General features: G+C 37.3%; 7 protein-coding genes and 1 pseudogene across 7 annotated transcripts; 4 read left to right on the top strand and 4 right to left on the bottom strand.

Moving 5' to 3' along the window:
- The first annotated feature begins 6,178 nt into the window (after positions 1-6,178).
- LOC140879572 (actin-depolymerizing factor 2) lies at positions 6,179-9,310 on the top strand. The gene is made up of 3 exons (XM_073283332.1): positions 6,179-6,334; positions 8,449-8,714; positions 8,807-9,310. The coding sequence occupies exons 1-3, from the start codon at positions 6,332-6,334 to the stop codon at positions 8,955-8,957; spliced, it is 420 nt and encodes a 139-aa protein (XP_073139433.1). The 5' UTR covers positions 6,179-6,331; the 3' UTR covers positions 8,958-9,310.
- A 14,453-nt stretch (positions 9,311-23,763) lies between these two features.
- LOC140877362 (uncharacterized) lies at positions 23,764-24,400 on the top strand. The gene is made up of 2 exons (XM_073280898.1): positions 23,764-23,770; positions 23,925-24,400. Exons 1-2 carry the CDS (start codon positions 23,764-23,766, stop codon positions 24,398-24,400), a joined length of 483 nt encoding a protein of 160 aa, XP_073136999.1.
- A 5,322-nt stretch (positions 24,401-29,722) lies between these two features.
- Positions 29,723-34,427, top strand: LOC140879861 (U-box domain-containing protein 33-like; annotated as a pseudogene).
- Positions 34,428-34,477: 50 nt separating this feature from the next.
- Positions 34,478-36,403, bottom strand: LOC140879862 (uncharacterized). The gene is made up of 4 exons (XM_073283805.1): positions 36,168-36,403; positions 35,705-35,827; positions 35,443-35,604; positions 34,478-35,348 (listed from the first exon to the last, which is right to left on the bottom strand). Exons 1-4 carry the CDS (start codon positions 36,308-36,310, stop codon positions 34,817-34,819), a joined length of 960 nt encoding a protein of 319 aa, XP_073139906.1. The 5' UTR covers positions 36,311-36,403; the 3' UTR covers positions 34,478-34,816.
- An 11,196-nt stretch (positions 36,404-47,599) lies between these two features.
- On the top strand, positions 47,600-48,332 carry LOC140877360 (uncharacterized). The gene is made up of 2 exons (XM_073280897.1): positions 47,600-47,882; positions 47,950-48,332. The coding sequence occupies exons 1-2, from the start codon at positions 47,600-47,602 to the stop codon at positions 48,330-48,332; spliced, it is 666 nt and encodes a 221-aa protein (XP_073136998.1).
- A 742-nt stretch (positions 48,333-49,074) lies between these two features.
- On the bottom strand, positions 49,075-51,776 carry LOC140877359 (uncharacterized). The gene is made up of 2 exons (XM_073280896.1): positions 51,693-51,776; positions 49,075-49,974 (listed from the first exon to the last, which is right to left on the bottom strand). Exons 1-2 carry the CDS (start codon positions 51,774-51,776, stop codon positions 49,075-49,077), a joined length of 984 nt encoding a protein of 327 aa, XP_073136997.1.
- Positions 51,777-54,097: 2,321 nt separating this feature from the next.
- Positions 54,098-57,366, bottom strand: LOC140877358 (uncharacterized). The gene is made up of 6 exons (XM_073280895.1): positions 56,955-57,366; positions 56,721-56,867; positions 55,779-56,491; positions 54,948-55,298; positions 54,427-54,620; positions 54,098-54,233 (listed from the first exon to the last, which is right to left on the bottom strand). Exons 1-6 carry the CDS (start codon positions 57,364-57,366, stop codon positions 54,098-54,100), a joined length of 1,953 nt encoding a protein of 650 aa, XP_073136996.1.
- A 13,312-nt stretch (positions 57,367-70,678) lies between these two features.
- LOC140877357 (uncharacterized) lies at positions 70,679-71,574 on the bottom strand. Its single transcript, XM_073280894.1, has 3 exons — positions 71,401-71,574; positions 71,144-71,262; positions 70,679-70,973 (listed from the first exon to the last, which is right to left on the bottom strand). Exons 1-3 carry the CDS (start codon positions 71,572-71,574, stop codon positions 70,679-70,681), a joined length of 588 nt encoding a protein of 195 aa, XP_073136995.1.
- Between the last annotated feature and the right edge of the window lie 515 nt (positions 71,575-72,089).

Below are 72,089 nucleotides of genomic sequence, written 5' to 3'. Positions count from 1 at the left end.
TCTAACAAAACAAATATAAACTATAGTTTAAATAATAACAGTCAATACAAGGAATTTTGATCGAGTTGAGTAAAAATCCGTTCAAGAGCTGAATAAACAAATTAAAAGATTTAAGAATCACATAGACCAAATCCCATTAAAAATAAAAACACCAAATCCAACACATAAACAAACAAGAAAAATCATATTCAATAATTTAAAAAAATAATAATAATTGACCTAATTTGAGCAACTTAACTCACTTGAGTAGAGAAAATTAACTAAGAAAGATAGTTTTTTTTTTTATAAAAAAAAAAAGGATGTTTTATGCAAAGAAAGATAGAGAAGCAAAAGTATGCAAAAATTTGACTATCATATCAAATTTTCAACAAAATAAATGACTATCTATCTAGGGCTTTAAATGAGAAAACACAAAAAAATAATAATAATAAAATATAAGTGCCTATATATTACTTATACCATACCTCAAACCAAACGGTGCCTAAATATAAATTTTTATGAAAAAAAATTTTGAAGTCTATTTTTATGAAAATTTAGTTGGCTATGGTTTGGGTATTAAACAAAACTTATCGAACAAATTCCCACACAACGTACAAATAACTTTTTGAAAGGAAAAATAAAAAAATAAATAAAAAAAAGTAAAAAGGAGAAAAGAAACCAGAGCCAAACTCCTTTTCCCATAAAACAAAGATACCTGAATACGTGATGTCTGAGATTAGAAAAAATTGTGATTTTAGTTACGTGAGTTGGTCTATTTGAACTTTCATTTTGTAATGTTCGAAGGTTGATTTCGATCATCCAATGACTTCAATTGTTTTTGGTTTTCGTCTTTTTTTTTTCCACCGAGTGTTATTTAAAATTTAGCTCAATAATTTCTGGTTTTGAACAATTTTTTTTAATCGCAAATCATATATTTTATAGAATATTATTTATTTGATGTCAAAAAGCTTCTACATGACTCATGTTGACAAAAATAAAGGCTATATAATAATATACATTAAAATTAACACAAGTGAAAACAAAGGAGAAATAAAGAAAAACAACACTCAGTCAAAATGGGATGAAAAAAATCTATGTAAGATTAAGCTTACGTGGGTGAGAGTAGTATCAGGATGTATGATAGGAAGCCGATTCGAGATGATCGATCTCTTATAGAACAAGAGAAGAACAGAGAAGAGAGTAGAGAGAATATGAAGAATTTAGAGAAGAAGGAGAATTCGTATTCATATTCAACTCGTAAATGAGTTACATGATATTTGAGTATTTATACATTCTCTCCACCTACTTTATTAACTACTAACTCTCTCTAACTTCTTTCTAACTTCCACCCACAAGACTTCTATTGATATTTGATTTCTCTTCTTTTATACCGCTTCTCGATTTATTGTCGTATCATTACTCATCCCGTCAAGAAACACCTTGTCGTCAAGGTGGAAGTCGGAGTAAGTGTCCAAATCCAGCGATACTCCCCTGCAACCATAATCTCACACAGCCAGGTTGAACCGCCTGCTTCCCTTTGCACAACACCAACAACAGATTTAATTTTGTTTTGCCTCCACGTCTTCTCAGAGCTTGCTTCAATGGTGCGGACCCTTCATGTAGGGCCTTGCGGCCACTATATCTTTGAATTAATCCTACTACATGCCCCCATTGATTCGTGTATGAAGCTTCCTTATTATGCAATTTGACCCAGACGATTCCCGGACCCACCTCATCAACATATGAAATTTCTGGAAATTTGGCAGCAGAACAAATTTCAATGGCAGCAGCCGCTATGGTTTCCAGATCCACGAGTTCATATTCTTTAGCAAAATCTTGGGTATGTTCTTACATTTTCTGCCCCAAGGGCTCTGTTATTGGAGAAGTGGCATAGAGAAGAATATGACCGCTGCACCTCAATTCATAATTTGAGCCAACAAACATCTCTTTTACCGAGGAAAAATTGATCAAGATCGGTTCTCCTTTGCATCCACTTGGATCTTCTCCCATTAGAAACTGAGACTTAGTGTGGCCAAAAACTAATTCAGCTCCCATGACTATCGATTCAAATGTTGTTGACTCGGTTTCGTTAACATTGTTACTTTCGAAACTCTTTTTTTCGGCCAGTCCACCTAACAAAAAATCAGCATGTTCCAACTTCTTGGACAAGAAACATTGTGTCTCATCACCATTAATATTGTCATGTTGGTCAATAGAACTTCCAAATATACTTTCTTGACGATCGATATCGAGAAGGTCGGAAACAAAAGTTCCTTTGCTAAATTCGGAACCAATTTCAGGTGCAATTGCTTTAACATCCCATAATTCTATACCTTATTTCACTTGCTCAAAAGCTTGACAATCTTGTGTGTCTACATTTTCAGTAAGTGTTGCTGTAGGTGACTGAAATTTCAAAGGAATTGTAGGGAACTGTGGTGGAAGGGTAGAGAGGCTGAGGCTCCCTGGCTCGTCATCAATAATCTTGTTGGGCAATTCATCAAACATATGGTGGAACTCTATTGAGGAACCAGGTTGCATCATATCACTTAATATAACAAAATAATCCGCATTGTCCGATACACCAAATTACTTTTCTAAAGCCAACAAAAAGCTTTCCCAACAAAGAAAGAACTGGTTTTATGCATCTCCTCAACCAAACTAGTGCAGCACCATCCAAATAAAAAGAAGCAGTTATTAGGTGTTGTGAATCCGGAGTGTTATAAAAATCGAAATACCGTTGAATGGATGAAATCCAAGCCCTTGAATTATCGCCGGAGAATCGCGGTGCTACCAACCACATAGATGTGGGATGATTTGAAAGAAGAATCGAAATAAGAGTAATTCCACAGTGGTTGGTAATTAGGGCTGGCAAGTGCAGAAGATTGAATCTCCACTAGTTGTTGTGGTGGCCGATGAGTAAATTGTTCAACCGGGATTTTCCATTTTTGTAAACCGATTTTGAAGTTCATCATTGAATTCGTGACCGATTCAATGCTCCTATGATGTTTTTCGATCAATAATTTGGAATTTTCATGTAGAACAGTGAGTTTGGATAGAATTTAATCTAATGTTGTACCCTCATCCATGATAATTCTCTCCCGATTTTCACCGGAACGCAGCACGACTTTCATAAATATAAATACGAGATAAAAAGCAACGAGAGCACCAATGATAGGAAGCCGATTCGAGATGGCCGATCTCCTATATAACAAGAGAAGAACAGAGAAGAGAGTAGAGAGAATATGAAGAATTTAGAGAAGAAGGAGAATTTGTATTCATATTCAACTCGTAAATGAGTTACATGATATTTGAGTATCTATACATTCTCTTCACCTACTTTACTAACTACTAACTCCCTCTATCTTCTTTCTAACTTCTACCCACAAGACTTCTATTGATATTTGATTTCTCTTCTTTTATACATCTTCTCGATTTATTGTCGTATCAATGTATGACCTCATGAGAAGCTCTAGTGCGTCAAGATGCTGACGTTGCACTGCTTGATATGGTTGCTAGGTGAGCCGTTAAATAGGACATAGGATCTTAACGGGTAAAACTATCTCATTTGGAAACATGATCAACTGTAGAGAAATGATAAGACAGATCTCAAAGGGATATGAGGTAGCACCAACAGTATGGCACACTCATCTCCTTGGACTCATGAGCTTCACAACCCGATCTATCTGCACTGCCACAAGTATAAAAAAATAAAGTTGTGCATTGGAGAACAATTATAGCTTTTGGCCTATGATAAGCGCTTGATCCTGACAATCTTGGTTTTTTATTTTATCTGGTAAATTTTTATATGTATAATATAAGCTTTGTAAGTTGTAACCACTTAGGAAAGCATCTGTATTAAACAAGACATTGTTGATAGCTTTAATGGTTTCAGGCGAAAAAAAAAGCAAAAAAAAAAACCGAAAAGTAATTAATCTAATTTTTTGGTTAAATCAAACTTTGAAAATTTATAAAATTAAATCCTAAAACAAACCAATTTATAAGACTAAAAGTATAATTTTTCTATGAATTAATACCTAAATAATTAGTTAAAGTAAAAGGTGGGAACGTGCGAGGGACATCTCATATCATTCAAAGTTGTGATTCTCCATTAAGCAATTGTCATCGACAAGATTTGTAAAGTTCATCACTTCTTAAATCAATTTAGACATTATTATTTCGTGTAAACTTTCGTTATTTGGTTTTTTTAATCTTTTATAAATTTTGAAATTATGGTGCCGACTAGGGCTGACATACCGTACAAAAATACCGAATTATATCGATACCGTACCGAAATTATTTTGATATACAGACATTTTTTCGGTATATTGAATTTTTTTCGATATCTATACGGTATCAATATAAATTTTTTCTATACCAAACTTTTGAAATTTCGGTATCGATATCATTATGAATTTTTTTCTTAACGATATTTTTGTTACAATATATCGAAAAATCAACCCCTAATGCCGACATTAATATTACGCCTTATTCCTCTTTAAAAAGGTTGTCATATAATTGAATACAATTGAAAGCACGTAATTTGGTGTGCGAATGCTTGACTCTTTCTGTTATCATATCATAAGTATAATTAATTTTTGGTATATGACACTTTTTGGTGTTAATAAATAATTTTGTATAAAAATTAAAAACATCTTAAAGATTTGGATTTGAGTGAAGACTTTGAAATGATTTTATTTCGGATTGAACTTCGAATCCACTTCAACGATACAAAAAACTACTGTTATAAAAAGACAGTGTTTAAGACTGCTAAGATGCAAGACGATCACCCACGCCTCCGATTTTTATAAAATTGGTGGCTCTAGGCGGTGTTGGAAAAGTTGACCGCTTAAGCACCGCCTAAGCGGTTAACAAACTGCCTAGACATTTAGTTTTTCTTATTATTAAAAAAATTAAATTTAAAAATATTAATAATTTTTTTGAAAAATTGGTTGAACAAATATATGCATGTTTTGTTGAAATATTTGCATACAAAAAATTTATGTACATCAATGTGTATGGTTGAAAAAATATTAATGAAAATGTTGAACACATTTATGCATATTTTGACTTATTTTTAATATTTTAAAATACTTTATATATATATTTTTAATTTATATATATATATATTTAAAAAAAACGCTTAGATGACTGCCTAGGCACCTATGCAGTGGTGGATGATCAACTACCAAGCATTTAGTGTTTTTTAGAAACTTGCAAAAAAATAACTAGTGGGTATTTAAAATCCACTGTCACGTGGATTCATCAAAACAAATTAGTTTGTTATTAAGGATTTGAAATTCCTAAATCCTAACATTAAATCCATTGATCCAAATAAAACATAAAGTTTTTATCCAAACCAAAATATTTGGATTTGAATTAAACGATTTGAGTGGAGTCGATCTCAAATTCATATATCCACGGCCGTATCCATCCATTTGACTGATTAAATACATTGAAAAATAATCTTTTAACATAAAAATAATAACTTTTCATTGTGAGTAGGGATGTAAACGAGCCGAGCCGAGCTTTTGAATGTTCAAGCTCGGTTCATTTATAAACGAGCCGAGCCTGATCTTATTTAACGAATATATTCATGGCTCACGAGCTTATTCGAGCTTTTATCGAGCCTAAACGAGCTTAATATATTTAAATTATAAATTTAAATAATCATTAAATTAATTAAAAACTAAATTATATATTTGAAAAAATATAATATTATTATTAAAATTTGTAATTTTATTCTAATAAATTAATTTTTATAGATTTTTTCAATATTTTTCATAAGTAAAGTGTAAATTTATAAATTAAATATCAATACTATTATTTTTTCGTCTAAGAGATGACTTACGAGCTTGTTAACGAGCCTGTTAACGAGCATGTTCACGAGCCGAATATTGTAAATCTTGAGCTTGGTTCGTTTGCCTTAACGAGTCTCATTAAACAAGCCCGAACGAGCTTTTAACGAGTCGAGACCCGAAAAATTCGCAAAGTGTTCGTCTCATTTACATATCTAATTGCGAGAGATCATCGAATTGTTACCATCATCCTATTCATCTCACACCAGATCTTCTAATTAATAATAGTTTTATTATTATACAATTTACATTTATTTTTTTTTAAAAATAAATAGATTTGGGTGAATTATGAATTATCTGGCGTTTTTGTATTATATTATAATCTCCATGTTGACACGGATCTTTACTTTTCTTTTCTTGTATACTGAACTCTAACGCGAAATTCTCTCTAAATATCTACCCCAAAACACCGGGCATCTATCTTTCAGCCCTAAATTCTTTCTTTTCAGTTTTCGGTCGTCAATCCCTCGGTCTTCTCCGATCATACAATCGCTACGATGGTAATGATTTTTGTTTTATTTATTTTCTTGTAATTTTATACTATTTTTGTACTAAATTTTTGTTTTCATTTAATTTAGACGATGATTTCCTTACTCAATTCTCTCTACTTTCGGTTTGGTTTTGCGATCTGCAGAAATGGAGGTCCCGAACCTCAGAATTTGTTGGCTGATGGTTTTATTTGTTCGCTACTTTTTCATTTTTTTTATAAGATATTTAGATCTGATTTGATATGCTTCTTTATAGTGCACGCTCGAATTTTGCACTTTCAGAAGTTTCTTGTAGATCGATGTTGGAATGGATCAGTAATATTAATTTAATGAGTGAGATCAATTTATTATCTTTTATTTTTATTTTTGGCAATTATGGTTCCGAGGATAAGCCTTTTACCCAGGAAATATGAAAGGTTTTCATGAACCTTCTTGAGTATGCATAACCCTGCTCAGTTGGTCCACTTGTGAATGATGTTCATCTTCTCTACAATCGACAGACTGCCTAAAAACAGCATTCATTTCCCATGTTAATTTCTTGCTTTCAAATTGTCATGTAAGTATATGAATTGCTTGTAGCTGTAGTGCTTTCATATTGCTGACGGGGTGACTATTCTTGTTTGTTTACATTCTTGGTTTCTATGACGGACTGAGCCGAGTAAAACAATATGGGCAACTGTAAATTCCAGGACACGGTTATGTTATGAAAACTTGAATTAAAATGTTTTATTTTCTTTTCATTAGATTCTTTTCTGTGTGTTCTTGAACGTAACTGCGAGCTAACTTCTCAATACAGCTGAGCACGTCATGTAGAACCGTGAGGGTAAGGAAAACCCATAACAAGTGAAAATTGGGAAACTAGAAATGTCATACGAAATTTTCAGTTAGAAAATTCGAAATAGTAGTCTTTATAGTTGTCAGTGTCTATGATAGATGCCAAAATTGTGCTATATGTTGCTCCCCTACTGATGGCATACTCTTAGGATGCGTAGTTTCACGTGAATTTTTGTGTAGGACTTATTTATATTTTAATGTACCCATTGGTGTAAATGAGGACGATGCCTCCTGGTGTGGTATGGACCAAATCCTTCTTGCTACTTGGCAGGATCTCCTTAGGAGCAAGACATCTAGGTCGGTGGACTTTTGGCCCTTACAATCCTCTAGTCCTCTCTTTCCTCTCGAATTTCTTTTTATGGAGTTTAGCGTACTTAAAAATGTTCGGTTGGGGATCTCGAGGAAAATGATTAATCAGTATGGATCGTGTGCAGAATTTTTTTTTTTTATCGTTTTTGGTCTCGTTTTGCTTACCTATACGATAAAAGCGTTTTTAAGAATAAATTGAAATTGTTTGACCAGGAACATCTGCCTTGTACAGTGTGAGTCCAAAAGTTTTATTTTATTGACAAAAATCTCAATATATTTTATTGCTTAGCTTGGTTCAGGTACACAGAAGTAGTTCTTCCACGGATAATAAGGTGTGGACTGAGCGAATGTTGTCGGCCCGGTCCTTGGGCGAAAAATTTAAATTTTATGCATTAGTTTTTGTTAAATCCCAAATTTTGTTTGAATCCACCCCCTTCGACTTTTGGTCTTGCCTTCTATCTTTAGAAATGCTAGATTTTCCCCAGTTGTTGATAGACAGTCACATGGCTATGCAATATAGATGGTGCACGTGGTTGTTTCTATATCTTTTACTTTGTCTTTTAATAGTTTTTTTGGGACATAACAATGTTGAATACATGAGGTGACCGTGCCTCAACAACTTTTGAATTTTCTTGAATGTTTTTTATGTAGCCTACCGTCATCTTTAATGAAATTATAACTGACATTCTAACTGTGTTACTGTAATTATGTTTCTTCAACGCATTTGAACATAGTCAATTCATAACTTTATAGGTTTTCAATTCTTTTCTCGAAACAGTTGCCAAAGTAACTTCAAAGAGCTGATCCACGATATCTTTACATTTTGTGGAAGCCCTACTTTACTGAATCGATTTTGTAAATATTGATTTGTAAAATATGTTGATTTTTAAACATGTAGGGTGATTGATTTCTTTAGTTAGTTTCTCTACCTATAAAATAATTAGTGGATTCTAATAAGCATTTTTTTGTTCTTTAACGTACAGGCTAATGCAGCATCAGGAATGGCAGTTCATGATGACTGCAAACTGAAGTTTATGGAGTTGAAAGCTAAACGAACCCACCGCTTCATAGTTTACAAGATTGAGGAGAAGCAGAAGCAGGTAATCGTTGAAAAGCTCGGTGAACCAGCTGAAACTTACGACAACTTCATTGGGAACCTTCCTGCTGACGAGTGTCGATATGCTGTGTATGATTTTGATTTTATGACAGAAGATAATGTCCCAAAGAGCAGAATTTTCTTCATTGCCTGGTAATTCTTCTTTCCATCAGACACCATATATGTCATTTCCACAATTTTGTGCGCGATAACATTTGCAGGTTTTGTTGATCATATGTTTTAAGGTCTCCCGACACAGCAAGGGTGAGGAGCAAAATGATCTATGCGAGCTCAAAAGACAGGTTCAAGAGGGAATTAGATGGAATCCAGGTAGAGCTTCAAGCCACCGACCCTACCGAGGTGGGCCTTGACGTCTTCAAAAGTCGAGCCAATTAAACACCTCAATCTACAGAAGTGCAGCAAAGTACGGTCTTCCTGCTTTACTCAAGCAAAATGTTGATAGTTTGTGGAACTTGTGGTACCTGGCCTAGCTATGATAGTGGTGTGTTGTTGAAGTTCTATCTTGTATTCGTGTCTTTATCCCGATCAAATTCTATGGTTTTAAACTTATTTTCCGGTTGTGGAATCTGTTTTATGAATCGCTTGGGGGTTCGACGAGTGTCAGCAGATTGGTTTTCTATTTTTCAGACATGTATTATTGACTTGTTGGATGGATTCCTTCTCATTTCGAACAGAAGGCTGCCATTCCTATTATCCGAGTATGAGCGATGCATTTAAGTTCAGTTTTACTGCTTATATATTTATTTTTAAATTTTCATTTTGACTGGGATTGACCTTATTTGTATTTAACTCGTGTTTATTTATTTATTTTTGTTTTTTTTGGGTATCGTTGAATAATCTCAAAACTTGAAATTACTTTGTAGCATGCATTCACTGGATTGTATCAAAATTTTAAAATGATTTTTATGAGTATGTTTTGTTACTTGTATAGGGCTTTATCTATGTTAGTAGTTTGCATCTGAAGTGAAAAAAAATAATGGTATATTTTGGTCGTGTTTCAGAAGTAACAATTCCGTTGTAGGCTAGGTTATTGTATATGGCATGTTTTGTACTAGAGATTACCGATGCCGTGCAATTGCAATTTGGGTAGCCTTTCGAGGGAAAACATGTTTGATCTATTTGGGCCAATGGTAAATCGAATTTATTTTTAGGGCCCGTTTGGTAAGGTTGATAAGCCATGTGTCAACCCAACATGTACGTGAAGGATTAATTAATTAATTTAATTGTGCCTCGCACTGTATATCTGACAACATGTACGTGAAGGATCAATTACACCAAAGAAAATTCCATCTCCTCAACAAAAAAGGGTCAAAATGGAGTGAAAGAAATTAAGAAGCATCGGTTTAAGAGGATTTCGAACCTGCATTTGGTTTTCATCTTCGGTAGTTGAAGGTAATGTTTTTGTTTCTTCTTCACGAAAGTTAATGGATTCAGTTGCTTTTTTTGTCATTTTTTTTATTGAAATTAATATTCTTGGTTTTTATGGCTACTAATTTAATGGGTTTATTTGCTTTGATTTAAGAGTGGTAAAAAGATCACACACATCTTCATTTTACACATATGTATGGTTTTGGTCCACAGTACCTTTGTGCCTAAAAAAGTATATATGGTGAGCGTGATTGGAACAAGAAGATTAAGAAATAAGCTGCTTTGGTGTTATCGAATTTTCAAAACTAGTATGGAACTCAAATAATCATATTACATATCCAGATGTTTAATATATTAATTAATTAGTTCTTTGTATAGATTAAGAGATTTGATATTTACTATCCATTTTTTGTTTTGTTATTTGCACTTCATTTATGAATAAATCTCCATTTTTTGTTATTTGCACTTCATTTATGAATAAATTTTCACTCCATTTTAAACATTGGAGTGTAAATAACACAAAATAGAATGCAAATATCAACTCCCATAGATTAATTAATCAATCTTCAACATGTTATTCGATTTCGGAGTTAATTGACAGAAGAAAATAATAAATTAGTTGAAACAAAATTAGTTCAATTTCAATTTTAAATGCTCTATTTCCTCGGCCTTCTTTAATGAGAATTTATAGGCACGCCAACATTATACTAAACATAAGAGGAATATATTTAATTTTTCGCAAATTCAATGTTATATACAGTTACAAATCATCATGTATCGGTTGCAACACAGTTTAGTGTTAGTGGTTCTATATTAATTATCAAGTGAGATGACTTTTGGATCCTTTGTCATTAATTGTTTATTTTGCTTCAATGTTGGCTTCCTTGTTTATTTTGGCTATGGGCTTGGGTGATTTTAAGTTGTGTCACGTTTGCTGATTATTATGAATTAGGTGAAATCTTGTATCTAACTCTCTTACCATTGATAAGAATTTGTGCAAGATGGACAAGAGGCGTCGTTGCATTATACTAGTTGTGTTACTGCACCAGATGATGGCTCGTACGTTTCTCATGGTATGCACGAGATTACTCGAGAGACAACGTCGTCGAGTACGGAGAACAACCGCATCGTACACAATGACACAACGGATTACTGCAGACCGGTGTGAAATATTCGGAAATGATAGGGCAACGGTTGAACGTGTCAAGACAATATTTACAGATCACGAGTCTCTGTCTGTAGCACACACCCCCTCTTCGAAACCAAGTGTAGGTCTGAAGGCGAACTCAAAGAAACGAAAACAATTAAATGATCAAGATGATGATCACAATATTGTTGCAGCAATCAACAATTTAGCAAAGGTTACTAAGGAAACAATGTCGGACCTCATAAAAGAAATGGCAGCAGAGTCAAAGAAATCTGAATCGAAGATATCAAATGCTATGCACATATTATGTACCATCCCCGAGTTAAACTCGGACGAGAAAGTGCTTGTTGCAGAGCTCTTGGTGGATAACCCGAACAAATTAGCATTGTTCTTGCGGCTCGATCACGACGGCAGGTTGAGTTTAAGCAAAAGACTCATCACACCGTAATTGTCGAAGTTGGTATGTGTGTTTTGAATTTATGTTGGGGTGAATACTATGTTATATATGCTTCAAACCATGTCCTAGCTCCTCTTATATATTTTGCTTAAAATTAATCATCATCTAACTCGTATTTTTGCGGCATGCTTCCTATGTATGTCAAACTATGTCATTTTGTGAGTAGATGTTGAATGAATCTGTTATGGTTGGCATGTACGAATGTAAGAATCTATTTTGGGTAAGTGATCATGTGTGTCTTGGACCATATGGCTGGCATGTACGAATATTAATTATCTGAATGTTCCAATGTAATTATATAAATTTTTTACATCCTGTGTTTTTTGTAATTGGTTTTTTTTTTTTTTTTTTTTTTTTTTTTTTTTTTACGTGGGAATCCGCAGCCGCTACTTTTCGGTGCGCTCTGGGTAAACCCTCGGACTAACGCAATAGTCTGTAAATTACGCTAGTCAGGTAAACCACACTAGGCAAGCCCTGTGTGACAGGCTAGTCCAAGAAGATGTTGATAGGGAGAATCGAACTCCTGACTTATGACCAAAAGTTCACATATTCCATCAACTTGGACACCCCTTGAAGGCTGTAATTGGTTTTTGTTTCAAGTAAGATCTCTTGCTGTTGCAATTATCAATTTCTCTCTCTCTCTTTTTTGGGTAAAAAATTGAATTCTAAATTAATTTTAGTGTTCCTATTAATTTTCCACTTTGTTGGTTTTTAACTATATAAATGAAAACTAAATTAATTTTACTAGTTTAATATTAAAACTATTTAATTTATCAAACTCAATTCCATTCTTAAATGTAATCTCTATTTCTATGGATCGTAGACATTTTCGAAAATGTAGACAAGTAAAAAAAATTGCATAAAATTGAGAAATACGTTTACACTTTTGCAGTACCGATTCTAAGGTAGTGTTTGGGAGAGCTTCTAGGAAGCATTTTTCAGCTTTTCCTTCACAACATTTTGAATTTTTGTGAATGAAAAGTTGAGAAGTGCTTTCTAGAATCTCTTCAAAACACTACCTAAATAAACTACTGTCTAGTAGATTATGAATTTCAGCAGTAGGATCGTGGAATGATAAAGACTCGACTTTCTTGTGCAGGGGAAATTGGGGGCGCCACCCTTTTCCTTCTTCTTTTTTTTTTCGGTTTGTTTTTTTGTTTGTTTTTTAAGTTTTAAACGTGGCTTGAGGTTTCCTTCTTGTCAGATTAGACAAGAATCCGATCTGAGGAAAACCCTTTTCATTCTACATAGAGATGATTACGGTGTGGTTTGATGGTTTTTCGTAAGAAATTCAAACCGAATTGCCAATTGCGGTTTGACTATATTTAATTTTTTTAGTTGCGATTTTATATATAAAATTGTTTTTGCGGTTTTCGGCGATTTTAAGCGGTTGCGGTCGGTTCGCGATTTTTTTTAATGATAAGTAAAATGAAAAAAAATAGATCTATTCAAATTATTAGAATAAAAAATGAAAACTATAATAAACAAAATAAAACTAAATAAAATAACAATCAAACGACAAAATAAAGTTAATAAACTATAATATGTTTAGACATAACAAAACACCCACAAACAATCGAGCATATGATTTTTTCATTCTTGCTCATTGTTATAAAACAATGTTGAAGATTAATATTTGTATAAAGAAGTAGTAAATATATTAACAAGAGAGAAATAGGGGAAAATTTTTCGAAGAAGAGTTGGGAGAGAAGAGAGTGGAGGCGGCATATGAATCTATTATGTATAATGTATATACAATGTGCAATAAATATAACCCTAGCTAAATACAACCATACACGGCGGTGCGGAGCGGTTTGGGCCAAAAATTATAACCTAATCGTGGCGGCGGGGCGGTTTCCATTTTTTTTAAACCGCGATTATTTTTAAAAATGAGATACGGCGGTGCTGTGCGGAGCGATCGGTTCGGGCGGTTTTTGAAAAAAATTGATCACCCCTAATTCTACATCGCAATGTGTGGAAAAAGAAGAACCCGGTTTGGGAACGACGGTGCACGATAGTTGCTCCACCACCGCCGCCCACCCCTACCCTCCCCCAAGCACCACCGTGGCCGCCAACACCACCGCCTCTTGCATTGAGCATGTTTGGAATCAAACAAAAAAAATTTGATATTCCGAGAAATTTGACAGACAAACACACACAACAATAGAAAGAACACAATCCCAGATAAAAAACCACGTAACACAGATCGAACACCAACGCACATGAAAACAATTTAAACAACATAAGTATTTACGTGGTACGACAAGAAATTTGCCTACGTCCACGGGAGAGCAACACAACACTTTTACTAATCACGAACAGAAGAAATCCAAGCTCAAAACCAAAGCTTATTACAGAACCAGTCCAGAAAACTCTAACGCCAGATATATACATAATTCAAGATTTTTATCCTTGAATTCTTCCCGTCACAATCTACGTCCCAGTTCTCTCCTCTGAATTCTCTTTTTTCTTCTCTCTCAAATATTTTCTGGAGGTTGAAGAATTTGATTTTCTATTATGCTCGTTACGACCAGCTTCCATCTGCTTATATAGAAAAATAAACCGACTTTCTTCTTGGGCTTTAGGTCAGCAAATTACGGCCCAATTATAAAGTCAACATGGTCCAACCTGATAAATCACCTGCTTCTTTACGCAATTGATCTGTCCTCATAGTTTGATCTGCTTTCTCGCTCCAAGATCCAAACTCTTCGGACAATCGATCTGACTTCTAATCAAGTCCCAGTACTCGAGCAATCGGTCTGCCTGAGCTCATCCAAAGAACTCATCTGACCATCACCTTCGATTTGATCCCAGTATTCGATCTGAACATGAACTCGTCTGATCATTGAACTCATCTGGTCACTGTACTTTGATCTGATATCTTCTCTATTCCCATTCAATCTGATAGAATCACACTTCAACAATCTCCACCTTGATTCTTTCAGGTTGAATGCTGCTTTCCAATCTAGCCTCCTTTGGCTAATTTTCAATCACCCCATCAACTAAGTCCAAACATTTCTTGAACTTAGCGTACGACAGTGACTTCGTCATAACTGCAGGGTTTTCTTCTGATGCTATCTTCACAAGGATCACATCTCCTTTTTCAGTCACATCTCTGACGAAATTCATCTTCACATCTATGTGTTTCGATCGTTCATGATAGACTTGGTGTTTTGTCAAGTGTATTGCACTTTGATTGTCACAGTGTACTACAATTTGATCTTGTTTCACACCAAGCTCCGCTATCATTCCTTTTAACCACAATCCTTCTTTTATGGACTCGGTGACAACTATGAATTCTGCCTCAGTGGTAGAAAGGGCAACCACTGACTGTAGATTAGACTTCCAAGTGATCGTTGTGCCATAAAAAGTGAACACATATCCAGTCAATGACTTTCTCGTGTCTAAGTTCCCAGAAAAATCTGAATCCACATATCCAACCACCGGATCAATTCCATCTTATGAGATAGATGAGAATGCATTTCAGAGTTTCCCAATGATATGTACCTGGATTAGCAATAAATCTTGACACAACACTGACTGCATATGCCAGATCAGGCTTACTACACACCATTCCATATATGAGACTCCCCACTCCACTAGCATATAGAATATCATCCATCTTCATCTTGTCTTCCTCACTTTCAGGTGACTGATTCGCATATAGCTTCAAATAATGTCCCATAGGGGTCAAGATAGTTTTTCTTGACTCATGTTGAACTTCAGAACTACTTTCCTCAAATAATTCTTTTGAATCAGATGAATCTCTTGCCTTTTTCTGTTTCTCATTATGTCCATGCCCAAAATCCTCTTTGCTTCTCCTAAATCTTTCATCTCAAACTCTGAGTTAAGCTGTTGTTTCAAGGATGATATCTCTATCCTACTTTTACTTGCAATCAAAATATCATCAACGTAAATCGGTAGGTACAAGATAACCTGCTTTTCATCCTTCTTAAAATAGACACATATGTCATATTGGCTTCTCACAAAACCAACACCAATCATGAACTCATCAAACCTCCCGTTCCACTACCTCGGACTCTGCTTAAGCCTATACAATGATTTCCTCAATAAGCAGACTGTTAAGCCTTAAACGCATACAAATCTCGAGTTATGAGATTAATGTTTTTAATGCATTAACAAGTCTCATAACATTATGTTTTGATGATTACAAAACTCGGTTAATTGTTACTAACCATTTAAAGTGAGATTTTGCAGATTATATTTATTGACAAATAAATTATTGGAAGTTATTTTGAAGCTATCAATGTATTTATGAAGTCTCATATTGCTCATATAATGAACACAATGTTATATGGATGCCATGAAACATTGTTATGAGGATATGAAGAAAAGGACAAGAAGAAGCCAAAATTATGAAGCAGCAACTTCCGAAAATTAATGGAAATTTTCTATGACTCAAAATCAGATCTCCACTCGTCATAATTTAGATGAGGATGTGTTAACCAACTGTCCAAATTTGATATCAATCCAACAACCATATTGAGAGATATGATTTTTTCAAATATGCTGCACAGTACCTACTTCTGCAAGGAACGGAACCATAAAGATTCAACTTAGGAAAATAACTGGGAATGGTTGAGACATACAAATCAAATCTCCACCAATCAAACTCCAGACAGGATTTTATAAACCTTATGTTAAAATTTCAGATCAATCCAACGGAAGGATTGGGAGATATGAATTTTTCAAATGAGTCGCGCAGAACAAGAAACGAAAACATGATGAAGTGACTTCCAAACATTACTGGAAATGTTTGACTCAATCAAATCAAATCTCCACCGTTCAGAATGAAGATTATGATGTTTGAAAGCCTCAGTCAAAATTTGATATCAATCCAACAGTTATTTTGTGAGATATGATTTTTCCACAAAATCCGCTCAGTGCTGGGGAAGCAGGCAGCAGCGCCGAACACTTTTTTGTCTACTCCTTGACTTCCCAACACACGCTCCATGCACCAAAATCAGATTCAAATCCTTGCCAACTATAAATATAGGCTTTCCAAGGTCATTTGGAGACATCCCAACTCATTTCTTCTCTCCTTTGCAAGCAATATTCTTTCTATCAAAATGTTTGTGTGATATATTCAAAAATCGAGAGTTGTTTGTAAAACTCATTTGTGAGTTGGTTGTGTGATTGTTGTAAACACTTGAGTGTGAAGCTAAGTGTATTGTACAATTGTTGTAAACACTTGAGTGTGAAGCCAAATGTATTGTGTTGAGGCTATCCTTGGAGCCCTTAAGGCCAAGTGTTCGAGTTGTATCGACGCGGTGATCGTGTTGAGATGTACGGCTATCCTTGGAGCCATCAAGACCAAGACTTTGAAGTACTAGTGCATCCTTGGTTAATCGATCTTAACCAAGAAGGGGAGACGTAGACGATTTATCGTCGAACTTCCATAAACATATCCTATCTCATTTATCGCTTTATTTATTTTACGCATTTATTTACCGCATTAATTTTTTATTGCTTTAAGTCTTTCGCTTGCGTATTTGCATAATCACTTTAAATTGCTAAAGTTGCCAATAGAACCTAAATCCCCCCCATTAGGTTCTATCACAGACCTTATTCTGTGTTTTCTGATGTATGTACCCCTTAGGTTGTTCCATATAAATGGTTTCTTCAAGGTCACCGTGTAGAAACTCAGTCTTCACATCAAGCTGCTCAAGCTCCAAGTCGAGCTGGTTCACCAGTGGTAACATAATCTGGATGGGACAATGCTTCACCACTGGAGAATAGACTTCATTAACATCTATTCCTTCTACCTGACCAAAATCCTTTGCAATCAGTCTGACTTTATACTTGATCTGATCTGTACCAGGATTTCCTTCCTTCTATTTATAGATTCATTTGCATCCCAATGTCTTCTGATGCTTCGGTCTGTCTACCAATGTCCAGGTTTGATTATTTTCAAGTGAGTTCATCTCTTCATTCATAGCTTTTATCCACTTTTTTTTTATGTTTACTAGCCATAGCTTCATCATAAGTATTCGGCTCTAAGTACTCCACCTCCTCAGATACTGTAAGTGCATACCAAGCCAGATCAGCTTCACCAAACCTATTAGGAGCTCTGATCTCCCTTCTGGTTCTGTCACTTGCAAGATTATAAGTACTCAAGTCCTCTTTTGGATCACTCTCTGCCACATTCTCATCTTGCATATCATCTGACCCTGTATCTGGCATAGAAGACTCCACCTCAAATGGTAGTTTAAGATTCTCACTGATCTGACTGTCCTTTCCATCTGAATTCATTTTATATCCCAGTTTGGTTTCATCAAACTTTACATCTTTGGTGTTGAAACACTTTGGGCCTCTTACTCCAGGTTCCAAACTTTATAACCTTTCACACCATCTGGATACCCAATGAATATACATCTGATTGCCCTTGCTTCCAACTTGTCTTGTTTCAGATGAGCATATCCAAGACATCCGAATACTCTCAAGTTCGAATAGTCTGCAGGTGTTCCACTCCACTTTTCCATTGGTGTCTTGAAACCAATTGCACTGGATGGACACCTATTGACCAGATAGCACGCAGTAGATAATGATTCTCCCTAGAAGGACTTAGGAAGAGAAGCAGTGATCAACATACATCTGGCCCTTTCCAGAAGAGTTCTGTTCATTCTCTCTGCTAGGCAATTCTGCTATGGTGTTCCTGCCACTGTTCTGTGTCTGGTAATGTCTTTCTTCTTACATAGCTTTACAAACTTATCTGTTAAATATTCCAGTCCATTATCTGTTCTCAGGTGTTTCACTCTTCGATCACTCTTGTTCTCAATTGCCAACAACCATTTTCTGAATTTGTCATAAGCTTCATACTTAGTCTTTAAGATGAATATCCATACTCTCATTGAGTAATCATATATTAAAGACATGAAGTACCTGCCTCCACCATGAGTTTCTGTCCGAGAAGGACCCCATAGATTTGAATGAATGTAGGGCACTGGTTGCTCAGTTGTGTGACTTCCTTGACCAAATGCACTCTTTTTGATTTTCCAAGAGCACAACTATCACACAACTCCAGTGATTCGATCTTATCTTCATCCAACAGACCATGTTTAGACAGCTCATGTAATCCCTTCTCACTTACATGTACAAACCTCAGATGTCATAGCTTGGTTATGTACTGCTATTCCTTAATGCTTGTTGTACTTCCTATGATTGTCTCACCTTGTAGTACATATAGGAGGTTCCTTTTCAAAGCCTTCATTATAACCAGAGACCCTTTAGACACTGAGAGAGTTCCTGCTCCTGATTTGAATGAGTATCCTTGAGCATCAAGTGTTCCCAATGATATCAAGTTTCTCTTCAACTCGGGCACATACCTCACATTAGTGAGTACTCTGTCAATCCCATTATGCATCCTTATTCTGATATTCCCAGAGCCTTTTATTCTGCATGATTTATTGTTCTCCAACAGTACCATGCCCTGATCTGATTCCTCCAACTTTTCAAACCAGGATCTTATAGGACACACGTGGAAAGAGCATCCTGAATCTAGTATCCATTCGTGGTTTACATCACCTTTACAAACCACCAATACTTCTGCTGAGTCATATCCATCTGAAGCTACGACCAGAGTACCATCTTCTTTGGGTTTTTCTTGTTGCTTACTTTTCCTTTTAGGACAATCTCTCCTGATATGCCCAACCTTATGACATGCAAAGCACTTCAAATTCCCCAAATTTCTGTTCTGGTATCTTCCTTGACTCTTCGACCTGAATTTTGGCATATACTTCTCATTGGATGTCCTCTTATCACTTCTTACCCTTACCATAAGTCCATCTCCATGTGATTCAGTATTTGTGTTTGAATTTATCTGAAGTTCCTTGGATTGAATAGCAGACATGACTTCTTCCAGAGTTATCGTATGTTCTCTTCCATAGAGCAAAACATCCCTGAAATTTTTATATGCTTTAGGAAGTGCATTCAGAAGTATCAAAGCCCGATTTTCATGCTCAAGCTTTACATCAATATTCTCCAAGTCATCCAATATCTTGGTGAATTCTTTGATCTGGTCTTCAAGGTTCTTATCATACTTTATCACAAAAGAATACAACCTCTGTTTCACGTATAGACGGTTAGCCAGGGATTTAGTCATGTATAAATTCTCAAGTTTAAGCCCCACAGCTGCAACAGATTTTTCTCTCGCCACCTCTAGAAGAGGTCTACCACCCAGACAGAGAATAATCGCACTGTGTGCTTTCTCGACTAATTCATCCTTGTTCTTTATTCATCGAACATCTTCTTCTTCTTAAGAGCTTCCACCAATCCTTGATGTATAAGGATTGCTCGCATCTTAATTCTCCAGAGCGAGAAATCGTTCTTGCCAGTAAACTTCTCAATATAAAATTTCATTGGTCCCACAATCTTTGCTTAGTTTCCCACAGACGACGCCACTTGTTAGGAATCAAACAGAACAAACTTGATATGCCAAGAAATTTGAAAAACAAACACACACAACAATAGAAAGAACACAATCCCAAATAAAAAATCGCGCAACACAGATCGAACACCAACGCACGCGAAAACGATTTAAACAACACAAGTATTTACGTGGTTCGGAAAGAAATTTGCCTACGTCCACGGAAGAGCAACATAACACTTTTATTAATCACGAACAGAAGAAATCCAAGCTCAAAACTAGAGCTTATTACTAAACCAGATCAAAAAACTCTAAAGCTAGATCCAGACACAGTTCAAGCTTTTTATCCTTGAATTCTTCCCGTCACAATCTACACCCCAGTTCTCTCCTCTGAATTCTCTCTTTTCTTCTCTCTCAAATATTTTCTGGAGGTTGAAAAATTTGTTTTTATGTTATGTTCGTTACGGCCAGCTTCCATCTGCTTATATAGAGAAATAAATCGACTTTATTCTTGGGCTTTAGGTCAGCAACTTACTGCCCAATTATAAAGTCAACATGGTCCAACCCGATAAGTCAATTGCTTCTTTATGCAATTGATATGTCCTCATAGTTTGATCTGATGTCTCGCTCCAAGCTCCAAACTCTTCGGACAATCGATCTGACTTCTAAGCAAGTCCCAGTACTCGAGAAATCGATCTGAATGAAATCGTTCGAAAAACTCATCTGACCATCAACTTCGATCTGATCCCAGTATTCAATCTGACCACTGAACTCATCTGGTCACTGTAATTTGATCTGATCTCTTCTTTATTCTCATTTTATCTGACAGAAGCACACTTCAACAGAATAATCCAATGAAAATGATCTACTAAAGTTTAAATTATGGCGTAAAAGAGGTATCATTATCTTGTCATACATGCATAGATATCATTAGGTGATTTTCAATTTATTGGGTGACCAAAACAAAAATAAAGGACACTTGTTTTATTATTAATAGGGTTATGGCCCCCAAACACAAAGTACACACAACACGCCACGTTACTTTAGAAAAATGTATGTCTTCTATAGATTTTTCCAAGGAAAACTTAAGGCGGTGCTCCTGCTCCATCGTTTGGAAGATCTACCATTTCAGATTTATCAAAATAATGGATTAATTTAATATGTGTTTTCGTGTTATGGTTCTAATTTATGATTCTCTGTAATTCGACATAAATAATCCGATGTTTTACTATATATCTCTAACACTATAAATTTCCTAACCACTCGTGTCTAGATCCATACTGTAGCATTTTGAATTCTGATTGATATATATATGCCCTGAAATTTATATAGCTTATTAAATGCAAATACTTCAACTCTAATGAAAATAATAATAAATCGCTTACAATTGTGCCCATTTAATGTTTGAATATCCTTATTACTCTTTTTTTTATGATAATATCCTTGATACCCGGAGAAAAAAACCACCTCAGCTCATCGAAGACCCTAAGATAAAAGATTATCCCTAATCAAACTAGGACCGGGTCGGGAGCTCGGCCAAGCTTTCCCACCATGGTTCCCAGCTTGGGTCGGGAGCTTGGCCTCCAGAGCTCGGCCAAGATCCCCCACCATAGTGCTCGGGTCGGGTCGGGAGCTCGGCCAAGCTCCCCCACCATGGTTCTCAGCTCGGGTCGGGAGCTCGGCCAAGCTCCCCCACCACAGTTCTCAGCTCGGGTCGGGAGCTCGAGAGATATGGCCAAGCTCCCCCACCATGATTCCCAGCTCGGGTTGGGAGCTCGGCCTCGGGAGTTCGAGAGCTCCGCTCGGCCCTGATGTAAGTAGGGAGTTAGCTTAGTAGATTGGTTCGGAAACCTTGGTAAGCTAGCTAAGATGTTAGGATCATCGTTTAGGGTGAGTTCAGGGGTTCAACAATAGCTCACTCATACGACTCCATGGAGAGCAGCAATATAGAGTCCTAGTGATGACAGTTCAACTCGGATAAAATGTACACGTCAATATTTCCTTTGTCAAATGAGATTCAGACGATATCTCCACCCATATATTCGGGATCGTGATCCCGAGATTCTTGGGTTCCTGATAACGAATATAAGCGTAAGATTCGGAGCCCTCTCCTATAAATACCAGATTTACTTTCATTATTTGGATCCTAATTTTCACTTGAGTGCACATACCACTCACTATATTTCGCTATCCTAGCATCTGACTTGAGCGTCGGAGGGGATACGCCGGAACACCTTCGACCCCCCTTTACACTCTTGTTCGTGGTTTTAGGCCAGCAGCAGTTCATATTTTGTTGGAGAAGTTTCGTCAACTCATCCAAGGAGATCAATTTATTGAGGTATATCAATTGGCGCCGTCTGTGGGAAATTCAAGCTAAGGCATAGATATGTCAGGAAGAGGAAGAGGAAGAGGAGGAGGGAATGTGGCGGATATGACTGTAGATCACCTTAGCCAGTTCATCACTCAAATGGTGTAGACAGCCATGAGTCAGAATCCACCACCTCCTCCACTTCCACCTGGAGGTCAGCCAAACCAAATGGATGCGGTGTGGGAGGAGATCAGAAGATTGGGTCGGCAAGTCGGAGGTCGGCCTGGGCCTATACAGAGGGAAAGCCCTTTCGCCCGGGCTATTTTAGATGAAGAACTTTCTGCAAATTTTAAGAAACCCACCTTAGAGGATTATGATGGGAGCTCAGAGAGGAAAATTTGGGAAGATTTGAAAATGCAGCCCCGCTGCATAGGTATTCGGATGCAATTAAATACAGGGTCTTCCTCACTACTCTGGTGAGGTCAGCTCAGCAATGGTTCAACCTCTTACAGCCTGGTAGCATCCGAAGTTTCAACGACCTCAGCTCAGCTTTTTTACACCAATATGCGAGTAGCAAGAAATATTTGAATACTTCTCTCAGTTTGTTTAATCTGAAGCAGTTTGAGGTAGAACCCTTGAGGGAGTATGTTCAACGCTTCAATACAGCATCTCTGGAGGTACCTACTGCCACTGCCGACACCTTGGTAAACTCTTTCACTCAAGGGTTGAGGGGAGGAGAGTTTTTCAAATATTTGGTCAAGATGCCTCCTTTGACTTATAATGAGCTCCTTAGTCGAGCTGAGAAGTATGTGAATTTGGAAGATGCCCAGAGGCAAAGGAGACAGGAAGGAAATTTTGGAAGTAAGCCAAGTAGCAAGTTAGGAGCAAAGGCAGAAGGGAAGGCAGAGGTAGGAAGGAAGAGGGTTGCATAAGAGATGAACAGGGCTAAGGGACCCTACCCTTACGTACCACTCTCAGTAAGCCTAGAGAAGGCATATCGGTTGAAGCAGAGGAGTCTCCGCTTTGTGATGGTGGAGGGAGTTATTTACAAGAGGTCATTATCTGGGCCTCTTCTCAAATGCTTGGGTCCTAAGAAGTCTAGCTATGTTCTCAGGGAGATACATGAGGGGTGCTGTGGCAATCATTTAGGCTCTTACTCTCTAGCCCGCAAGGTGCTCTTAGCAGGATACTTTTGGCCTACTATTCTAAAAGATGATCTAGCCTTGGTGACCTCTTGTGACAGTTGTCAATGGCATAGCAGACTCCAGCACCAGCCAGCAGCATTTATGAAAGGGATAGTGGCTTAATGTCCCTTTGACCAATGGGGAATTGATATTGTAGGTCCTTTTCCTCCAGCCCCGGCTCATAAGAAGTTCTTGTTGGTTGCTATTGATTACTTCTCAAAGTGGGTGGAGGCGGAAGCCCTGGCTCGCATTACGGAGGGATAGGTCTTAAAGTTTTTATGGAAGAATATAGTGTGTAGATTTGGAGTACCTCGGAAGCTCATTTATGATAATGGGAGGTAATTTCAAGGAGATCGGGTGCAATCATGGTGTAAAGAGATGAAGATCCAACAACACTTCACCTCTGTCCATTATCCCCAAAGCAATGGTCAGGTAGAAGTGACTAACCGATCTTTAGTATCAAGCTTGAAAGCTTGCTTGGGAAAACCCAAGGAAATTGGGTGGAGGAGCTCCTTAGTTCTCTATGGTCATACCGTACCACACCCCGAATTGGGACCGGAGAAACTCCTTTTAGTCTGGTGTATGGTAATGAAGCCGTCTTACCAACAGAGATTGGAGAAGAGTCAGCTCGGGTTATTTTTTATGATGACAAAAATGGAGAAAAGAGGATGGAGGACTTAGACTTTGTGGAGGAGAAGAGAGAAGCTGATTCCATCAGAATGGAGGCGTACAAAAACAGGATAGCTCGGTCTTATAATCGTCGAGTGCGCAGGAAAGGATTTCAAGTGGGGGATTTGGTGCTCAAAAGAGTTCAGGACGTGACTGTGGGGAAGCTGGATCCTAAGTGGGAAGGACCATACAAGATGGTGATGAGGCTCAGCTCGGATGCTTACTACTTGGAGGATTCAAAGGGGAAGATGCTGAAGAGACCTTGGAGTGCTTATAATTTACGCAAATATTATTCTTAAGATGTTGCAAGTACAATTTTCCTTTAAGTTGTAATTCATGCAAGCTACATTCTACTTTTATCTACAAGTAGATATTTTTTTTCAGGAATATTGATATAAACATGCCTCAGCTCACTACCTTAGTCACGCCTCTTAGGCCACTGACTTTGGTTCAGCTCACTACTTTATTCACGCCTCTTAGGCCCCTGACTTTGGTTCAGCTCACTACCTTAGTCACACCTCTTAGGCCCCTAACTTTGGTTCAGCTCACTACCTTAGTCACGCCACTTTGGCCCCTGATTAAGACCAGTTCAGCTCACTACCTTAGTCACGCCTCTTAGGCCCCTGACTTTGGTTCGCTTCATCGTCTTAGTCACGCCACTTTGGCCCCTGATTAAGACCAGTTCAGCTCATCACTTTAGTCATGCAATTTTGGCCCCTTATTAAGACCAGTTCAGCTCGGGAGCTCGGGATATCGGCCATGACCCCTCACTATATTTCCCATGTTAGGTTGGGAGCTCGGCCATGGGATTTTGGGAGCTCGGCATAGCTATCTTGGTATAGTAAGCAGCTTGGCTTCTGGAGCCCAGCTCGGCTAGGGAAGCTCAGCTCGGCCATTGAAGTGGAGCTCAGCTCACCTTCGGGTGTTAGAATTATCCCAAGTACTTATTATGCCTCCCACGGGGAGCTCAGCTCACCTTCAGGTGTTAGAATTATTCTCAGTACTTATTATGCCTCCCTCGAGGAGCTCAGCTCACCTTCGGGTGTTAGAATTATTCCCAGTACTTATTATGCCTCCCTCGGGGAGCTCAGCTCATCTTTGGGTGTTAGAATTATTTCCAGTATTTATGATGCCTTCTTCAAGGAGCTCAGATCACCTTCGAGTGGTGTATTTTTAAAGTATTTACGATGCCTCCTCTCAGGGATATCAGCTCATCTTCAGGTGATGGTTTATTTTAAGTTTATCATGCTCCCTTCGGTGAGCTGAGCTCGCCTTTGGGTGTTGAAATTATTTCAACATTCATTCTACCTCATCGGGTTAGCTCGGATGTGGTTACGAAGGGAAAATAAGAACATTCATTAAAAAAATGCGTGTTCACACCAACAGATACACAAAATTTAATTGTTTTCATTTCCCCCCTCCCCCTCCTTATCCTCCTCGCCTGTGGCCGAGCCCAGGGCATACTTCTCCATATTCTGAAAGTCAAAAGGAATCCCTTTAAGAGGGCAGCCGGCCTCCTGGAACTGCTTAGTGCATCCTTCAAAACCTATAGCCAGATAGCCATAGGCTTTTTCAGCAATTGTGTCCATGAACTCCTCTGATTCCACGAAGGCCGCCTTGAAGCCCTCTATTCCTTTTGCTATCTTGGCTCGAGCTCCCTCTAGTTCCTGGGTGGCTTGGCCGAGCTGATCCTGAGATCCCTTGAGCTCTCCCTGCAGAGCCTCCTTTTGAACCTCAGATATCCGAAGGTCATTTTTGTGATTCAGCCTCTCCGTTTGGAATCCCATCCGCATCTTCTCCATCTAATCTCGGAGATTGGCCACTTCCTTGTCATAAGCCAGGTTAAGGTCCTCTATCTTCTGGTTCAGCTCAGCAACGAGAGCTTCATAACCACAGGTGTCCTTAATGAGTTGTTTTCGAGCAATGGAGGCTCGGAGAGACACCTCGGCATTTAGGCCAGCAGCCTAACATAGAAAAAAGATCAATTAAACATGGTTAGGGGCTGAATGTAAAAGTGCTGAGCATAAAGTAAGTAAAATCTAGATCACCTCAGCAGAAGCAGTGTTCGAATGCTGCAGGAGCTCAAGCCATCCAAGGCTTTTAACAAAATCAGCATCGGCTTGAGAAATCATATCACGGAGTACTGAGCCAGATTTTGGAGTCGGGCCCACTCCCACGATCCGGAGCTCATCATGGTACATGTCAAAGAAGTTGGATCGACACCGCACCTCGAGAGTTTGGGGTTTCTCTGACCTGACCTGCCTCAGGGGAACCACCTCAGGAATGCTAGACTTCCCAGACTCCAGATCCACCACCTCGGGGAGGGACTCGATGTAGCATGCCTTTTTGAACCCTTAGCAGGGGCCGTTGAGGGCTCAGATATGGCAGCAGCTTGGGGCAAAGGGGCTTTTGATTTGGCTGAGCTCCCTTCATCCTTGCCTCCTGACGGGGCAACTGCCTTCTTCTTCTCAAAAAGTTTCTTCATGGCAGCGTCCATGACTTTTTTTTTCTGGGTAAAGAGGGGGGAAGTTCAGTTAAATGATAATAATAACAATAAATTGGAGCAAGGCCGGGGGAAGGGCTATACCTCACCTTCTCCCTATGGCCCTTTGGTATCCTGTGAACAGTTCCCCCTGTCGGAAGCCCGGGGCGGGAACATGCAAGAGGGGAAGAGTGTCCCTCCATCGGGAGCATATATCCCAATCATCCGTGGGGTGAACAAAAAAGAAAGATCTCTTCCAATTTTTGTTGGAACTGAGAGAACCCTTGAAAAATTTGCAATTGGGTCGACATGAAAAATAAAAAGGGCCCTCCTCAGAACGTTTGGGGAGTAAAAAATTACAGATGGTGAAACAACTCACTTCAAAGCCTAAGGTCTTAAAAAGAACTATGAAGCTGCAGAGAGTTCGGAAATAGTTAGGGGTGAACTGCCCTAAGTGGAGCTCATAATAGCGGCTAAGCTGTTGAAAGATCAGAGGGAGGGGAAACCTCAGCCCGACTTCCAGCTGATCTATATAAAATGTGTAATAGCCCATCGGGGGCTGGTCAGCTCGGTCATCCAGGTCAGGGATGATGAACTTCTAGTCCTCGAGAGCGTGGGATAGAGCTCTTATTTTCTCCTCATCCGAAGCGTCTAGCTCAAAGAGGTACAGCTCATACCACGGTACCACGGGGGCCTCGAGGTCATTGCCCAGGTCATCATCCCTAGCCGAGGCCGATGCGGGAGCAGGGTCCTTGCCCTTAGGCTCTCCTGCTGAGGTGATTTCAAGAGAATCATAACGATCCACCTCAGCAAACACCTCATCCGAGCTCTCAGCATGAGGGGGGTGAGAAGCCATTAAAATAAGATAAGTACCAACTTACGTAGGAAACTCGGAAAGAGGGGAGGAAAGGGTAGTAAGAGATTGAGGAAAGCTCGGGAGTAAAAGATAGAGAGAGAAAATATGCAAGGGGAGCAAAAGCAAAAGTGAAAATTTTTTTACAGCGAAGCCTATTTATAGAAAACTCATATCAATTCAGGCCGTTGATTTTAGGACAGATGGACGGCTCAGATTCTCTGGAATTCTAAAAGTTACCGTTGCATAGTACTTGTCAAAATGACAGCTGGGCTTGGCGGGGCACCTCAGCTCGGCCTTCGCTTAGGGTCATCTCCAAAACGAATTTCGAGTCTTTGACCTCAGTTCGAATTTTGGGGGGGGGGGGGGGGGGGGGGGGACTTGTGATACCCGGAGGAGGAAACCACCTCAGCTCATCGATGACCCTAAGATAAAAGATCATCCCTAATCAAACTAGGACTGGGTCGAGAGCTAGGCCAAGCTTCCCCACCATGGTTCCCAGCTCGGTTCGGGAGCTCGGCCAAGCTCCCCCACCATAGGGCTCAGCTCGGGTCGGGAGCTCGGCCAAGCTCCCCCACCATGGTTCTCAGCTCGGGTCGGTAGCTCGGCCAAGCTCCCCCACCATAGTTCTCAGGTCGGGTCGGGAGCTCGGGAGCTTGGCCAAGCTCCCCCACCATGGTTCTCAGCTCGGGTCGGGAGCTCGGCCAAGATCCCCCACCATAGATCTCAGCTCGGGTCGGGAGCTCGGCCTCGGGAGCTCGAGAGATCGGCCAAGCTCTCCCAATAGCTCAGGAGGAGCTATTGGTAAGCTAGCTAAGATGTTAGGATCATCGTTTAGGGTGAGTTCAGGGGTTCAACAATAGCTCACTCATACGACTCCATGGAGAGCAGCAATATAGAGTCCTAGTGATGGCATTTCAGCTCGGATAAAATGTACATGTCAATATTTTCTTTGTCAAATAAGATTCAGACGAGATCTTCGCCTATATATTTGGGATCGTGATCCCGGGATTCTTGGGTTCCTGATGAGAAGATAAACGTAAGATTTGGAGCCATCTCCTATAAATACCAGATTTACTTTCATTATTTGGATCCTAATTTTCACTTGAGTGCACACACCACTCGCTATATTTCGCTATCCTAGCATCTGACTTGAGCGTCGGAGGGGATACGCCAAAACACCTTCCGGCCCCCCTTTACACTCTTGTTCGTAGTTTCAGGCCAGCAACAATTCATTTTTTGTTGGAGAAGTTTCGTCAGCTCGTCCAAGAAGATAACTTTATTGAGATATATCAGTTTATTTAATGTTCGAATATCCTTATTACTCTTTTTTTATGATAATATCCTTATTACTCTTTTTTTTTGACACATATCCTTGTTACTCTTAATTATTCACAAAAACTCATACTTTTATTTATTCGTATTTGTATGTGCCCAAAATATATCTATATAAAATTATTTTATATTTGATAAATGAAATTGTAACTGAAAATTAAGTCAATATATTAGCACGGAAATGGTATTGATATGAATTCATTTTGTTGAAGAAATATTATTTGTTATATCAAACTAATTTTTTTTCAAAAAAACACTTACAAAAATAATTTTTATAAGCTAGAGGGTTTTTTGTTTTCGGGCTTTTGTTTCTATATATAATTTTTAAAAAACAAAAACACTTTTCAATATTTGTCCAAGTATTGAAAGTGTTTTTGTCTTTTTTAAAAAAAACTAAAAATAAAAACACTTAATGATGAGTATGAATAAGATACAAAAATTATACTTAAAAACTTTAAAAAAACACTCAGATAGTTTTGTAAGAAAAAATCATAATTATAATTATTTTTAAGCATTTTCAAACACTACTTTATAGCAATATAAAAGTGTTTTTATTTTAAAAAAAAACCGTGAGATATTTAAATAAATTTTGAAAATATTTTTTTAAAAAAATTTTTAACAGAAGTATGAGCCCCTGAACCCAACCCAAGAAATTCTAGCTCGTGCCTTTTTAAAATTAAAAAATGTTTTTTGTTTTTTAAAAAAAGTGTTTTTATTTTTTAATACAAGAATTAAACAATTAAAATAATATTTTTGATATAAAAATAAATATTTTTTTTACAAGAAGACTGCCATTGGCCCATAGAATAGGAAATGTTTTTAGCGGGTAAATTCTCACATTACACTATTTCCAGAGACAGCTTTGGTCCCCAAGAAAGCACTGAATAATTAACTGTAAATTTCAAATCATTTTCATCCTACACGTCACATCACATCCCCAGCCCACCTCACCACATCAAAAGTCTTCGAATCTCGATAAACAACTGTAACCATTCCCAAAGGAAGCACATTTAGCTAATAAGTCACCATCTACGGTGAGTCGATGCAGAATGGCGGCGATTCTGAGCCCCTCTCATCATTCTTTGCAAGATTTCCTATCTGGGTCTTCGCCGGCGGGGAATTTCTGCCATGGGTTTGGCCCAACAGTGAGTTCTCAGCTTCCGGAGGGAGGTGGTGGCGCAGTGCACGTGGCAGTGGGGACGTCGCTGGAAAAGGCTGTTGCTTTGCTGCGATGGAGTTTTGACATGTTTCAGGGACACGAAATTTGCATTCTTCATGTTCATAGGCCTTCTCCTTTCATTCCAACTCTCTGTAAGTTTGATTACGTACCCCTCAATTTTAGTGATCGAGTTAGCATTTGATTTGATGTTTTGGTGTATATTACCTTCCTAAATCAAGATTAATGATGTTATATTCAATTGAGGCCCAACTTTTTTTTTTAAAAGAAAATTTCTTTTGTAATTAATGATTTTGTCAACCAGCAGGGTAAGCATAACTTGGAGTTTGAGTACGAAATTAATGTCCTTAAGCTGAGCTCGAATTCTTGTGGCCAGCTCGAACCTTAAAAAAAAACTTATTTGCTCAAGTTCAACTAGTCTTGGAGTTTGAGTACGAAATCGAATCATTTGGCTCAACGTTAAATATCGAGTTCTGTTAACAAAATGTAGAATTTCTGTCTGTGCTTGTTAACATGTTTAATTTTAAATATATTCATGTAGATAGTGAATCTAAGAATTTGGGCTCGAATTTGGCTTTGAAGATATTTAAATATTTTCGAGCTTAGTTCAAGTTCCATAACTTCAAATTAAATGGAATAATTTTACTGCAATCTTGAAAAACACTCAAGCTAGCTTCATTTGTTTGCATCCTAATCATTATTGTTAAAGCAACTCTATGACCACTTTTGGTTTTCGGAAGATAAAGCCAATATTTTCTTCCATGCATATTCCTTGTTTATTAGTCTCTCAAATTCTTGATGGGAAACTTATATTTGTTAATATCCCAAATCCTTGCTGTATTGTTTTCTGGGGTATCCAAGACGACAAAACCACAGTGATGATTCATTTGTAATCATATTATGTGGATCTCGCAGTAATGGAGCAATCGATAAAGATTTATTCATCTGTACTTAGCAATGCTATTAAATATTAATGACTTATTTTGTTTCTAATCTTTGTCATACAGTGGGGAAGTTGCCCAAAAGTCAAGCGAATCCTGAAACGGTAGCTGCATTTAGAAATGAGGAGAGGCAAGAAACAATGAAGCTGTTGTCAAAATACCTGATGATATGCAGCAGATCAAGGGTATATTTCATTACATATTTTATATTTGCATACATCAAATTCTTGTGTAATTGTAAACTACTATCTAGCACATCACCGTTCATATAATTAAAGTGAGTAAAATAATTATATAGGATACATTTCATCATCTTGATATCAAGTGCCCTGTGGTAAAAGTAAATCATTCCATTTCATGGTAATTGATGAGATGTGTTACTATATTACAGGTTAAAGCGAGTGTTATCACAATTGAAGCTGATGAGGTTCAGAAGGGAATTGTAGATTTAGTTGTTCGTCATGCTATTAAAAAACTTGTTATTGGATCCATTCCCGAGTACGCATTTCACTATATTCCTTATTTTCTGTCTGTTTACCTTCTAGCCCTTAATATGCTGATTGTTTCTGTTTCGTAGGAAAACTTATTTGCACTGGACAAGCTTGTGAAACTAAAACCCTAAAAACTTTGGGAGGAGGGGCAGAACTATATTTTTGTGTAATATAACAGATAGAACTTTGTATGCTTATAGGAAAATTTAAGAGGAAGTAGGGGTAATTGCTTGTGACTACCCTCATCGCTGTTGAAAAATGCTTTTACCTACTTTCAATATAGAAATAAAGAACATTTTCAAGTATCAGCTTCACTAAATTGCTTACAGTTACATGAAACGGAAAAAGAGGTCTCGCAAGGCAAGCCATGCTGCGAAACATGCCCCTTCTTACTGTGAGATGTGGTTCGTAAACAGAGGAAAATTGATTTGCACCAGGCAAACTTCTGAAACCTCAAGTTCTACCCTGCCGAATTCTGACAGGAATGAGGTGGTCTTTTTAACCTTTTTTCATTTTTGTTTTACTGTTTGTCTTCAATCTAAGCCAACTCAGGAGAAAAAAATATTGTGCTCAGGCTGAGACATCTGCGGTTGGCATGACTGCATCCGCTGGTTTGCTTAGTGTTGAAAACTTATGGGATCCACTCTATTCCAGAAGTGCATCTTCTTTAAGAAACAGGAGCTCTTTCTCTGAATGCACCACATCTTCGGGAAACACGAGCTCTGTCTCTGGATGCACCACTTCTGATGAACCTGCATGTTCTGTTTCAAGAGCTAAGTTTGTGGAAGAAACCTTATGGTTTGAGCATGCGGAATTAAAAATGGAAGTTAATGAACTGAGAGATGAAGCAAATATTGAGCTTGTACAGAGTGAGAAATTGGGAGCAGAAGCAATTAAAGGGAGTAAGAAGGTAATTTGTGTTTGTAACTTGAAAAAGGGGAGAATGGTCATGATATTTATGGAGTTTTAAATGCATCATTCTGAATAGGTGAAGGCATTGGAAGCTGCTCATTCTGGTGAAATTAAACTTCGTGCAGATTCTGAGAATGCACTTAGACCAATAATACAAGAACAAGAAAAGCTGCTACAAGAAAGAGATGAAATGACTTGCCGATTGCAGAAGACAATGCAGAGTACCTCTCTTTTGGAAAGTCGTGCTCGGGAAACAAATCTTACATGTAAAGAAGTTTCGGGAGAATTGAAGCTTATGCAGGCTTCCATTGCTTCACTATGGCAGGAGAAGCAAAAACTTAGGAGACAGAAGAACGAGGAAATGAAATTTGTTGATAGATGGAGAAGAGACAAACCAAATGACGACTCAAACCAGAGAATACTGAGCGGATTTTCGGCAGATACTTCTGGATTACCTGAATTATCGTTATCTGATCTTGAGACTGCTACCTGTAATTTCTCTGAGAGTTTCCATGTTGGGAAGGGAAGTTACGGCACGGTATACAAAGGGGAACTGGTGGGTAAGACTGTTGCTGTGAAGAAATTGCATTCTTACAACATGCAGAGGCAAACAGAGTTCCACAAAATAGTAAATACTGTCTCTCTTCTCTGACTTTCAGCAATTTTCGATTTTAACTTCACGAAACTAATGATATGCAATGAATTTGATGATATCAAGATTAAGATGTGTCTTTGATACGATTTAATTGCGGTGATACCATAGAAACTATGAGAGACTAATAAAGTTGTATCCATTTGACCGCTACCTTCATGTATTTTGGCTTATATGGGGGAACCACCTAAACTCTTGGCCGTGTTGCCTGCTAGTCTGCTAATATTAAGTATTTAAAACACTAACCATATTTTTCTTTTGGAATGAAGGCACAAGTTTTCGCTAAAGTTAGCAATCCTCATCTGGTTGACTTGATTGGAGTATGTCCGGGATCCTTGTTTCTCGTTTACGAGTATGTACCGGGTGGTAGCCTCAAGAATCACCTTTTGAGCAATAACATTTGCCACCTTAACTGGAAGGTCAGAACACGAATGGTTGCTGATATTGCAACTGGTCTTCTATTCTTACACTCATTCGAACCAGAAAAGATAGTACATGGAAATTTGAATCCCGGGAATATACTCCTCAACTCTGAGTACCGGTGCAAAATAAGCGACTATGTAGATCATATGCTAGTGGCAAGTCAAACTCTCCGTTGCCCAAGTTTTCGACATTGTACTGGATCAAGCTGTGATTTTGGATACACAGATCCTGAATTCCATAGAACCGGAATGCTCACCCATAAGTCTGATATATATTCATTTGGTTTAATCATACTTCAGCTAGTCACTGGAAAAATGCTGGGAGGATTAGTTGCTCAGGTGCGCAGAGCAGCATCTGATGGAAAAGTGGCATCAATCTTGGATTTATCTGCCGGTGATTGGTGTGGCTATGTAGCTAGGAGGTTGGTGGAGTTGGGATTGCAATGTTGTGGGTCGAGTGGTAGGGATAGACCGGAGATGACTCCATCTCTTGTTGAGGAGCTGGATCGGTTGAATCTCTTGGAAGAGCAGACCATACCATCCTTTTTCTTGTGCCCGATTCTTCGGGTAGGCAATTTTTTTTTCCCGCAAATTGTTAAATCATTCAAATCAGATCAACGGAAAGATATGCTCTTCCAGTTTTTTGAGTTTCGTACTTCTACTATTCTTGATCCATTCTAAAGTTATATTGGTTGATTTTCTTATAGGAAATAATGCACGACCCTCAGGTAGCAGCTGATGGGTTTACATATGAGGGCGACGCGTTGCGTGGATGGTTGGGGAACGGGCATGAAACATCTCCAATGACCAATTTGAAGTTAAGTCACTTAAATCTTACTCCCAACTACGCGCTGAAGCTTGCAATCCAAGATTGGCTTCGCAAATCTTGAAATCACCTCTGATGTATCCATGATCCATCTAACCTTGTAAATGTTCAGGTATATTTAAAATTAGTTACTGTTGCTGTAGTGCAAATAAATGAAATATGTCGAAGTGAAGACACTCTGTTGTACTTTGATTTGCTGCAATACATGAACATGTTTCATTTACTTTTGTTCGGACCAAGGATTTACATGTGAGGAAATGAAAATCTGATACGAGGTTTGATCCATAAAAGTTAAAACGTGGAAGCAAGATTTCATTTATTTTTTTCAGTACAGGAGCCATCAAGAAACACAACCAAATGGGAATACACAGAGGCTGAACATCAAGTCTAGTCCTCTCCACGCAATAACTGACAAAATACATTGTTTGTATTGTTTATCTATGGATCCAACAATTCTAGTATAAAATCCAACAGCCCAACAGTATTTACCATATGAAAATTGAAACACATAAGCTATCGCACGAGGGTATCGCAGATCAACAGTGATACACGAGGCATCCGACATCTCCGAGCTCCACACAGTATATATGCAACTATGTTTATATTCTTGCCACTATTTGCACTTTATAACAGAGACACAGTTGTTGTTGTATGCTCTGCATCATGGAAGGGGTGAGGATCCCGCATCAACATGTTTATTCGGGATTCATCTTTTTTGTCATGTAAAAGTGGATTCGACTCCCCTTTGAAAAACCAGGTCTCTTCACTCAGTTCCCTCAAAAGCATTCCCTGAACTGGAGCCAGATTCTCTTTCGAATCCCCTCCGGTAGGGATCGTTTCTGAGGTGAAACTCTCTACTCTTGAATTGACTGGCTGCTGCCCTGGTTTTCCTTCTGTTTCGGCTTCTTCGTCAAAGAATTCTTCTTGATTGGCATGATCATTGAACTGTGAATTGCATCTGTCAAATGTTTTCAGTGATGATGATTCTTGAAGAGTTCCTTGTCCTGATGAGGTTCTGTGGCAAAAGCTACCAAACCCTTGAATCCCTCTTGAAATCTTTCTTGCCCTGTCTCTTTCTTCTTTGAGAAGAGGCCCTTTTTCAAGAAGCTTCAACACCCTTTCTGCTTTCTTCCTCACTGTTAACCCCCAATTAAAACTACACAAACAAGCAATTTTTCAGTGCATGATATCCAAGAAAAAAAACAGAAAAAAGTGGCAAATAATCTTGCAAGAAATGAATGATGATATACCCTTTCTCATCAATATGTTGAAAGTTCTCCATTTCTTTAATAACATCTGTGTCTGTTTGAAACTCTTCTGCAACACTTTCAGGGCCATGAGTCATCAAATATTCCAACACAACCACAGCTTTGTATGATTCCCTCCAAATTCTTCTCTCAAATCTCACCAACCTAAATCACATGAAAAACAAAATCCAAAGATTAATGAGTAGAACGAAAAAGTTGTACCAAACATGAACTAGAAAATATTCATCACACAATCCAAACAAACCTCTTGTGCAGAATCTCCACAATTCTCCAATAATCATCAACTTCAAAAGCTGATCTTGAAATCATCTTCAGAGCTCGGGCATCGGGCCCGCCGGGATCCCCATTTGTAGCCTCTTCCGCCAGACTTCCGAACAACAACAACAAAAGAATTATGAGAACTTCAAACTTTTTAAATGCCCTAAAAAAGAAATCTAGCAAATTTTCTTCCCATTCCTGTCAAATTTTCTGATGGCCCTTTACAAGAACCAAGAAATATTGGATGAAGAATTTGATCCCATCGAATGGCTTCTTCATTTCCATTATGAAAAAAGTTTCAAACATGAACAAAGAAATACATCACATGAAAGCAAGCAAAGTGTTCCTTATACATAATTTCTTGCAAAGAAAAGTTTTAAAAATCTTGAATACTTGAATAGACACACAGATTATACAACATAATCTTGGAAAATCATGGGATTACATACAGTTGGGCAGGTGTGACATCGGTCAACGCCAAACGGGCAGTCTTGATTTTCTCCTTGAGATAGAAAGAAGCCTGTTTCTTGAATTCATGGAACAGAGGTTTGTTCATATTGCTGCTGCTGTTGTTGTTGCCTAGGATCGACATTTTCTTGGTTTCCTAAGTTTTAATCGTGTATTCTAATTCTTGTCTGATTTGTTGAAGGAAAGTGGAGTTGGTATTAGCAAAATGACAACCATATCAAATGGGAAAGGCTAGTTGCATCATGCATACGACTAATATTTATTTATTTTTTTGACTCATTTATTGTTGCGGTACATTAAATTATTATTTCTATTTTTATTACCACAGGGTTTTTTAAATTAATGTTATCATGGATAATATTATTATTACTTATTAGTATAAATTTTTATAATAATATATATAAGAAATATCAACTTGAGTCTTAATATCTCGTCTTGGTCTAATTTTTAGAATTTCAATTTTTTTTGGGGTTTTTTTTTTAAACAATGTCTTTTCTTTTTGTGAATGAAAAATCACATTTATGTCGTCTTGGTCTAATTTTTAGAATTTCAATTTTTTTTGGGGTTTTTTTTAAACAATGTCTTTTCTTTTTGTGAATGAAAAATCACATTTATGTCAAACAAAATCTAATATAAAGAACCCAAATTATGGAATGAAAAATCACATTTATGTCAAACAAAATCTAATATTATGGAATGAAAAATCACATTTATGTCAAACAAAATCTAATATAAAGAACCCAATGATTCCTCAGATCTAGAAATGCTTTTTTTTTTTTTTTTTTTTTACCATTTTGTCATACATTACTAATTTTTAAAAAATTATAATATTTAATTAAAGAACCCAAATTATTGAGATGTAGTTTTTTAAATGTCAAAGAGAAGGAAGAAATAGAACACAAATCCACTAGTTTTATATTTTGTAATGGAAAATGGATCATTTAGCATTTTTTAAAAGAGTTTTCTATCTATATATCACTACTTTTTAAGAAATATATATATACACGCCTAAATCATTAAATTGTTTAATCTTATATAAAGTCCATGAGTTTGTGGATGGAGGATATTGGTGACTCGTGAGATGAAGAGGATGATAATTTCAAAGCAGAATTTTGTTTATTAACATTTAATGGCGGATTGTGATGTGGTATTGGGATTTTTGTAGAAACATTATTTAATTTATATTTTAAAAATATGTGGCAGTGTTCGAAATATCGATATCTGATACTATTGTTATTATATTATTATATATACCTTACTATATTATTATTTTAATATTAAAAAATAACACCACTTAATCGAAGTAAAATTGATTTGGTGAGCCAAATGAGTGAAATGACGAAATACCTAAAATCTGCAAAAGCCAAAAAAAAAGGAAGGGATGAACAAAATCTCTATGTTTATTTTAAACTTAACGTATTCATGATTTTCTTCATTTTATTGTCTCCGTTTTAATTTTAAATTCAAATATGTTAGAAATAAAAATATATAATATCAGCAACAACAATAAATATTCATATTTCAACAACACACAATGCATGAACGGATGCGGCTAGTATTATATCATAATGTTTGAGAGCTTTAGATTAATTATTTTTCGTGTTTTGGAGACAAAAAAAAAAAAAAACACTATCAAATTACGAGAAGACTCAATTTTTTTTAATAAAGAATATTATAAATACCTATTAAGCACAAAAAAATTTATGAGACTATATTGTGTGTCTATTTTGTAAGACTAATATTTGATTCGATCCGACTCATGAGAAAATATTCGTTTTTCGTTGAATATATAAATCGAATCGACTTGTCTCACAAGATACATATCTAGTAATAAATATATAATTTATTTAAAAATAATATCTTATATTTTCCAAATTAATATTTTAATTTATAGAAGTATCTATTTATCATTATATACTTTTTAAAATTTTTAGATGAATTTATTACTCGTAACAAAAGAAATATATGGAATAATAAACGATGTGAAAATAACAAAAATTATAATGTTTATATAATCATTCTAATTATATAAGTACGATGTGAAAAAGGGACATTAATTTTATAGAAATTTTTTATTTTTATATGAAAATCAAAAATATTTTCATAAACTATAAACAAGCATTGCTTCTATTTTTGTCGGTTTTATTTTTTCCAGCGTATTTACTATCTAATAACTAAAGTAGAGACTTGTACACTACCTAATTTAGGAAGTGTTTGCAATCACTAAAAAAAAATGATTGTTAGCTTTTGGCTTTAAAAAATCAATTTTGTGTGTTTCTTAGGAAGTGTTTGCAATCACTAAAGAAAGTAATTGTTAGCTTTTGGCTTAAAAAAATTATTTTTGTGTTTCTTAAACCTAGATTATGTGTTAGTTTATGCTTAAATTAATTAAAATTCAAAAGCTAGTCATGTGGTGATTATGATTCTCTAAAAGTGATTATAATAAGGTCATTGTTAAAATCACTCTATTCACTTATTTATCAAACACTACCCAACTTTGATTTTCAGATTTTCACACATGTTTCAAAACACTACCAACTTTTGATTTTTCTTAACTTTTTTTTATAATCTATAAATTAATCAATTCTACAAAAGCACAATCTATTGCAAACACTCCCTTAAACCTAGATTATGTGTTAGCTTATGCTTAACTTAATTGAAATCCAAAAGCTAGTCATGTGGTGATTATGATTCTACAAAAGTGATTCTAATAAGAAGGTCATTGTTAAAAGGGAAAATTAGCATTTTAGTCATGTATGTTGACTTCATTTTGGTTTTGGTCCTGTATATTGGCTTGTTTTGGAAAAGATCCTGTAACTTTGTTTTTATTTTATATTTAGTCCTACATGTTGATTGTTTTGGTTTTGGTCCTATAAGTTGACTTAAATTTTGATTTTGGTCCTATACAAAGTTATGTTTTGAAAAAAAGTACAGGAATTTGGATTTTTTTGGATTTGGTCATATTAGTTGACTTGTTTTTTTTTTTTTTTTTTGGTCATGGAAAAGATACGGTTTTGACCAAATTAAGCTCGGTTAAGTTAGAATAAGCGTCTATGTTTTTTATTTTAAAATAATAAATTAAATTTAGAATTTAGAAGTTGACTTTCCAACTTCACCGCTTAAGCTTTAATAATAAATATTTTTTTTATGATTTTATAATTAAATAAATTATGTTTAAAATTTAGATGTTGATCTTCTAATTATTTTTTAAAATAATAATTATGTTCTAAAATATACGTTTTTTTTTTTACTTATTTGCAGTGTTTTAAAAAGCACGCTTAAGCGGCGATTAAGCGTGATAAAAGTGAAACATACCTAAAAAGCTCTCCTTTCGAGAAAAGCAAAACAAAAAAAGTCAACCATAGTTGAGAACGATAAAAAAATATATTAGAGTGTTACTTTTTAAATAAACGAAAGTATGTTTTAAATATATTTTTAGTTTTTTAGCTAATTTTGTTAATTTAGGTTGAAACTTATTTATATGATCATTAATAGGTGCTAAGTGGGCGAACACTTAGTGCCAAATAAATAAAAAAATTGAAGTTACATTTGAGAACGATATAAATGAATGTTTGTTTGTTACTTTTTAAAAGAACAAAAGTATGTTACATTTAATACATTAAATTAACATATTTTAGATTTTATTAAATTATTTAGATTAAAAAAAGTTTAAGCGTAAAAAAATATTTTTTTATTAGTTAGTTGTAATTATCTCAAACCAATAAGCAGATAAAACATGAAAGAATAAAAAATATTTATTAAAAAAATAATTGGAGATCAACTTTTAAATTCCAAAATATGATAACATACAGGACGAAAACCAAAAAACAAACCAACTTACAAGACCAAAACCAAAATAAGCCAACATATAGGACTAAATCCAAAAAAAAAATCGAGTTACATGATCTTTTTCAAAACAAGCCAACATACATGACCAAAACCAAAAAGAAGCCAACATACAGGACCAAAATGCTAATTTTCCCTTGTTAAAATCATTCAAAATCATTTATTTATCAAACACTACCAAACTTTGATTTTTAGATTTTCACATTTGTTTCCAAACACTACCAACTTTTGATTTTTCTTAACTTTTTTATAATCTATAAATTAATCAATTATACAAAATCACAATCTATTGCAAACACTCCCTTATAATGGTGAAATATTATTTAAAATTACACTTATTTCCTCATCGTATAACTTTATTGATGGAAGTTTTTTTTTTAATTATAATTTTCCTATTTTTTTAAAAAATGATATTTTCTTCACATATCATACAATCAAAGTATATGAATTACAAAGAAAACTTCTAACTAAATAAATAAATTAAAAAAATATCCGAAACCAGCAAAAATCGAAACTGAAACCAACTGGTCTCAGAGCCTCAACCTTCGTCATTGGGCTAAAGCCTCATCTCAAAATCAATTTTTAAAAAATACTCGAAAACTTTATTAAGTATTACCTTTTTATTTTATTTGAAAAAGCAAGAAAAGAGAGAAATCAAAATATCGATGATTTATAATTCATATGCAATTAAAATCTTATATTTAAAACGAGATCTCAAATTCGAGTCATTTACTTTTCTAAACAGTTTCCTTGCTAGAAGGAAAAAAGCGAGAGAAATGAAGATATTTTTTTAATACTAGCAATCGATGTACACGCTATGCGTGTACGTAAATAATTTAATGTCTAATTAAAATTATAATAAATATGAAATTTTAATGTTTTGCAAATAATATGTCGATATTAAAAAAGTACAATGAAATTGGTTGTAATGAATCCTTAATTTTGTTGAAAATTGTATTAATGAATGAATTACAATTGAAATGGGCTTGAAAGGTTGTTTGTAAAAACCTTGTCCAAAGTGTTACAAAATTCAAAATTTTGGTGAAATAAATTGGAGGAAAATGGGGAAATGGTAGTCCCACATTGGAACAACTCTAATTTGTTGTTCACCTTAATTAGTTCAACATTGGACTATGGGATTGGGCCCTTAGGACACCGGATGTTTTGTAAAGGGGCAAGACGCTAGTCGATGCAACAAACACGCGCGCGGCCGGCCGGCTCGACGTGGTCTGGTCTTCTGATCCGATTATTCTTTTTGAATAAAATTTATTTAAAATAATATTTTATTATTTTATTGAGTATGCCCGAGCGGTAAATTATTACCACGCGGGCGCAGCACCTCACCATGCGAGACAGTGAGTTCAAAACGGCTTGCGCCCGAGCGGTACAAAATTGCCGCGCGAGCGCGGTACCAAAATGGCGAGGCAGTGTGTTGGCTTAAAGTTGGGCGCGCGGTAGAAAATTACCGCCCGAGCGCACCTTCTGCAGAATGAACAGTCACGACTGTTTCTGGCATTTTTCTGTCATGGGTTGCATCCTTACGCCTTCAAACGTGTTGTTTCGTGTATAAGACTATATATATGGTGGTTATAACACAGAAAACATACATAGAAACATCTGATAACATACATTTCAGATTTTCTGATTCTAAAAATCTCTCCCTCACTTTCTCAAAGAAAAGTAAAAACATATTCTCGTTCGTTGAAGTTCGTAATATTTGATGTGCTGCTATATCACGATCGAAAATCGTTGTATCTTAGAGACGATTGCCGCTAACGTCTAGCACTTGGAACGGGCAATTTTGTCTTGCGAATAGAGAGTTTCTCTCGCCTCGACTGTGTTCATTATTGTCGCTGTTATTGTTGCTGCTGTTTAAACAAGATTGTCAGAATTCGGAATACACCCTTATAACAAATTTTAGCAAGACATAAATAGTGGATGATTTTTGATAATAGGAGTGAGAAATATAACTACATTTTTACCATTTTACCCAATATTTTATATGAAGTACAATGCATGTTTAGGGGTTAAATTTGTAAATTTATGTTGGTGTCATCAAATACACCAAAAGTAGTTTTTAAATTTGGTCTCAACTTTTATATAATAGTATAGATGGTATTGATAAATAGGTTCGGTACTTGGCCGCCACTTGTCGTAGAATTGGACAGAATACAATTTATTTTGTATGAAAAAATTCAATGAAGTGTGACGTGCTTGGTTTTAAATTTGAGTTGGACTTTTTCAAATATCTTTTTGAATTTGAAATAAAGTCTAGCGAAAGCATGTGGAAAGACGTGATCCGTGGGTTTTTGAATTCAATCACTAGACTCCATTTTAAATATATTATTTATTATAAAAAGGAAAAATCAACTCATAGAGTAATAGCTGCATCATCCCCCAAAAAATATATTCTATATGATTAACCATTTTTTTTTTTAAAAAAAAAATCTATATGAATAGTATAATAATTCAAATATTAAAAAAAACTGAAATCTTATTTATGGTTTTAATATTACTAGAACACAAAAAAATATTACTAAAACACAAAAATTCATGTGAGACTATCTCACAGATCAATTTCGTGAGATAAATATTTATTGGGGTCACCTATGAAAAAAATATTAGTTTTTATGTCAAAAAATATTATTTTTTATTATAAAATGATTGGGATTGATTCGTCACACGAATAAAAATCCACAAAATCGTTTCACAAAAGACTTACCCATGAGGCCATAACTAAAATGATATATATATATATATATAAAATCTTTAAATTTACCAACATTTCAATAGTGAATAGATATATTGGTGTTCAACTCGAAAAGTGTTGGTGACCCATAAAGCCCACGAAATCAGAGGCTTTAAGATGTAAACGGGCCAATAAATAATAATGGACAGTTGCAAAGAAGATACCAATTAGTCAAACAAGTGATGCGGGGAGTGGAGAGAGTTAACTTGGCCCATGCTGCTAAAATAGTGGGAGTGGACTACAGTTGCAAGGAACTCTAGTTTTCGATTTTCAAGTTAATATTTTTCAGTGAATATTTTGTCATTTCATCGTCTTTGTAGATTAATTTCCTAGTTTTCAACGCAACCGGAGAGATTATAACCGGAGGTTGAATTGTCACTCATTTTTGTTTGATTTTAAAGTTAAGCTTTTTGCTTTTTAAAATCTGGCACTCATATGCCTAGCAGGCTAGCATACCTAGGGATGTAAAAAAGCCGAACTGAGCCGAACTATAGCAAAATTTTAGTGTTCGAGCTCGAGTTCGAATTGAGATATTCGAAGTTCGGCTCGAAGCACGAAATTTTTTTTATTTTCGGCTCGAGTTCGAGTTCGAGTTCGATTCAAATATATTATATAATATTTATATAATATTATCTATATATAATATGATATATAAAATATTATTTATAATATATATATAATATATTATATATTATATAAAATATTATATATGTATATTATATAAAGGTTCGCGAGCCGGCTCGAGTTCGACTAGAATTCGAAAAATTCGAATCCGAATCGAATATTTTTTCGAGCCGGCTCGAAAAGTTCGCGAACCGGCTCGGCTCGTTTACAGCCCTAAGCATACCCACAACTACCAAGTTTTGTGTAAACATAACTTTTGGCACGTTCGAATGAGACGATGTTGTCGAAAAATCGAAGAAATATATGAAAGGTATCGACATACCATAGATATCTCAATGAAAAATCCTAACACACTCTAAATTCAATTTAAGATTAAAAATAAAATCTACAGAGTGTAAATGACATAAAGTAAATATCTCAAACACTTGAGATAATGGAACTACACCCTAAACACTATAAAGCTAGTATGGAAAGAGCAAGGGTTGTAATAAGAGAACAAAGCCGCAGTAAAAACCTGAATGATCTTCACGAAGCAGTGGGCAGGAAGCTTTGTTTCCGTGATCACAACCTCGAAGCAGCACCGAACTTGAGAACGTGATTTTGTGTTTTATTTTTGTTTCTCGTTATTTTTCGTACACTCTCTCTGTCTCTTATACACCACACTTCAATTTACAACTCGATTTGTGATGATTTGTTTTCTTTTGGTTTAGTCCTGCTAACATAGAAACAAAACTTTTGTTAATAAAAATAGACGATATCATATTATAAAAATAGATAACAATCTATATTATTATGGATAAAAATAGTCAAAGAAAGGCAAAACTAACAATTATAATTCAAGTCATAATAAAGAAAATAATTGACTAGAAAGTATGTCTATTATTCAAGACATAATTTCCTTTCAATCTCCTCCTTTTTGTCTTTCTGGACAAAACAAAACATAATGATTATCAGTTTCTCCCCTTAAGTTAAACAGATTAGGCTTCCCATAAATTTGATCATATCAGATTACTGTGTTGTCTTTAGATGTTGGCAACACGGAAGGAACAACATCAACAGATAGACAATGAATGAACAGAGATCAAGAGCAAAAGTTGATAACTTTTTGATTAATCAGAGCAAGCAAGAAGAAAACAGATCAATATATGAAAATAAGCCTAATACGACTAAATAGAGATAAGTGAGAAGATAAAAGGCTAAGAAATGCCTAAGAGTCTTCTTTATCAAGATCCTTCTTCATCATGTTGAGATGTGCCAGATGGTCCAGCTTCATTCTCATTTTGTCGTGGGACATCTCCCCTTTTTTTGTCCAGAAGAGAAAACTTCGAGGAAGAGCTTGTACTCATTCACTTGGTCGGTATAGTAAGCTATGATAGCTTGAGCATTGAGGATTTGGGACTCAGCAAACTTGATTTGAGCCCAAAGAAGGTCATTGGTGAAGAGCACAAATTCTGGTTTGGCAGTGCTAGTGTGAGCAGCAACAGGGTTCACAAATCCACCCATCCATGGAAAATCAAGCTTCTGATTCTCTTTAAGAAGGGCAGGGACGATCTTAATGTGGTGGCCTTCAACAGAAAGTGGTTCATCTTCATCACTGAGAAATCCTTGGGATTCTAACATGCAAAAAATCAGTGAGGGATACGGTAAGCTAGTTGACTTGAGCCCACCATCGACAAATGTCATCACAGTGCAAAACACCAAGCGCCCAAAATTGAGTTGACAAAAGAGCCAATCGCAAACAGAGCAAGAGGTTGTACTCAAGTGTAAGGCCCGAGATTATTTAATTTTAATTCGAGATTATTTAATTTGAGAATATTTGGAGTTGAGATTTAAATTCTGATATTTTTAAATTATTTAGGATTAAAATTGAATTAAAAAAATTGACCGAGGACTGATTTGTAAATAACAAAGAGTTCAGTGACTAACTGCAAAATAACTAATATATATCTAATTCCCACTTTCTTTATCATTATCTTACACGACACAACAGCAGCAAGGAAGAGAAATCAGAATTACTACCTCACGCCATTTTCAATCTCTTGAAGCTTCGGTTATTCGTCATCCGACCGTTAGAATTCAAAATTGAACATATATTTGCGATCACCATTTCGAGAGTTACGTTTTGACGTAAGTTTTCTTAAGTTCTATCATGATTTGATTTTGACGTGAAGATGGAATTCGATTATTATTGGTTATATATGTTCTTGAGCTAGCATAGATTATATATTTCAAGACGAATCGGAAAAAGAACGACGTTCGGATTTGTTATGAATTTTTGAAGCAATTTTAGAACATGGCCATTTCTGATGCTGCTGAAATTCGATAGATTCATGCTGATATATTATGTTTATTAATGATATTGGATTGTTGAATTGAGTTAGATATAGTTTGGATTGTCGGTTTTTAGTCGTTATGCCGCCGGTTCGAGAATTGTCGAGATTTTCGTATAGTTAATTGAGCTAAGCATGATTTGAGTTGCAAACTAATATTTCTATCTTGTATGCACTGCATTTCAGATTGGTATTGAGGGCTATTCGAACTCGAGAATTCAGATTTGAATCGATAAGAATATTGAGCAAGGTTTGCAACCATTTTCATTTGAAGATTGAATTGTATGTGGGCAGCTTATGATATAAGATCTTTTTGTTGATTTTTCGGACTTGGAGCTTCTACGATTCAAAATAAAAGGTATAAGCAGACATTGATCCAGATGAGATAGAACGCTCAAGATAGATATGATTATCGAGTTTTCCCTAAATCACATACATGAATGCTTATTTGCTCTTGCTTGATATATATGTTTAGTTGTTTCTTGAATGCTTATATTATTGCTTGATTAGCATGTCTTGCATTCATTTGTGTTATAGTCAATGCATCATGATTATGTTGCATTCATCTTGATCCTAAACTAAAGCAAAGAGGGCAGAACGGCCTAGATTACTAAGACGTTTGGGGGGTTATAGTTGAGTGACACGAAATGTAAATTACTTCCAGAGCTAGATGACTCACTATAGTGCACCAAATTCATGGGATTAAAATTCTTGACACCACCTTAATTGGTAGAGTCGGTGGTATGCTTGAGATTTTATTCCCCGGGATCCCAAGAACCAAGATTTTATTCATATCATATTTGATAGCCCATTTTTTAAAAACATGCATCGCATTCATGAATATTATGTTGCATGTTATGTTGTTTATACTGAGAATGTTATTCTCACCAGATTTATCCGGCTGTTGCTTTGTTTTGTATGTGTGCATGGCAAAAGGTGGGGCAGGAGCTGGTCCAAACCGAGTGGGTAGCTCAAGTTAGAGTTTTAGCTGTGGGACTCGGTTTTAGCAGATGATATGTTGTATATGTTTTAAAGTTTAGCAAACCATGTAATGATGCATGTTTCTATTTGATACTTCATGTATTTTAGAATACTAGATGAATGTAGTAAATACATGTTTTGGTTTGGTAAACTTGAGTTGTATATGAAATGTTCAGATTTGGAGGAGCATTAGAAGAACACAGATTTTAGCAGTGCACGGACCCTGTACATGCCTCCGTGCATGGGTCTGTGTGACCTCTGATTTTGTGTAGTTTGAAGATTAAGCAAGGCACGGACCCCGTGCAGACCTCTGTGCCAGGGTCCGTGTGCCCTCTGTTTTTGCGGCCATAGAACGTTGGCTATAGCTTTATGCACGGTCCCGAGCACGGACCTGTGCACGGAGTCCGTATATTTTTTTAAAAAAATTCTTTAGTTAGTTATCTGGTATTAGTTATGTTTAATTATTGTTTGCCCCAAAGATTAGATTAGAAACCCGAGGTCCCTACAACAGGTGGTATCAGAGCGTAAGTTTTTTGGACTAAGATAGAAGATAGTAAGCGGGGTAGATCGAGTTTGCTTGATTTACTTATTACGCATGGGATTGTATTTCTTATTTGACTATTTAAATTATATACAAGCATGTTCTTTGATTTCAAGAATTATATGACTTCATGATTTTGCATTTGAATTGTTAAAGCATGCTTTGTATGAGACACTATTTAGAATTTGTCCTTGATCAGAACCTGAATTCTCATGAGAACGCATAAGAATGATGATCAGATAAGGATGTGAATAGAATTTTCGAATATGATATTGTATTGCGCACTAATCTTTTTGAATATCAGATATGCCTCTTCGTCGTGTACCGAATGTACCACAAACAATGGCAGGTCCTCAGAATGCACAGGGCAGTACATCTAATGATTCGATGGACGTGACAGCTACACTGATGGAAACTTTGTTGAAGAGATTCCAGTCTTTTAAACCGCAAACACTGAAGGGGACCGAGAATTCAGTGGATTGTGAAAATTGGTTAGAAGACAGTGATCAGTTGTTTGAATCTCTGGACTATTCTGATGAACGTCGAATCAAATTGGTAGTACATCAACTTCATGAAGTTGCAAAAAGTTGGTGGATCACAACGAAAAAGGCTCTTGAGACTCGAGGTACGATTATCTCTTGGACTATGTTTAAAACTGAATTCTATCAACGTTTCTTTCCAGTCTCCTACAGAAAAGACAAAGGGGGCGGAATTTGCTATTTTGAAGCAGGGACAGCTGAATATTGAGGAATATGTGGCTAAATTTTCTAGCTTGTTGAAATTTGCTCAACACATAGAAGAGAATGATGAAGCTAAGGCGGATCAATTTATAAATGGCTTGAATCCGGATGTCTTTACGTTGGTGAATAGTGGAAGACCCAAAAACTTTTCCGATGCACTTAACAGAGCTAAAGGAGCAGAGGATGGTTTGTTGAGACAGAAAGGAGCACCATTTATTCCACAACCACCTCAACAACCATCGCCATCGCCACAGAATCTGCCACCGTTTCAGCAACCATCTCTCAGATTTGAGGAAGGAAGCAGTAGCAGTGGCAAAAATGATTCTCATTTCTGACCAAATGGGAAGCAATTCAAGAAGTCAGGCAGTAGTTCATCCAGTTCAAGTGGGCCACGAAAGTTTAGGTCTGGACAGAGTTCTGGGTATTCAGGTATTTATTGCAACAGATGTGGAGGATGACATTCTACTGATCAATGCATAGGAGTTACTGGAAGCTGTAACATATGTCACCAAGTTGGTCACTTTGCCAAGGTTTGCCCTCAACATGGAGCAGAAAGAGTATCCGGTGCGAGTTCAGCTAGACTAGTACCTCAGTCTGATAGGCAATCATATGCAGTACATTCGTTCCAGCCACAACCACAGATCAGACCAGGAGAAAGCCAGACTGTGAGTCAACCTTCGAGACAACATGCCCGAGTCTTTGCATTGACTGAAGAACAGGCTCAGGCAGATGATACGGTGCTCTCAAAATAGATGACGTTCATGGCATTAGATCTATACCAAACTCAACTTCTCGAACAGGAGGGAAACCCAGAATCTCATCAGGAAAAAAACATCGGGGAATTAATTAATGACAGGAAAACTTCATATAACAACAATCTCAATGGACAAATCGACTCTATAGATGAGGTAGCCTTCCCCGCCAGACTCCAGAGCTCGACATGCTCTCAAAGCTGATACCAATGGCATCGGGGGTTGCGCTCCTTCACCATAGAAGAACCAGCTATCACCACCAACCGGGTGAAACTGTATCAATCTCTGGTAACAATCCACTGAAGCTCGGTACGTGTTTAACATATCAATTCCCAAAAATGTAATCAAAATCCTCAATCGCTAATATCATGAGATTCGCTGTCAAAATATTACCCTCAAACTCTAAGGGACAACCAAGAACTAGGCGTTTAGCAACACTGACTGACCAGTCGGGATCGAAACAGAAAACACTATGTCTAAAGAAATATAAGGTAACTTTGTGACGCTTGACAAAATGTGCGGATATGAAGGAATGAGATGCACCAGTATCAATAAATAAAAAAGTAGGTATAACACATAAAAGAAACATACCGGCAATAACTCTCTCATTCTCCTCCACTGCCATTTCATGGTTCAGCGCAAACACTTGACTAGCAGCACACGGTCGCAGATTAGATCCTCCCGCTGATTGCCCTGATGGCCTCTGTTGCGCAGTAGTCTGAAAACCAGAGCCTGAACCACTTGCTCTCCCAGCCTGTGGACAATCCTTCTTAAGATGACCAATCTCTCCGCAACGAAAACAAGCTCCTAAAGCTTTCCGACATTTGTCAGATGGATGATTCTTACCACAATGGTTACATTGACTATTCTTTCCAGAACACATCACTCCCCCAGATCCGAAGGAAGAAGAAGAAGCAGATTTCTTGAAAGACTGAGTACGGGGACCGAAAGAACTTGCAGGTCTAGAAAAGAGAAAAGATCTGTTACGTCGAATGCTATCCTTCGCCTGGCGACATTGACTAACCAATCCCTCGTAAGTCATGTCATCACCAACAGATACATGGCCATGGATTTTCGGATTAAAACCCTGGAGAAACAGATTGTATTTCACCTCAGTGCTGTCAGAAATCTGAGAACAATAGGGCAATAGCTCAAAGAACTTCTGCTGGTACTCATCAATAAACATCGAACCCTGCCTCAAAATCAGCAATTCACTAGTCTTCGCCTGTCGGAGTGCAAAAAAGAAAATACAACTTATGAAAAGCTGTGCAAAAATCCGCCCAAGTAACAACTGCTCGTGCTGTGATGATAGGTGCAGACGTAGATCTCCACCATTTTCGAGCACACCCCTCTACTAGAAAACTGAGTATAACGACTACTACTATTACTACTGACTTTATTATTATTTTTTTAACCTATAACGTGTAAAAAGAATAATTATACATAATATGTTTATACTCCAGAATATTTTTTCATTAAAATATTCTACTTAAAAATTTTCATAATAATGCATGCCATTAAATATTATTAAAATAAACATAAATTCATGCATAAAACATTCAAATCAAAACCCCTTAATATCCTCCAAATAAAATTCATAAATTCATAAATAAATATTAAAGTTTGTGCGGAAAATGTAATAATATTCAAATCCACTCAAAACATAAACTTGAGCATAGGTCACGGGCTAGCCGGCTGCGGGGAGGCTCATACGTCTTCACCACCAGTCGGAGCAATAAACTCTAGATCAATTGCAGGTTCACCTGCACCATTTAAGTCTAGTGAGCCTAAAGACTCAACACGTTCTATCTCATAATAACAACATGCTAAAATCCATGCAACATAAAATACATGCAATATACATAATATATTATATATATGCATGTTCTTAACATTTCTATTTCATGATCTTAACATAAACATATCATACATAATCTTAACATACATATTCATCATGCATAACACTTAGGGCATATCATAACTTAAAAATTTACTGAAGGTTATATCCATGTCGTGTGACCGTGAAAGTGATTGATCAATCAAAGAACCAACGTACGTGGCGGTGGGATCTTCACCTCTTGGCCCCTTCACCAGGCTGACCCCGGATCCGTAGGCAAACATAATCATAATCTTATGGAAAGGCAATCGGGCTCCAGTATCCCGACCCACAGTCCCGTAGCATATGGAAAGGTCTCCGGGCCTAGGCATCCCATCTCCAATCCCGTAGATTATCACACACCCACTTCAACTTCCTTAAAATATTTTCTTATGCCCAACATCATACATATATCATCATTCATCATGCACAATCATAAAAAAAATTTCTTCATGATCATATTTTCATAAAATTTTGTCCGTAAATATATATTTAATTATTTTATATAAAAAAATACATTTACATATTTAAAAGATTCATGCAATAATTAATTATATATTTACGGACTATGCATAATTTTTCATGGATTGGTTCAGGCTGCTGACTCCTTAGACTTAAGCCCAATAACTTCTAGACTGGCCCAATAACTCATCTTAAGCCCATTAACTTATATTTAAGCCCAAATAAATTATTCAAGCCCATTAAGACATGTTTAATCCAATATCGAATTTCAATCCCATTAATCACCTAGACTGGCCCAATGGGCCCAAACACCCCAAAACTGGCCCAATAAATTTCACGGGCCCTAACCCCATAAAAATTATTGGACTTACTTAAATAATTATTAAGCCCAAAATATTATCCCAAGTAGCCCAAATATTTATTTAAAACTAACTTTAACCCATTAAATCATAACTTAAACTATTAATCAAAATAAATTACAATACCCGAGCCCAACTAATATAACACAGACTCGGACACAACTAACTTGGCCCATATTATTTCAGACCCGAACCGGACCCAAAAACCCAAGCCCGGCCCGTTCTGAATCCCAGCAGCCCGATCACCCCTTCTCCTAGCTCTTGGCCGCGAGCAGCCTTAAAGAACTCCGGCGGCCGGCCAGCTCCGGCCACCATAGGCCGGAGAACCATCACCTAAACCTAGCCCACATCTAGACATTTCCATCAAGCCAAGAACCAGCCCAAATCGTTACCTGAGCAGCTCACACGAAGGCTTGCAATCAGCCCCTTCCCCTGCTCGCGCGCTTTTATGAGCAGCTGCCGTATTTTTGATTGTACAGCCTGCTCCAACCACCAATGATCATGAAACCACTTCTCAATCTTAGCCAACATCTATAGAGTTCCAATGAAACCAATCTTACATCAAAATATAACCTGAGGAAGGAGAACGAGCCTCTCTTCCACAGAACCTTTGAACTGCGCGGCTGGTGCATCAGAAAAAGAAAGCTACGGTTCCAGCCTATTACACCTAAAAAATCTGACCAATCTCACTTCTAGGGATCATAATACATCTCTTAATCAAGAGCCAACAAACCTTGAACGATCCAAACAAGAAAAACTTGAGGAAATAACATGTAGAAAGCAAGAAACAAATCTGCTCAACATAAAGTTTCAAATTTCATATCTAAACCATATCAAACTTGCATGGTAAATATTTCATGATGGAAACAAAATATTGAAACTTAAATGGTGAGAAAATAAGAGAATTCAAACGTGCCTTTGTGAAGATTTCAATCGAAATACGATACGAATGCGTATAATTTTTCTGGGACGAACGAAACTTCACCACCTTAATTTTCTTCAATGGAATCCATGTAGTGTGTGTTCAGTGATGGAGAAGAGTTGTTGAAATGTGAAGAAGATGTTTCACGAAGGGGACAAGAGCAAATGGGGTGTGAGTGAATGTAGGAGACAAATGGAGTCTTTAAGGAAGAAAAAATGTATGGTGAGTGGCCTCCTCAGAATAAATACACCTAGCTAACCAATCCAACTAATATATGTATAATAAAATTTATTATTTTCGTAATATAAAAATGTGGATTTTTGAAAGTCTAATAAAAGCCTTTAAAATGACTCATTTTGGTGAAAATCGGTTTTCTATGCATGTATGTTTAATAAAATTCTTATTTTCTGGAAATAAAATCTTAAAATAATAATTTATGGCCCATAAAACCACAATAAAATATTTTGGGTAAAAACTCTTCATTTCGTTCGTCCACGGTCCCGATTACGCGATCAAATAAAATATTTTCTCAAAAATCCATAAATTTTATAATTGCGGTTAAGTAACTAAAATAAAATTTAAAACATGTAAATAATTTCACAAAATTCACATAAAATTATTTAACTCATTTTCATAAATTTTAAATTAATTATTTTCCTAATTATGCATGCAAAATCACGTAGGAAAATTTCAGACGTTACAACTCTCCCTCCCTAAATTTGAATTTCGTTCTCGAAATTAAGTTACGTACCGAATAACTCCGGGTAACGAGCCCTCATGTCGGCCTCGGTCTCCAAAGTAGCTTCCTCCTCGGAGTGATTCAGCCATAGGACTTTGACCATCGGAATAACTCCCGTCCTCAGCCTCCTTTCCTCACGAGCTAAGACCCGAACGGGTTTCTCCTCAAATGCTAGCTCTGCAGGCAGCTGTAGAGGCTCAAAATCTAAAACATGCGACGGATTAGAAATGTACTTTCGAAGCATAGATACATGGAACACGTTGTGAACTGCCGCAAGGGTCGGTGGGAGCGCCAAACGGTAGGCCAACATGCCAATCATTTCCAAAATCTCGAATGGACCAATATACCTCGGGTTGAGTTTGCCTCTCCTACCAAAACGTATCATGCCCTTCATGGGCGAGACCTTCAAAAACACATGATCGCCCACGAGAAACTCAAGGTCACGCCGTCGTCGGTCAGCATAACTCTTCTGACGACTCTGTGCAGTCTTCATCCGCTCTCGAATCTGAGTCACAATCTCAGTTGTTCGTTGCACAATCTCAGGTCCTAAGAGAACTCTCTCTCCAACCTCATCCCAATGTACAGGAGATCTACACCTCCTCCCGTAAAGAGCCTTATAAGGAGCCATACCTATCGTCGCCTGATAACTGTTGTTATAAGCAAACTCCACTAAAGGCAATCTCGACTCCCATGAGCCTTGGAAGTCGATCACGCACGCCCTCAATAAGTCCTTAAGTGTCTGGATTACTCTCTCTGTCTGACCATATGTCTGAGGATGAAATGCAGTGCTGAACAATAACTTAGTCCCCAAAGCTGTATGTAGACTCTTCCAAAATGCAGAATTGAACCTTGGATCTCGGTCGGACACGATAGAGACTGGAATACCATGAAGTCTGACTATCTCCTTGATGTAAATCTCCGCGAACTGAGTCATAGTGAAAGTAGTCCTCACTGGCAGAAAATGCGCAGATTTGGTGAGTCGATCGACAATCACCCAAATCGCTGTCGAACCTCTAGCACTCCTCGGTAGACCAACCACAAAATCCATGGTGATGTTCTCCCATTTCCACTATGGAATGGGAAGTGGTCGAAGTAACCCTGCTGGTCGCTGATGCTCTGCCTTGACCTGTTGACAAGTCAAGCACTCGGATACAAAGTGACTAATATCCCATTTCATTCCTGGCCACCAGTAAAATGTCCTCAAATCTCGGTACATCTTCGTACTCCCAGGATGGATGGAATATGGAGATGTGTGTGCCTCTGTCATAATGTCTGCTCTCAATTGATCAGAACTCGGCACCCATAACCGACCTCTATACCGAACAATACCATCATCGATTGTATAAAGAAAACTGCCCTTAGCCTCATCCTTCCGCTTCATACGCTGCAACTGCTCATCGGTAGACTGTCCCTCCTTGATCCGATCTTGAAGAGTCGGCTGTACTATGAGTGCTGATAAACTTGGTGCATGACCACTGGAGTAGATCTTTAGTTCAAACCTTTGTATCTCAACCTGTAGAGGTTGCTGAACTGAAATACAAGATAATGCTGAAGTCTTCCGACTCAATGCATCGGCCACTACATTAGCTTTACCCGGGTGGTAGCTAATGTCACAGTCATAATCCTTAACCAACTCCAACCACCGACGCTGTCTCATATTCAACTCCTTCTGAGTAAAGAAGTACTTGAGACTCTTGTGATCGGTGAAAATCTTGCACTTCTCACCGTACAAGTAGTGCCTCCATATCTTGAGCGCAAACACAACTGCTGCAAGCTCTAAATCATGCGTTGGATAGTTCTGCTCATGAATCTTCAACTGTATTGACGCGTAGGCAATTACCTTTCCGCTTTGCATAAGGACAACACCTAAGCCCATCTTAGAAGCATCTGTGTACACGATAAACTCTTGATGATCCACTGGCATTTCCAACACTGGCGCAGAAGTAAGTGCCTCGTTAAGCTGGTCAAAGCTCCTCTGACACTGGGGCCTCCAAACATATTTTGCGTTCTTCTTGGTCAGTGATGTCAAGGGTACTGCTATGGAAGAGAAACCCTTGATAAACTTTCGATAGTAACCGGCCAAACCCAAGAAACTGCGAATCTCAGTTGCATTTTTCGGAATCCCCCAACTCTGAACAGCTTCCACTTTCGATGGATCCACTGCTATGCCATCCTTAGAAACAATATGACCCTAGAATGCCACCTGATCAAGCCAAAATTCACACTTGCTGAATTTCGCATACAATTTATGTTCCCTCAAAGTCTGCAAGGCTATCTGCAAGTGTTGTCTATGCTCTTCCAAGCTCCTCGAATAAATCAAGATGTCGTCAATGAAGACGATGACAAACTGATCAAGATACGGCCTAAAGACACGGTTCATGAGATCCATGAAAACCGCTGGAGCATTAGTCAGGCCAAATGGCATCACCATATACTCGTAGTGCCCATAACGTGTCCTAAAAGCAGTCTTGGACACATCCTCTTCTCTGACTCTTAACTGATGGTATCCTGATCGTAGATCGATCTTAGAGAACATCGAAGCTCCCTGCAACTGATCAAACAAATCCTCTATCCTTGGCAGTGGATATTTATTCTTCACTGTGACTCTGTTCAACTCTCGATAGTCAATGCATAATATCATACTACCATCCTTATTCTTCACAAACAATACTGGTGCACCCCAAGGTGAGACACTAGGGCGAATGAAGCCCTTCTCTAAAAGCTCTTGAATTTGTTCTCTCAATTCTTTCATCTCTGTGGGAGCAAGACAATACGGTGCTTTAGAGATAGGCACTGTTCCTGGTAACAGATCGATATTGAACTCAACCTCTCTAACTGGTGGAATTCCTGCCACATCATTCGGAAAGACATCCAAAAAATCTCGAAAAATCTCCACATCTGCAATAGATCTAGTAGATGACTCGCCTGCTGCAACTATTACACTTGCAAGAAATCCCTGGCAACCCTTCTGTAACAACCTTCTTGCACGTACATAAGATATGACAGGAGAAACACTACTACTCTGTGCTGCGAAAAAGACAAAAGAATCTCCTCCTGATGGGTTCACTAAAACTGTCCGCTTCCAAAAGTCTATCGAAGCTCCATTAGATGTTAGCCAATCCATGCCAAGAATCAGATCAAATCCTGAAATCGGTAACACCACTAAATTGGCTCTAACCATATTTCCCTGAAGCTCCAACTCCACTTCATTAAGTACACTGGAGGTAGAAATAATCTCGCCAGATGGCAAGGTAACATCATAACCCATATCGGCTCCCTCGGATATGATATCTACTCGTCTAATAAACTCTTGAGAGATAAACGAATGTGTAGCTCCCGAGTCTAGCAATGCATATGTAGTGTTACCTTTAATGAGAATCTTCCCTGCACTCAGAAAATTTACCAACGAACACACGAAACTTAAAAACAGTTAATTAAACTCATAATTCATAACATTTCTCTTAAGCATACTATTACCAAAAATTTTAGAAATCCCCTTATACTACTCATATAAAGTCAATTAAGTCAAAAAGACCAATAGTCACAAAGTTACTCATGCAATCCTAATTAATCATGCAAATCCTTGAATCTTAAAGGCATAAGTAAGGATTACCCGTGATCAACGATGTATCTGGATCTGCCTCCTCAGCCTGCAAGACATAAACACGACCTGCAATGTTCTTCATGTTAGGACAGTTCATCGCAATATGCCCCGGCAACTTGCACCTGAAGCACACTCCTGAGCCAGCCATACACTGCCCTATATGCGGCTTATGACACGTCTTGCACAAGGGTAAACCTCCGGGATTTTGGGCTGCTCCCCCTCTCTGTTGTGGCCTCTACTGACCCTGTGGTCTCTGCTGTGGTCTGGGAGGATTCGGGCCCTTGGTCGGCCCGGTGAACTGCTTTTTCGCCAGCTGCGAATACTGACCTCTGAAGGGTCGCTGTAACTGCCTCTTATGCTGATAAGCTGCATGCATCTCCCTCCTCCCCTGCTCGGATCTCAACGCCCTGTTCACCGCCGCCTTGTAATTTGCCACTTTATCCATAAACACATCATGCTTAATGTCAGGTCGCAATCCATCTGTGAAGTGCCTCAATCTTTCATGCTCATCATTCACGATCAATGGTGCAAAATGACATCCCCGCTCAAATTGTGTCACGTATTCAACAACAGATTTGTCTCCCTGACGGAGACTCATAAACTCCCGAATCAGTCGTCCACGTGCCTCCACGGTGAAATACTTCTCGAAGAACATCCTCTTAAGATCTTCCCATGTCAACGTAGGAAAGTCCACCCCGATCACTGCTCCTTCCCACCACAACGCTGCATCTTCCTTCAACATGAAGATATCGCACCTTACTTTATCAGCATCAGTGATCCCCATGTATGCAAAAATAGTTTCCAGAGAACGGATCCACTCCTCAGCAACAAGTGGGTCAGTAGTACCGCTAAATTCTTTAGGTCCCTGCTTCTTGAATCTCTCTGCCACGTCCTCTTCATGGGATTTCCTTGGTTGTGCAGTCTGGTGCTCAAGCAACCTTGTAATCCCAGCCAACATATCCACGCTGGCTCTCTCAAACGGAGTAATTAAGCTGAGGTGGTGGAGGTGGATTCTGACGATTTTCATCACCTTGGTCGCCATTGATGTTGTTCGATTCCTGAGAATTCCTTCGGGGAGCCATACTGCAATTTCCATAAATCTCTAACGTGATCGCCATGCATAAAAGGTATATTTAAAATCTTTCATAACTTAAATCATTAAAGCATAAATCATAAGCCCCATAAACATAATTAAAACATTTAAACTTACAGACTGGTAGTCGACTTCTGAGCTCCACGTAGCAGGCTAGTACCCTCCAAGGACCTTGATCTGATACCAACTATAACGACTACTACTATTACTACTGACTTTATTATTATTTTTTTAACCTATAACGTGTAAAAAGAATAATTATACATAATATGTTTATACTCCAGAATAATTTTTTATTAAAATATTCTACTTAAAAATTTTCATAATAATGCATGCCATTAAATATTATTAAAATAAACATAAATTCATGCATAAAACATTCAAATCAAAACCCCTTAAAATCCTCCACATAAAATTCATAAATAAATATTAAAGTTTGTGCAAAAAATGTAATAATATTCAAATCCACTCAAAAAATAAACTTGAGCATAGGTCACGGGCTAGCCGGCTGCGGGGAGGCTCATACGTCTTCACCACCAGTCGGGGCAATAAACTCTAGATCAATTGCAGGTTCACCTGCACCATTTAAGTCTAGTGAGCCTAAAAACTCAACACGTTCTATCTCATAATAACAACATGCTAAAATCCATGCAACATAAAATACATGCAATATACATAATATATTATATATATGCATGTTCTTAACATTTCTATTTCATGATCTTAACATAAACATATCATACATAATCTTAACATACATATTCATCATGCATAACACTTAGGGCATATCAAAAATTTAATGAAGGTTATATCCATGTCGTGTGACCGTGAAAGTGATTGATCAATCAAAGAACCAACGTACGTGGCGGTGAGATCTCCACCTCTTGGCCCCTTCACCAGGCTGACCCCGGATCCGTAGGCAAATATAATCATAATCTTATGGAAAGGCAATCGGGCCCCAGTATCCCGACCCACAGTCCCGTAGCATATGGAAAGGCCTCCGGGCCTAGGCATCCCATCTCCAATCCCGTAGATTGTCACACACCCACTTCAACTTCCTTAAATATTTTCTTATGCCCAACATCATACATATATCATCATTCATCATGCACAATCATAAAAAAAAATTCTTCATGATCATATTTTCATAAAATTTTGCCCGTAAATATATATTTAATTATTTTATATAAAAAAAAATACATTTACATATTTAAAAGATTCATGCAATAATTAATTATATATTTATGGACTATGCATAATTTTTCATGGATTGGTTCAGGCTGCTGACTCCCTAGACTTAGGCCCAACAACTTCTAGACTGACCCAATAACTCATCTTAAGCCCATTAACTTATATTTAAGCCCAAATAAATTATTCAAGCCCATTAAGACATGTTTGATCCAATATCGAATTTCAATCCCATTAATCACCTAGACTGGCCCAATGGGCCCAAATACCCCAAAACTGGCCCAATAAATTTCACGGGCCCTAACCCTATAAAAATTATTGGACTTACTTAAATAATTATTAAGCCCAAAATATTATCCCAAGTAGCCCAAATATTTATTTAAAACTAACTTTAACCCATTAAATCATAACTTAAACTATTAATCAAAATAAATTAAAATACCCGAGCCCAACTAATATAACACAGACCCGGACACAGCTAAATTGGCTCATATTATTTTAGACCCGAACCGGACCCAAAAACCCAAGCCCGGCCCGTTTTGAATCCCAGCAGCCCGATCACCCCTTCTCCTAGCTCTTGGCCGCGAGCAGCCTTAAAGAACTCCGACGGCCGGCCAGCTCTGGTCACCATCGGCCGGAGAACCATCACCTAAACCTAGCCCACATCCAGACGTTTCCATCAAGCCAAGAACCAGCCCAAATCGTTACCTGAGCAGCTGACGCAAAGGCTTGCAATCAGCCCCTTCCCCTGCTCGTGCGCTTGTATGAGCAGCTGCCGTATTTTTGATCGTACAGCCTGCTCCAAACACCAATGGTCATGAAACCACTTCTCAATCTTATCCAACATCTATAGCGTTCCAATGAAACCAATATTACATCACAATATAACCTGAGGAAGGAGAACGAACCTCTCTTCCACAGAACCTTTGAACTGCGTGGCTGGTGCATCAGAAAAAGAAAGCTATGGTTCCAGCCTATTACACCTTAAAAATCCAACCAAGCTCACTTCTAGGGATCATAATACATCTCTTAATCAAGATCCAATAGACCTTGAACGATCCAAACAAGAAAAACTTGAGGAAATAACATGTAGAAAGCAAGAAACAAATCTGCTCAACATAAAGTTTCAAATTTCATATCTAAACCATATCAAACTTGCATGGTAAAATATTTCATGATGGAAACAGAATATTTCAACTTAAATGGTGAGAAAATAAGAGAATTTAAACGTGTCTTTGTGAAGATTTTAATCGAAATACGATACGAATGCGTATAATTTTTCCGGGTCGAACGGAACTTCACCACCTTAATTTTCTTCAATGGAATCCGTGTAGTGTGTGTTCAGTGATGGAGAAGATTTGTTGAAATGTGAAGAATATGTTTCACAAAGGGGACAAGATTAAATGGGGTGTGAGTGAATGTAGGAGACAAATGAAGTCTTTAAGAAAGAAAAAATGTATGGTGAGTGGCCTCCTAGGAATAAATACACCTAGCTAACCAATCCAACTAATATCTGTATAATAAAATTTATTATTTTCGTAATATAAAAATGTGGATTTTTGAAAGTCTAATAAAAGCCTTTAAAATGACTCATTTTGGTGAAAATCGATTTTCTATGCATGTATGTTTAATAAAATTCTTATTTTCTGGAAATAAAATCTTAAAATAATTATTTATGGCCCATAAAACCACAATAAAATATTTTGGGTAAAAACTCTTCACCTCCTTCGTCCACGGTCCCGATTACGCGATCAAATAAAATATTTTCTCAAAAATCCATAAATTTCATAATTGCGGTTAAGTAATTAAAATAAAAATTAAAACATGTAAATAATTTCACAAAATTCACATAAAATTATTTAACTCATTTTCCTAAATTTTAAATTAATTATTTTCCTAATTATGCATGCAAAATCACGTAGGAAAATTTCAGACGTTACACTGAGAGTCTCCATATTCTGCTCTTCTGTGCAACAAAATTCCCGAAAACAACTCTCCATGCGTTCTAACCAATTCTGTAACGCACCAAAATTATCTTAATGGACTTTATTTGAGATAATAAGAGATTCTAGAAGTCGAGGGCCGATTCGATTTGGATCAGGGACTAGAATGCAATTTTTGGAAATTTCAGGGACTAAAATGCAAAATAAGGATTTGTTATAATATCTAGACTTTGACTAAGTCTTCCATTCTCTTCCTTCATCCCTCCCAAACGTCTCCCTCCATTTAAGCGCCTCAAAGCTTCCTCAAGCTTTGTGATTTCGATTTTAGCTCGATCCGTCCGTTGGAATTTGATCTGAAGTTGATATCTGCGATAACAGCGTCGAGTGCTCCGTTTGGAAGTAAGTTTCTCTTATTTCTACGAGGTTTGAATTTTTGGATGTCTTTAGAATTGATTGATATTCGGAGAGGATTTTCTTGAGGTAGCTGTGATAGTATATCTAAGACGGTTCGAAGATCTAACGACGATCGGAATTGTTATGATTTTCTTAGTGATTTTCAAAATATTTGAATTTGAGATGTGTTGGGATTGGATTGGAAATGATATGTATTGATTGAAATGAGTTTATTGGATTGTTGAATTGCTGTCTGTGTTTTCGGTTTGATCAGTTTATAGTCGTTATGCCGTCAGTTTGAGTTTTGGATATCGTTTCTATGTTTTGATCGTATCGAGTTTGAGTGAGCTTTTGATGTCGATATTTATCCTTATGACTCCTTCTGATAGATTGAATTGAAGTCAGCAGAGTTGCGAGATAGCAGCTTTGGACAGTTTGGAAGATTGAAGTCGGTACAGTATCGATTTTCTTATTTATCGATCGAAGAAGTTTGATTGAGTTTTGAATGAATTTGATTGGATATTGATTATTATACTTATTATTGATTTTTCAGATTGAAGTACCTTCGAAGCGAATAAGGTAAAAGATGACTTAGACTTGAATGAAACGATCAACTCGAATCCGAATTTATTCGAGTGTTCCGAAGAAATTCACATACTTGCATGATTGAATGCTTATTTGACATCATGATTGAATGCTTATTTGAAATCATGATTGAATGTTTATTTGAATTGATGATTGAATGCATGAGATGACATATGCATTCATGTTGAGCCGAATGATTATTCGTTTTGAATTAGACGATCTGGAGATTATATTTGAGTGGCCTTGGTAGACGGATTACTACAAGTGTCGATTAACTCTCTATAATGCTCTGGAGTCTAGAGGATTAAAATATACCTCGTCCATCTCGAAAGGGGAGTTCGGTGTGATTGTTGGATATTTTAACCTCGGGATCCCAAACCGAAGAAAGAAAGAAAGAAGAATTCCATTTGATTATCCGAGTCTGATAATCCAGAAGTTTTAAAGACATGCATATCATTTTAATTCAGTACTTGAATGGATTAATTGATTATATGAGGAATGAATTCATATCATGACTTGATATGTTTATTTGATTGCATGTCAGTCTTTTTTACTGGAAATATTATTCTCACGGGATTATCCGGCTGTTGTCTTATCTTTGTATGTGTGCTTGGCAACAGGTGGGATAGGACCGAGTCAGAGATCACATGGCTAGGTGGACGAGTTGATAGAGTGAGGTCTTGGTGTTTTAGAAGTCGAATATGTAATCGAACTTAGATTGTATTCGAACTTGTATTATATTGCTTTGAATAAGCTAGACTGAAGCATGTTCTAATAGTTCGAGATTGTATAACTCTAGAAATACTTTGTATTGGATCATGCATGATGTTTGGATGATTTATGGATGTCAAATGGATTTAGTTTTGAAGTTTTGGAATTGAATAGAGTCGAGCATATCTGTTTTATTTTCTGCAGATTTGTGCCCGCTCGATCGGTTGAATATTACCGATCGAGCGAGCACCCCTGAGCTGAGGCAGAAGTTTGGGATTTTGTGTTCGCTCGATCAGTAAGTTTTGATCGATCGAGTGGAGGGATTTTGTTAAGTCTCGGCAGAGACCTGGAATTTTTGGCCCGCTCGATCGGTAATGTTTTACCAATCGAGCGAGCACTGTTCAAAAAAAAATATTTTTTTTGCTTTTAATCTTGTAGGCTTCATTATTTTTTATCCCGAGATTTGATGATTAGAATCGAGGTCTCACAAATTCTCTGCATCTTTCGGAGACTCGCCTCCAACCAACGGCTTAGGACTATTCTGCATGAATCGATGCATACTGAAGCATCTACGATCATCATGGCAATGGTGATAATGTCCCCGACGATGCTCGCGATTGTCCTCAACGCCTCAGCGTCCACCCACGCTACCATGGCTACTTTCATCATTATATCCCGCCATCTACACGTTGATTAAATGTTAATCCCAAATCAAAATCTAGATTTATGCATGCTTTGATACCATAAATATAGTGACCCGCACCGTGATCACCTACTAATCAAGAGCTTAAATATGAATTTAACTTAATTAAATCATAATCAGAGCAAAATAGCGAAAACTTAATAATTATACAAACCCAAGAGAAATATGCAAAATATTATACAACCATATCGAAAATTGTATTAACAACTCTTGATCAATATGAAAATACCCAACTACACCACTGCATCCACCCTGCATCTATGGTCTCCCTGAGCCTCCTGCTCCGTCAAGTCTGGGACCTGCCCCGTGGAATAGGGTGTCCAAAAAATAGTACGAGGACGTGAGCATAAAACACTCAGTACGAGAATATGAATATACAATATTATATGAGCATGTATGCAAATGTACGGGTAACAAGACTCGAGGTCAAGAATATTTGATCAAGAACAGACTTGGGCCCTAGGTATGTAGCACTATGCTTCGTCGCCCCAGGAGGTGGCTCACATACCCGACAGTGGAATAATGGCGACCTGACACGAATCCACATGTCCAACCATCCACTAGTAAGATAGGATAAACACCCTACTACCGGATATCGCAAGAATATAAGCTCAAGATGATCATGCATGGAGCATAATAACATGTCATAATATATGCAGATAAAATTATGCCATATAATATTTCAATGCAACACATAATACATGCATACTCAGTCAAGGTATCTCGAACAATACTTCTGTACCTTAATTCTACTAGGCAAGCTACACCAGCTCTATGTCCAAGCCTATATTCACAAGATCACTATATCACTAAAAATATCTAAAAGCCTTAACTTAGCTAATAGATACTCCCAAACTATTTATAAGATCTCGAGTATACCTCCGTCCGTCGTCAGACCTTTGATGTCGATTGTCCCAGAACTTGGGCACCACTCCGCTACGACTCCGGAGCACCTTTCCAACTCCCGGATCAAGCATAAGAAGGCTGGAAACGCCCCAAAACACTCAGAAAATGAGATGAAGACTTTTATTTTGGTGTGAGAAACTGATTCTCGAACCCTATATTTATAGGCATCTATCGGAAACTCCGATCCCTGCATGCATGCCACATTCGGAATGACTACGATCGAAAGCTCCGATCTACACTTTAGAAGCTCCGATCTCATGCATGCAGCTACGTGTTCCAGCTTCATTGCCACGTGCATGACACCACGATCGGAAGCTCTGGTAATGCTTAGTCGTGTAGCGTCCAAATTACCCGACTCAACTCAGATAAATAAAATATGCAGTAGTGAGAGTAGAGATCGTTTCCACGAGAAAAGTGAAATTTATCGTGTTCTTAAAAATTACTAAAATAAAATAAAAGAGGGTTTTGAGATTTTGAAATTAACTACCGAAAATTAAAATCAATTTAAAATCAAATTTTATCACTAGCATGCAAAATTTAAAATTATGAGAAATCAATTGAAAACAAGCCATGGTATCGGTCGACTACACCCTTGAAATTATTCATTCGATCATCGATTATCTAAAAATAATTAATTCTAATTGAATATTCATCATTGGAAATTTAAGACCTGTTTCACCTTAATCTTAGTTAACTAGACACAAGCGTTCACCCTTACCAATGAATCAACCCAATACAAACGATTAGATTTAAATTCAAGGCATCATGAAAACTAGTAAAACTGATGAATCTAGACAACACACACACACAAGAAGATGTATTTAATCTAGTCAATTGTTATTCTTACAGATTAATAAATTCACAAGCGAAAAACTATTAATTGCAGTTGCTTCACAAATTAGGTGATTAAAAAAATTACGGATTTAAACTTTAATTAATCAGTAGATTGTAAAGCAAAATCTTAGGGTGATCAATCCGAAAATCTAACATACAAGCATAAAATAATCCAAAACAATTTTTGATACTCAATAGTAATCAAACACTGAAAATTCGAATCTCACAAATAAATAAATTTAAGGGCTTGTCTTCTTCAACCAAGTTCTAAAGCCAAGCCACAAATATTCATGAAATTCGCAAGAAAAATCAAAAGAAGAAGAAGTCTAAGAAAAGTCAGAATAAAACCTAGCCGTCAAGGAATACTTGGTGTTCTACACGTCTAAATCTGATGATATATAGGTAAAAATCGGAATAAAAGTCTTAAATATAGACTAGAGTCCTCAAAAGAAAAATTTTCTTTTTCTGAAATTATTTCCCGAACTGCGCATCTCGCTCAATCGGTGAAGTTTAGCAGATCGAGCGAGATTTTTTTTGTTTCATCTCCTGCTTTACTTCTTCTAGCCGCTCGATCGGTTGAAATTAGCAGATCGAGCGGGTGAACCTTTGACTTTCTTTTCAAGCCGAAATGTTGCATCCTACACAATAAAACCGAAAGTATGTTATGAAGACACGATATATGAAATATGAACACAATACTTCATTAAAACATATAAATGCATGCAAAACAACAACAAAATGATATTAAAATATGCAACACAAAAACGACTATCAGATTCCTCCATACTTAATTCATGCTCGCCCTCAAGCAAGTCATGCAAAAACAAAATGAAAACAAAACAAAAATATAAGTAAGGACGAATCATGCATAACATAGCCTCATAGAAGTTTTCTCACACAAAAACAAGCTTACAACTACTCTCGATTTTCCATGATACACCTCCATTCGAATGTGAACGTGTGTATATGTCATGTTACCCCAGCTATATGCAACTTCAAAAGACATAGTTTCAAGACTGTTCGCCGACCTATAACAATTCAGCGTAAGTTTCACCATCAAGAACCCTCCTCTCAACAACCCCTTAACACAACACAACTCTCTTGAGATATAATTACGCACCGTCGGATTTTGCACCCGACATTTTTAAAGTCCCAATAATTGCCCGCATACTTAGCTATAACTAGATAGGATTCGAATTTCAATCCCTCGTCTATAGCCTGGATGGAACTACAATCCCATTAGGTCCGCAAACTTAGCTATGAAATATTGAATAGAATTTCAATCAGATTCCAAGCCCGGATGGAATTATTATTTTAAAAAAATTTCAAAAGTTAACCCCATTTAATCCGCATACTTAGTCAAAAGCAAGATAATTAGGATTCCAATCTTCTTGCTCATAACCTGGATGGAGTTAATTGGATTTGCATAAAAGTTTCATAAAAATTAACAGGTGCGCCCAAGATCGTACATGCCATATCAACAAGATTATCGAGATTCAAGAAACTATCAAGTTCCACAAACACCTATTGTCGTGCAATGGTCCAACAGACATCAACAACATCTAATATATCGCTACAATTCACTGGTTAAACATGCGTGCTTAAAATATTCACCAAACAACCTATGGTTTCTCATATTCAATCAAGAGTAAAAAAATTTCACAAAAAATCAATTTTTTCCAACATCATCATCATAGGCTAACAATCTTCATCCTCAACTTATGCATACGAAACACATGAAACAACGACAAAACATATCACGAACTATATGCAAATATGCAACAAAAACAAATTCAAAACAATGAATGCACCCCCCACACTTAGCTAAAGCATTGTCCTCAATGCTTCAGAATAAAAACACAAACATAACAACACAAAACACAAAATGACAATACGATGCAAATGTAAAACAGAACTCCCCTGGTTTAATTGTCAGTGTTGTCCTCCTCTTCGGCCTCAGGTGGAAGGACAGGGTTGGATTATTGGAATTGGAAAGAAGGCGGGAACGGTACAAATGGAAAAGAAGCCGGATCAAGACAAAGATGCATAGACATGCCCCTAATGAGAGCATCCATAGCTTGAAAATTATGCGCAACCACATTATTGAACTCGTTCTGATGATGGGCAAAGGCAGTAAATTCTTGGACGAATTCAGTGGTAGTGCGACGAGAGGGCGGAGGTCGCCAAGTGGGGCCACCAATGGTAGAAACCTGACAATCGTGCACAAAATTCTTGACCCGGTAGGTTTTTTTAGCATCAACCGCGGCTTTATCCATGGGGCGCATGGGCTGCAACCATTCCTCATTGGAGCGAGTGGGAACAACAACGCGGATACACAGTGCTGAAATGATCATCAGAAAGTAAAGGCCCAAAGCGAAAGAGTATATCGACCGGTGGATCTCGTTGTGTATCAAGAGGCCCACATTAATTGGTCAACCCAAATCAAGAGCGTAGAGAATTAAAGCACGCTCAAGGTTGACATCACTCGTGTGCAATATCGGCATCAGTCGTCTGGTCAGGAAAATGTACCATGTAGCCGGGGTCAATTTCAAGTAGCGCTCCTTAAAAAACTGGAAGGAGACGGGGTCATGCCACGAAGCTCCATCGTAGGCCAATTGGGCGATAACCTTGTCCGAATCCGGGTCGATCTTGAGGCTTTGATAAAGGGTGTCATCGACGTCCGGAGTATCAAGTAGAGAATTCAACTCATTCGGCTAAAAAAATCAGTTGGCCCCGAACAAAGGCTTTTCCATCGATCCTCTCCGCAACATTGGCGTAAAATTCATGCACAATAGGAACGACGGCGGCTGGCGGTTGTTTACAAAAGAATTCCCAACCACGTTGTGCAATAAAACGATAAACCTTGCTATCAGAATAAGCGAGTTCAAATCCGCGTTTGGGAATAGGAGAGCGGTGTACCTTGGCATGATCGTACCGATCACGTGCCGCTTGGCTAACAAATTTGCCAGCGAGGGCTTGTGAAGAGGCAGGCGCCGCGGAGCGTGGATTAGAAGACTCGTCGGTGAGACAAACTCGTTCGGGTCCCATGATTGATCGAAAGTAGAGAGACGTAGAACACGGTGTGCTGAATGGATGTGGCGTTTACTAAGACCCGGATAGTGGCCAGAAGGGACAGGGGCGGCGGCTGGCTGGTGTGTGTGAAGCCCACGAACGGCAGAAAGCAAAGAAACGGCCGACAAACTCAGATCAGGGTGGAGGTGGAGAGAAGCGGCGACCGGAACGGGCAGGAATGAAGGAGGAGTGCGGCATCTAAGAGAGGTGGTGGCCAGCAAACTCATATACACGGCGTGAGAGTTTTCTAGATGGAGGGGATGACCAGAGATGTAATAGTGATTCCTGCAAATATATGATAAATTGGTTGAGAAAAGTGTTGTGAAGGGTTTTGGGGATTTAGGGATTTAAACAAAAAGAGGGAAGAAAGAATAGAAAGGAAGGGAGAAGATCGCGATTTAAATCGCTCAGCAATAGTCTCGCTCGATCGGTTAAAGATGACCGATCGAGCGAGCCACAAAATTCAAAACTTGTAAGAGGGCAAAGAAATTCTCGCTCGATCGGTTAAATATGACCGATCGAGCGAGACAAAAACATAGAGATGCCCGCAAGACAGAGAAAATTTTGCTCGATCGATGCAATATGATCGATCGAGCGGATCAAAAAAATAATTTTATTTTTGTAATTTTTCAAAAATAAAACCGAAATAAAAACATGCAAAATAAACAACAAACTTGAAATTAAAATAAGGAAAATAAGACGAAGAACACTGGGTTGCCTCCCAGTCAGCGCTAAATTGACAGTCTATAGCTCGACTGTATGCTGCGATTTATTCAATTTTTGACGGAGCATCGAGTGTTAGATCATGCTCGTCCTCTCCGTCGTTCGCTTGGACCCCTTCATAATAGTGTTTCAATCGTTGTCCATTCACCTTGAATATCTTCGAGGTCTCCAAGCTCTGAATCTAAACTGCACCATGAGGAAACACATTAGTAATAATTACAAAAGGGCCAATCCATCTGGAACGCAGCTTACCTGGGAATAACCGAAGTCGTGAGTGGTAGAGAAGGAATTTTTGACCGACTTCGAATTCCCTTCTGGAAATCATCTTGTCATGGAAGGCCTTTGTCTTTCCTTGTAGATCTTGGAACTTACATACGCTTCATTAAGGATTTCTTCCAATTCTTGCAACTGCAGCTTCCTGTGTTCCCCACAATCATCCATCTGCATATTAAAGTTTTTGATTGCCCAATAGGCTCTGTGCTCCAATTCCACTGGCAGATGGCATGGTTTCCCAAAAATCAGTCTGTATGGAGACATTCCAATTGGCAACATTCCAATTGGCATCTTGTACGCAGTTTTGTAGGCCCACAGAGCATCATCCAATCGCAAGCTCCAGTCCTTCCTTGTGGGATTCACTGTTTCCTCTAGTACGGATTTGATCTCTCTGTTTGAAACTTCAGCTTGGCCATTGGATTTGGATGATATGCGGTGGAAATCTTGTGAGTCACATGGTACTTTTTCTTCAGCAAACTCGCCACGGTTCGGTTGCAGAAGTGAGTTCCTCTATCACTGATAATGGCTCTTGGAATCCCAAACCTAGAGAAAATATGATGCTTGATAAACTCTGCAACCACTTTTGAATCATCAGTACGGGTGACCTTAGCTTCCACCTACTTCGAGACATAATCCACATCAATTAATATATAAATAAATCCATATGAACTAGGAAAGGGTCCCGTGAATTCGATGCCCCATACATAAAAAATTTCACAAACTAAAATGGGTTGCTGAGGCACTCATTTCGCTGGGATATATTACCTGTATTTTGGCATTGTGCGCATGACTTACAGAAAAAGTAAGCGTCTCGAAATATGGATGGTCAAAAAAATCCACAGTCTAACACCTTCCTCGCTGTTCTTTTTGTTCCAAAGTTCCCACCACAAGCATACGAGTGACAAAACGTGAGGATAGGAATTACCTCACTTGCAGGTACACATCTTCGTATGACTTGATCAGCGCAGTGTTTCCACAAGTATGGGTCATCCCATACAAAGTACTTAGCATTGCTTCGGACCTTATCTCTTTGCGCTTTGGAAAATTCAGAGGGAAACCCATTAGTAACTAAATAATTTATTATATGTGCGTACCAAAGTAATACTGTGCTCGTTGAAAATAGTTGCTCATCAGGAAATTCTTCTTGCAAGCTCAGCTCCTCATCAATATGAACCAGACGGCTCAAGTGGCCAGCCACTCTATTCTCTGTTCCTTTTTTATCCTTGATTTTCACATCAAATTCGCTCAAGAGTAGTATCCATCTTATCAACCTTAGCTTTGCCTCCTTCTTCGCCATCAGAAAGCGAAGAGCTGCATGATCAGAATAAACAATAACTTTAGCACCAAGTAAATAAGAACGAAATTTTTCTAAATCAAAGACTACAGCTAAGAGCTCCTTCTCGGTGGTAGAATAATTCCTTTGGGAATTGTTTAGAATGCGCGAGGCATAGTAGATGGCATGTGATGCTTTCCCAAATTTTTGTCCTAATACTGCTCCTACCGCATAGTCGCTAGCATCACACATTATTTCAAACGGTTTGCTCTAGTCCAGTGGTTGGATGATTGGTGCCGAAGTCAATGAGTCCTTAAGTTTTTCAAACAACGCTTTGCATGGCTCATCAAATTCAAAAGGGACATCTTTCTCCAACAACTTGCACATGGGAGAAGCGATCTTGGCAAAGTCCTGAATATATCTCCAGTAAAAACCCGCATGGCCAAGAAAAGATCGCACTTCCCGCACACAAGTGGGATAAGGTAAAGACTGAATAATATCAATTTTCGCTTTGTCTACCTCAATCCACTTAGATGAGACGACATGACCCAAAACAATACCTTGCCTAACCATAAAATGACATTTTTCAGAATTTAAAACCAGATTGGTTTCGACACACCGCTTAAGGACAAGAGCTAGGTTAGCCAAACATTTATCGAATGAATCACCATAGAAAGTAAAATCATCCATAAAAACCTCTAAGATGTTCTCAATAAAATCAGAGAAAATACTAACCATGCACTGTTGGAATGTGGCCGATGCATTGCAGAGTCCAAAGGCATACGTCGATACGCGAAGGTGCCGAACGTGCAAGTGAATGTTGTCTTTTCCTGATCTTCCGATGCAATTGCAATCTGAAAATAACCAGAATATCCATCAAGAAAACAATAATAAGAATGACATGCTAATCTTTCAATCATTTGATCAATAAAGGGCAAAGGAAAATGGTCCTTTTGGGTTCCAGCATTCAATTTTATGTAATCTATACAAACCCTCCACCCATTTTGAATACGGGTAGGAACCAATTCATCATCCTCGTTCTTTACAACAGTAATCCCGATTTTCTGGGGAACAACTTGGATAGGACTAACCCACTGACTGTCAGAGATTGGGTAAATCACTCTAACTTTAAGGAGTTTGAGAATTTCGGCCTTCACCACCTCCATCATAGGTGGGTTCAACTTTATTTGCGGCTGACACGAGGGGTTTGCTCCTTCCTCCTAGACCTGGCCACGAGCCGGTTTCGGGTTGGTATTTTACCAACTCTTAACCGGCCCGCCCTTGGCCGGTTCCGGTCCGGGTTGGTGAACCGGCGGTTCCGGTCCGGGTCCGGGTCAACCCTTGCTTTTTTAAAAAAAAATTTACAATTAAACTTTTAAAAACTCTATCAAATATTTTATTATCTCAATAAAAAATATATAAATTTATTAAATAAAAATATATACATTTAAACTTTTAACATCTTCTAATATTATATTTATTCAATAAAAAAATATATGACATTTCAACTTTCAACATTTTATATTAAAAACTATGTCTATCTCAATAAAAAAAATATTATATTTATTAAATAAAAAATATATTAAATTTCTTATATTAAAAATTATATATATTTCAATAAAAATTTTATTACATTTATTTAATAAAAAATATATTATATTTCAACTTTCAACATCTTATA

This window comes from Henckelia pumila, chromosome 2 (genome assembly GCF_033568475.1).
Source record: "Henckelia pumila isolate YLH828 chromosome 2, ASM3356847v2, whole genome shotgun sequence".
NCBI classification, from domain to species: Eukaryota; Viridiplantae; Streptophyta; class Magnoliopsida; order Lamiales; family Gesneriaceae; genus Henckelia; species Henckelia pumila.
The sequence above is the reverse complement of the archived record's forward strand: the minus strand, read 5'-3'. Positions and strand labels throughout refer to the sequence as shown.

Excerpts from the sequence above, each read along its gene's own strand:
- LOC140877360 (XM_073280897.1), top strand. The coding sequence starts at position 47,600 with ATGGCAGGTCCTCAGAATGCACAGGGCAGTACATCTAATGATTCGATG. Across the intron at positions 47,883-47,949 it reads AAAGGCTCTTGAGACTCGAG|AAAAGACAAAGGGGGCGGAA; the intron begins GTACGATTATCT and ends AGTCTCCTACAG.
- LOC140877358 (XM_073280895.1), bottom strand. The coding sequence starts at position 57,366 with ATGTTCTTCGAGAAGTATTTCACCGTGGAGGCACGTGGACGACTGATT. Across the intron at positions 56,492-56,720 it reads AGATACATCGTTGATCACGG|GGAAGATTCTCATTAAAGGT; the intron begins GTAATCCTTACT and ends TTCTGAGTGCAG. Across the intron at positions 55,299-55,778 it reads TCTCACCTTGGGGTGCACCA|GGTCATATTGTTTCTAAGGA; the intron begins GTATTGTTTGTG and ends GTGGCATTCTAG.
- LOC140879862 (XM_073283805.1), bottom strand. The coding sequence starts at position 36,310 with ATGTCGATCCTAGGCAACAACAACAGCAGCAGCAATATGAACAAACCT. Across the intron at positions 35,828-36,167 it reads GATGTCACACCTGCCCAACT|TCTGGCGGAAGAGGCTACAA; the intron begins GTATGTAATCCC and ends GTTGTTCGGAAG. Across the intron at positions 35,349-35,442 it reads CAACATATTGATGAGAAAGG|TTTTAATTGGGGGTTAACAG; the intron begins GTATATCATCAT and ends TTGTTTGTGTAG.
- LOC140877357 (XM_073280894.1), bottom strand. The coding sequence starts at position 71,574 with ATGGAGGTGGTGAAGGCCGAAATTCTCAAACTCCTTAAAGTTAGAGTG. Across the intron at positions 71,263-71,400 it reads GTATTCAAAATGGGTGGAGG|ATTGCAATTGCATCGGAAGA; the intron begins GTTTGTATAGAT and ends GGTTATTTTCAG. Across the intron at positions 70,974-71,143 it reads CCACATTCCAACAGTGCATG|GCAAGGTATTGTTTTGGGTC; the intron begins GTTAGTATTTTC and ends TTTTATGGTTAG.
- LOC140877359 (XM_073280896.1), bottom strand. The coding sequence starts at position 51,776 with ATGGTTCTCCGGCCTATGGTGGCCGGAGCTGGCCGGCCGCCGGAGTTC. Across the intron at positions 49,975-51,692 it reads GCCAAGAGCTAGGAGAAGGG|GCGAAGACTAGTGAATTGCT; the intron begins GTGATCGGGCTG and ends GCACTCCGACAG.
- LOC140879572 (XM_073283332.1), top strand. Across the intron at positions 8,715-8,806 it reads AGAATTTTCTTCATTGCCTG|GTCTCCCGACACAGCAAGGG; the intron begins GTAATTCTTCTT and ends ATATGTTTTAAG.